The 60,070-nt window shown below is 39.3% G+C and overlaps 4 protein-coding genes across 6 annotated transcripts; 1 reads left to right on the top strand and 3 right to left on the bottom strand.

Moving 5' to 3' along the window:
* Nucleotides 1-385: 385 nt before the first annotated feature.
* lyplal1 (lysophospholipase like 1) lies at nt 386-6,487 on the bottom strand. The gene is made up of 5 exons (XM_049730573.1): nt 6,331-6,487; nt 5,885-5,984; nt 4,580-4,749; nt 2,050-2,165; nt 386-663 (listed from the first exon to the last, which is right to left on the bottom strand). The coding sequence occupies exons 1-5, from the start codon at nt 6,413-6,415 to the stop codon at nt 442-444; spliced, it is 693 nt and encodes a 230-aa protein (XP_049586530.1). The 5' UTR covers nt 6,416-6,487; the 3' UTR covers nt 386-441.
* Nucleotides 6,488-19,500: 13,013 nt separating this feature from the next.
* tgfb2 (transforming growth factor, beta 2) lies at nt 19,501-39,042 on the bottom strand. The gene is made up of 7 exons (XM_049729928.2): nt 37,902-39,042; nt 24,837-25,000; nt 22,738-22,870; nt 22,546-22,656; nt 22,261-22,435; nt 21,684-21,837; nt 19,501-21,557 (listed from the first exon to the last, which is right to left on the bottom strand). Exons 1-7 carry the CDS (start codon nt 38,287-38,289, stop codon nt 21,399-21,401), a joined length of 1,284 nt encoding a protein of 427 aa, XP_049585885.1. The 5' UTR covers nt 38,290-39,042; the 3' UTR covers nt 19,501-21,398.
* A 1,726-nt stretch (nt 39,043-40,768) lies between these two features.
* rrp15 (ribosomal RNA processing 15 homolog) lies at nt 40,769-43,349 on the bottom strand. 2 transcript variants are annotated; one of them, XM_049729930.1, is made up of 5 exons: nt 43,266-43,349; nt 42,572-42,870; nt 41,951-42,048; nt 41,676-41,868; nt 40,769-41,342 (listed from the first exon to the last, which is right to left on the bottom strand). In XM_049729930.1, exons 1-5 carry the CDS (start codon nt 43,309-43,311, stop codon nt 41,223-41,225), a joined length of 756 nt encoding a protein of 251 aa, XP_049585887.1. In that variant the 5' UTR covers nt 43,312-43,349; the 3' UTR covers nt 40,769-41,222. The 2 variants fall into 2 exon arrangements, with proteins under 2 accessions (XP_049585887.1, XP_049585888.1); XM_049729931.1 differs by having other exon boundaries at nt 42,572-42,867.
* A 1,002-nt stretch (nt 43,350-44,351) lies between these two features.
* Nucleotides 44,352-47,016, top strand: LOC125975087 (uncharacterized). Of its 2 annotated transcripts, none has more exons than XM_049730219.2 (2): nt 44,352-44,520; nt 45,079-47,016. In XM_049730219.2, the coding sequence occupies exons 1-2, from the start codon at nt 44,499-44,501 to the stop codon at nt 46,530-46,532; spliced, it is 1,476 nt and encodes a 491-aa protein (XP_049586176.1). In that variant the 5' UTR covers nt 44,352-44,498; the 3' UTR covers nt 46,533-47,016. The 2 variants fall into 2 exon arrangements, with proteins under 2 accessions (XP_049586176.1, XP_049586177.1); XM_049730220.2 differs by lacking the exon at nt 44,352-44,520 and adding an exon at nt 44,789-44,947.
* Nucleotides 47,017-60,070: the final 13,054 nt, after the last annotated feature.

Genomic DNA, 60,070 nt, shown 5'->3' with positions numbered 1-60,070 from the left:
TGCAAAACTGAGCTCCTTGTGTTTGTTCCAGCTCTACCTCCCCTTTATACTGCTTCACCTTCATGTGCAAAAGCCCCATTTGCTCATGTAGCCACGCTGACAACATCCTTCTCCTGCCTTCATTCACTTCCCTCATCCATTCATCCACTCCAAATCACCTGAACATAGTTGCCTGATCCAAGTGCAAGCGATATTTATAATTTTATCGAAGTCAACTGGACAACAAAGGAGAGGAGAATATATGACATTGATGTGGAAAGACAAACTTGCTGATGAGGCACTTTTTCTTTCTAGGATGAGTAACCGTTTCAAGAGATATAAGATCTAAAGTCCAGAATACAATTATTTTTTAAACGTCATTATCAATAAGAGAAAAACCACAATCCGAAGTGTACAAATATTTATTCCTAACATTTGATGCAATGAGAAGATAACTGGGGGTCAGGATGTGCTAGGTGGAAGTTTTTGGAGAATCCACGCCTTCAGCAGGGAGAGTTGGTGGTAAAGACCAGGTAGGGAGTGGAAAGTGGTTTTCATCCCTGCCTTCTGCAGCAACATTGATGTGTCATCTCCCCATTGATGAGGCACCAGCTCATCACTTGTCCCATGGCACTGGAGCAACTCCGGGAGGGAGTGTTCCGCTCTGATCCGCTCATCTACTGCCTTCATTGCACAGAAATTCACAAACTGAGGGCCAGTGTGGTGTGATTGTTCAAAGGTGATCACAAATATGGCGGTTTGAATGTGCTGGAGTTTAATGTGGGCTCCCGCAAGGCCTTTCATAAATCATTTCATATTCCACGACATTCGGCAAAAAAAATAAAAAAATCTAACCTTTTGACCGTAACACGAAAGATACTGAGGAATAATATCCAGATGGCGAGCAACCTACGGAAGTATAGATTTACTGGCGCCACCAATACTAAGCCCAATACATCCTCGGACCGGAGTGCTTCCAGGTGTCCTGTCGATGCCCTCCCCCATAGGGGCCCAGCAAAATGCATCTTTCAAAACTCAGGTCTGAAATTGTCATTGTGCTGAAGGTGGCTTTAATTTTCACAAGTGATCCGATTGAACATATTTAAGTCACTGCTGATTAATTTGCCTTGTGTTGCGAGCAATAGTTTGAGTTATGGGGAAAATGTATTTAGGATACGAGTGATTGGAGTCGGAGCATGTTCAAGAAACAGATCAAACTCATAAGTCAAGCCATCGTAGTATCTGGATTTCTTTGGTGAATGTTCATACGGTCTTCATTCATTAAATTAGAGAGACTTTTCTTTTTCTCCTGTTTTATTAAAAGAAAAGTTTCTCTACTATCTGGATTTCTGCATACATTTGTTAGAATATATATTGTACTTTGTATAATAGGTTTTGACGCACATAAACTCTAAGTATAATAGGAAGTATGGCACCATATTTTTATGAAATACTAATGGCTAAGAAAGGATGTAGTAAATCCCAGTTGGATATGACTGGAGAAGGCCTCAATTGAATCCACCTGTGCTGGAGCTTTATTATGTTTTAAAGTACCTATAAAGAGTCAGTCGAAGTCTTTGAGTTAAAGTCTTCAAAATATTTTACACACAGTCGAGAATACTGTAGTGGACTGTATTGTTTTGGCCTTATCAAACTTTCATTTCCGTGGTAAGGAGCCATAGGTTTACCCCATTTGTGAAAAGTAAGCACAACATATTCATAGAGAACAAATTTGTCTTCTTTGAAGAGTTATTCAGAAAATTCAACTGTATCTAAATGGAAGGACTTCCTCCCACTGAAATGCACTTGATTGTGGGGGGCGTTACGGTTATTTAAAGGGCAGGAATATTATTCAAAGATCTTGATTTAAGATTCTATGCTATGTGGTAACCATTTAAATAATTAATGGAAAATATGCCAGCGAGTAATTTGGCAACTTGATAATCATTGCAATTTCAACAAGGTTCAACTTGTTTACGAATGTTGCCCGTTTATGTGTGATAAGAGCACTGAAAAAAACAATAACATATTTTGACCACAAATGACTTTGCGTATATGGATGTGTTGTACCTGAAAAGCAACGGAGTCTTTATTGAGGAAGCTGGAGAGTGCATACACCCCAGCAATATCAGGGTGGTGGCGACATGCCAAGTGGAGTGCCATAGCGCCACCCATGGAGAAGCCCCCTTTTATTTGGAAAGACAAAGAGAAATAAAAAATGAATAAAATAATGAAAAACAGCTGCAGTTCTGTGATTATTTCCCACATATCAGAACAAGGGATGCACCCATGACATACTACACGTTTACCCAGGGCAACTTAAGGCTCAATTTAAGGCTTTTTTACAGGAAAAAAGAAACAAATCGTAAGTTCCACATCATCAACTTTTTGGTCCTGTAATAAGCCGTCCAAATCTGGCTTTAATCTTTCACATCTGGGTATGAGTGTGCACGTATCCAAAATCACGTCTGAAGAAAAAAGGATGAGGGAAATGTAAAGAATGCAAATGTGAACTGATCAGTGCAAATGAAAGTGATCGTCGGGTACAATCGTGCATAAAAATAATAAAGTGCACTTAGCAGGTTCAGATAAATGGAGAATATTTATCCAAAGACTGCAGACATTTCTAAGCAGCAATGCTTAGAAAATAACAACACTTAACCTTCTTACCATGGAAATGGAAAGTGAATTGAACAAATTGCTCGTGCAAAATATGTTGTACTTTATAATTTGGCGAGGCCAGTCAAATTTTCCACACTAAAAAAACCTCCCTTTTTCTTCAACCTCCCAGAAAGCTAATTGATCAAACTTCTTGTCCAAAACACATTCTACTTCATAAGTCAGTGAGGCCACTCAAGTCCTCCCACATAAAGCTCTTCCAACTAGGGATGTCCTATACCACTTTTTTAGACCTATACTAGTACAAATACTCAATTCTTGAGTAGTCACAGATACCAATAACAATTCCACTAATAATTTCATTTCATAATGTTTCTCCGCCAAAAAAACAATGACGGATAACTTAAAAAAAACATATCTCAATATAGCATTTGTCCTTAAAAATGCATGGAGAAAGCAGAATATAAATACAGGTTGTATTGTATTGTATTACATTGCATTGTATCATACAAAGCCCTGACTACATAAACAAATAATTCAGTAGCCCAAAATAGTCTCAATCAAAAGTCCCGCAAAAAGTGTGGGCACACTATACATGCGAGGGTTTTGCGCAATCCCAGAATTGGGTGTGAAAAAACACCTGACACCACTTCTTCTGACCCCGCTGACACTGACATACAAATCAAACTCTCCCACTGTGGGTCAGGCCACATAGTTGCGGCAATATTTCACAATATTTCCCCCGCAAAAATGGTTTCCATAGAAAGTATCTACAGTTTGTCTCCGAGCCAAGGAAGAGCACTTTGGGTACTCAGGGCTGCAATTCTAAAGAACAGCCAAGTGAATCCACTCAGTATTTATAGTTAATGACAAAATGTTATGATTTAAGAAAGTATTCCAGCACTTTCCCATGAGCATATGCTTTTTCACTTATAGTACTTGGGAATAGAGTTCGTGAGCTTTTCTGGACCTTAACACTACGTCTTTCACACAGTTCTCTCAACCCCCCACCCTCCCCTCGCAGTACCACCTTCATGGCTTCACGACTTGAAAGTTAACCCTTTCCCCACGGCTCTCGGTAGTTTCTCCTTTCATAGGGGAACGGCAATCAGTGAAATTAAAACACTTGATGGCCTCCCATATGTTTCCTGTGGGAACTCTTACCTTACTCCAGTCATAATATTTATAGTACTTCACTCGACTCATTGTATTTCACAGTGATTTAGATGGACTTGATAAGACGAATATTTGAAGCAAAAAGCTTTTGGGGGGTGCAGAGAAATATCTTTACAAACGTTTCATTCGCTGTTGGCAGAATATAAAAGGCCCTAGTATAACTTGATGAGCAGCATTCTTGATTTTATATCATGACGGTGGGAGGCAGGGAGTAAGGTTTGCAACTGTGTGCGAGTTTGCGCATGCAAAGGGGAGGGGAATTAGAGGAAAATAGATACTGTGAGAAAGGGAGGGAGTGAACGAGACAGTGTGGTAGTGTTGGGAGTCGACAGATTGCATCACCACCATCCTGCCAAAGTTAAAAAGAGCTGATATAGAGGATGGGGTTTAAGTCGGTTACTCAAGTGATTTAATGGTTATAAATCACGCTCAATTTATTGAAGAAAAAAAAAAGAGCTGCACTTTTTTTTACTCCATCGTTCTTTGCAAAGCTGAATGAGTATCGTTGACAGTTGCTCCATAATATACTATAAAACAGGTAGTTTAAGTTTAACAAAACTGAAAAATGAATAACTGGATTCCACAAAACTTTAAGGGCCGTGGCATAAACTAAGGAACCGCAAAATTCAGATTTTTTGGTAGTTAAAACTAGATGACTTCTTCCACTGGTTAACATGAGCATTTAATCTGTGTGTATCCTGCCACACTAATCTTGCGAAACAAATGCAAATCACTGCAGTCCCAAGCAATATAAATGTAAGAAATAAAAATAATGTAGTATGTATAATAATAAAATAAAACATACCAATGATCATGCGATGTTTGGGAATCCCAGAATTGACTTCCTCCTCAATGATGGAGCCTAAGGTGCTGCACATGGCATCAATAGATTGTAGATTCTCTGGGCTGTCGTATGAGATCTTGTAACGGTCAAACCAAACATTGGACAGGGCTCCGTTCATAGGTGTGTACGGTCTAATTGGAATTAAGAAAGGGGTCAAAGGTCAGCTCCGATGACAATCACGTTAATTGTTGACATCTTAACAGTGGCTCCAACTAAACGATGGCATGCAAAGGATATTCCCTCATCAACATGTTGTCAGTGTTTCACTATCTGCGGTATTTGTTTGTCTATTTTATATTGTTATTGGTGATTTTTTTTTTTTTTTAAATAAAAAGAAGAAGGCCGGTCAACTTTTTAACATTCAATCATACCGTGAATTGTCACCTGAGTGGCAAGTATGTTGGGCAAAAGATCACTTCAAGACTGAGTTAAAGTAAATGACATCTGTTATTTTTAAGATCGGTGGAAAATTGTCACTATAGTTGTACATAAATCAACAATGTACTGCATTTGTAAATTCTCCTTCGAATTGATTTTAAAAATACACTCTCACATGGCTAGGTCATAATATCCTCATAAACAACCAAGTAAGTAGCAAAGGATTTTCACATCAGCGCCTGCCAATGTTCCTGGTTTTGCTCCAGGCACATGATCAAAACATCAACAGCACGCTCACTCACTCGCTGTGAATTCTCTCGACAATGACCTATTCAGTTCACACATGGACTCAATCGGATCTTACACAGACTTTGTACTAGGAAGCTGGCACGACTGTTTAATATCCACTTTGAACCTGTCTGACTGGTTTCGACGTTTGCACTCTTCCAAACGCCTCCAAGATGACTATTTCAAAGAATACCGTGATGTTGGGCTGTTCGTTTATGAAAAAAATTATCAATCATGATTATTTTGCTAATAAGTGAACTCATGATCATTCAAACAATCATTAGTTTGGGCACAAAACGAGGAAATGTTTAAACATGAAAAACATATTAAAACATACATTTCTTTGAAACGCCATCATTATGCATGTTCCTTTTGGACAAAACTAAATTTAGATTTTTTTTTATTTTGGAATAAAAAATGTGCAAATGTAAAAATTGAAGCATGCTGTCCTTGTATGAACAAACATTGGATGTGAATGCATATTTACAATTTTTCTTTTTTACAATTATGCCAATTGTGTAACCGTGGAATGTAATAATTGTAATTGCGATAAAATTTTGACACATTTGGTAAGTTAAAAAACAAACAAACAAATCATACCTTATTGGGGCTGTGGGGTAAATGACTCTGATGTGAGCAAAAGTCAGACCAGGCATCATCACATCTCGAACCCAAGTTCTTAACTCTTGCCCAGTGCCACCTAGTCGTGGAAATTAAGAGCATTGTCATGATCTCTTCAACGCGCTATTATCATTTTAAACAACATGATGAATTTTAGACGCATGGCAAATGCACTGGCAAGAGAACTTTGCACTGTTTCAAGGGCAACTTTATTCCTTAATATTTGCTGCATTATTCACATATCCAGTGTGTACTTTAATTTACCAGACGTTCTTAAATGCTGTGTCAAAAATACTACGAGAAAAAGTGAACAAGTCACTGGTGTGTCTCGACAGCCTTGACGTTGAACAACCCGTCTGACAGTTAAAAAGAAAAATGAATATTAAAGTTCTTGCACATTTAAGAGTTTCAGGGAGTAAACGCACCTGCACCGTGCAGAAAGATAACCGTAGCGGAGTGCTTCCCGGTGGGCGACACTACACACTTTTGAAGCTTCTGCAAAGCAGCCATGACAGCAGTAAGGAAATCTCGCGAGAATCTTCTCGTTGCAGGATGGGGAGGATTTTTTTTTGTTTTTTTGCAGAGAATACAGTGATCCCTCGCTACTTAGCGTTTCGTTTATCACGGCTTCACTACATCGCGGATGGAACAAATTATCCGCGATAAACGAAGGATTACTGTACTTATAAACACCATGACATTTTCTCTCTCAAATATAAACACGCAGATTCCAATACAAGGGGAAAACAAAACAAAACAAAACGAAACAAAACAAAACAAAACAAAACAAAACAAAACAAAAAACAAAACAATCACCTTTAGGATTCATGATCACCTCTTTTCTTGATTTGTTTGCCATTGGTGTTCTACAAATTACTTTCTTCTTATGGAAACTAAAACTTGATAATGCCAGTTCTTGGGGAGGATTGTTAATATAATTTTCGGAATCATAAACAATATGTTATGAAACGTAATATTATGAAATATCTAAATTAAACAGTATGGTTTGCCGTAGTTTAGGCATGTGAAGTCATGAATCCCAAACTGCTGCTGTTATCTTGATAAATCCAACATGCTTTCCAGCACTGTGTCATACAGTGTGGTGACCTAATGGAATGTCTGGATCTGCATATCAGTTTAAACACATTTGAGCATCTTATCTTGTATAAACCTTGGCCTAGTAAGCTTAAATTCTGGTCATTTTCCTAAGCCATGCACTCAGTGGACCACACAAACTTTGTCCCTGCCCTGAACTCCCCTCTCATAATACAATGAGCGGGGGGAAAGTGCTGCTTTAAATGGCCTAAAGCAAATATAGTTACTGTTGCGACTCATTGTGTTGAGATTTGATGATGTCACAATGCTTGTGACCCTATTAATAGAAGACAGACTCTCTCTAGCAGGCCGACCAAATTACGACTGAATTCAAAATAAATGAATCAAATGAATGTTTAGTAAGCATAAATAATCATGTATGTGTATAGATGAGAACCATTTTTCCACTCAGAAACAGTATGTTGATATTTTTAGGATACATTTTAAGTCCTCCCATCAGGGAAGCAAATTAGCAGCTTTTTCCCTTTGTTTTACTCCGGATGCCCTTTCTAACACAATCCACCATTTCTTTTTCTTTTATTTTTTTGTAATCCAGGCTTTGGATCGGACGTTGCCGGCTATAGAGGCACTAGCCAGAAATTGAAACCTAAATGCATGAAAGGCAGCATCGCTTCCAAACTTCAGTAAGAGTTCATTCCATTCCTGTTCATTCAAAACAGACAGGATTCTCGTGTTGTAATTATGTGCAGGTCACAAATCGTCCACAGGAATATGTCACTGATAAACTGACAAAATCCTCATAACTAAATAATTTTGTGAAGTGCTTAGGAAGAGCTGAAGTTTGGCAGGGAAGTTTCTAGTACAGTATATTGAAAGGTAGCTGAAGCCTTTCCTCCTTGATTTTCTGTTTGAGACGTTGTGTACACACTGCACAGATCACCAAACTCAGGACTGATAAATAGAAGGAGACTCTGCTTTCGATACTTGGGGCATCAAAATCAAAAGAGTCGTAATTGACGTCGATTGGTAGGGCTTGGTCGAGGTCCATTTTGTTCCTCTGGTGCTCTACAATGCACATTTTGGCGCCGTGGTACCTGTCTAAAAACTCCACTACACAATGTAAGCACTATTGACCTCGGTATCCTGCCTCAGTCCAAATGTAGTTCGCAGCCTTGGCAGCTTTTTCCAACTTTATGGCTTCACATCAAAGCCCCCCTCCTGCAGCATTGCCAAAGAGCGCCACATAACTCAACCAACATGAAAGTACTCCTGAGTGTAAATTTTTTATGAAGAGGAAAAAAGTAAACATGCAGAACCTTTAATGTAGTAGATAACTGGGTGGTTGGTCAGGGGGTGTTGCAGAGACAATACTGGCACCTCTCTCACAATTTGAATCAGCACAGTCAGCTTTAAGTGGGCTTTTTATTGCGTCTTCAACAATGCCAATAAACTTTTGCTTTGCCTTCATCGTCTCTCACGGTACCACTTCTTCTATTTGAATTCAACAATTTTTTTTTTGAACAGCAATACAAGAGCAGAAGTTTTGGATTTAGAGGAATGCTTATTGTAGGCCAAAGAATTTTCAGGCAAAATCTTTTTATTCTCAGGCCTGACTTTGATGTGCATGCAGATATTATCTTTCTCAAAAATTAAAAGCATACTGTACATGTCAGTCCAAGGGTTAACAAGAACAACATGATACAGGACAATTTAGCTTGCCCCATGAAACTCTTTAATCCATCCCAAATGCCTAATTACTGATTATATTAACCTGGTTATGGTCAGCTTTAAAACTTGAGTGATCTGCTTTTTCTCCATTTTTCCCACACAACGTACAGTTTATCTTGTTGGCTGATGGAGAGTCTCACTCATATCAAGCCAGATGCAATGATTTTTCATTAGCCTACATTGCAGAGAAAAGATAAGCTGTCTTTTCTATGCTGCAATACTTACCTGGCTAAAGGTATTTTTGGACAGCAAAGGTAAATGAGTAGTCGTGGTTCTGCTTGGGTAGCTCTGGGAAGTGTGAGGCAAATCCCCCCCCCCTTTTTTTTAAATAAAAAAAATAAAATAAAACTAATAACTACAAAGCAGAGCAAGAAATCCACACCACCTTAAAACAAATGAGATTCAGACCACTGGGTGTCAGTAAAAACATCTTCATGTTGGCTGCTACTTGGCTGAACAGTCACTATCAGAAGTGGTTTCAAACTTGAGAGCAGGGAATGCGAGATGTTTCAGCTCAAGACCCACATTAAAAATAAATTGCTTTCCTCCTCAGAACAGAACATTACAAGTTGTATGCCTATATAGTAAGGTTTCAAGAGACCAGGCGACGAGCCAACTTTACGACTGCACAATCTTCATGAGGACAATTGCCACACGTTTTAAAAGAAATCATACCTGCTTGATTATGAAACTGAGCAAAGAATGAGGACAGTAATGCAAAGCCTGACTGCAGCCAAAATATGTGCAATAATTAGCACACAACCCCACAAAGTTTGAGAGCATTGTCAAAATAATATCAGGTATGATTTCATGTGTATGGAGGACACAACACTTTAGCATTAGTCAGACAACAACATTTTTCATCTGAACCGTTCACGTGTCCATTCGGCAGCAGTGGGCATTATGAAAGGAAGCAGACAAGTTCCCTTGCCAGATTCCAACTGGACTGGATTAGGACTGAGATGTTCAAGAGAAGGGATACATTTCAAAGAGGACCAGTGGTTATGTGATGGAGAAACATGAGACAGAGAAAAAGGCTTGATGACGGAGTGTACGTTTTATTTTATAGGATTATGTGCTCTTTTTGACAGATGATGAGTTTGTTGCCAAAGCCACACAATGACCAGATCTTTTTTATTTTTTACAGAATAGTCACTTTTGACGTTTGCTATATGAATGAATGTTTCCTCAGATTCATATTCCATGTATAATATATATTTATTGTTTAGTTCCATAACTGTTGTTTTACCTGTAAGGCACGAATGTCTTTTAATTATTATTATTGTTTAATAATTTTTGGTCTTGTTTTGTTTCTATTAAGACAGCACAAATAATTCAAAGACTAGAGCCAATATTTCACTTTGACTGTTCAACAATCACTGACCCTTGCCCAGATTTAGAGCACTATTGTTCACGGCAAAAAGGCTGTGGAACCAAGTGATGATAAGATGCAGGGAGCTTGCATTGCAGGGCAGATGAATATTACTACCGTTAATGTTCCTGGTCCAGGTTCTAACCATCGAGGAAAGGATCTAACAGTCGGGAATGTGTGGGAGTTGACCATCTTATCAAGGGAAAGGACAGAGGAAATATAGCATTGGCATAGGTGGACTCCGTGATTAATGTAATGTCAGCCTTACAGCCACACATCCCACTCTCATACCTCACCCAGGAGAAAATCAGATTTGGCATAGAAAGAAAAACAAGGTAATGAATAATCTGGTGTGAACAAGGCAGTTAGATGAATCTCAAATCCCCCTTTACTATTTTCCATCTGAAAATGTTTTGAAGACATTCCAGCTCTGTGGAAAATGTGTGTGGTAAGTGAATAAACAGACACTGATTCAATTCCAGAGTCATATAAGCTTGAACATGATCCTTGGAGGGGCTTGGGAGGGGGATCTGTGGGCCCGGGGCCTATTAGAGGGCTCCTGAGTAGGCTACACTTTTTGGTACACTCAATAAACAGTTTGTTAGGTCGGACGGAGTCTGTCTTACCAGTTTAACAAGTGCAACAGGTATTAAGTCTTCTAGTCAGGAGGCAACCTATTTTCCAACTGCTCTTACCATCCAACAACACCTGTTAACACAAATCATATTTTCAAGGAGCACATTGATGAGTTTTCCAGCTTTGAGGCAGCCGGTGAATTTGCCTGTGGTTTCAGCCCATTGTGCTATAAATTCAAATGACTTGGATGGCAATTCCTGACAGGTGTTAGAGAAAATTATGTTTACGCTGTTCAGATATTTTCACACAAGCACCGTGACCAAAGGACTAACTTGCCAAAACGTGATTTAAGACCGGATTGGTGTAAAATGACTGGTACAGTTGTAAATTCTAGTGCGGCACTCTGTCTTAGCTGTATTTAAAAAAAGGGAGGCACAAGCTGGATGAATGGAAGATTGTGATTGCCATGAACAACCCTGATCTGAAACTGAGTGGCTCTTTGTGTTCATAGTTCGTGCATTTGGTACCACTACACCCTCGGCCGTAGTTTGATGATCCCACGTCTCGGACACTCAAACCACCACCTGGTGGTGTGTTGGTGTCGAGGGTGGGGGAGCATATCAGCCAGGTCTGGAAGAAATTATGTATTCTTGAATCCATAGGCTATGGTCCATGCCTTCATCGTTATGGCAGCCATAAGGTGATCTGCAACTCTCATGGATTGCTGCCTGTGGGACCCAAATCTGGATAAGAGGGTAAAAAATGAATGGATGGACAGTTCATACTGGCTTCCCAGTAAACTGGCACATCAGAAGCACTAGAGCAGCTTTTCTTCACCTGCATCTTTCACATTGAAGTGTGATATTACTGTGTTCAAAGTAGCTCTTGTGGCAATCACACGTTGAGATAATTACATGTATGATGATGTCAGTGTGACAACAAATGGCGCTTGGCTGTGAGTCATGGTTGTCAAATTTCATACACCACATAGCCACCCACAGCCACGGGTGGCGTTACGCTTCTACTTTGTGTGGACATCCCGTGTGGACTAGTCTTGCACACTCCCCAGCTCGATCCCATGACCACATCCCTATTGATTGAGAGTCGAGTACACGTGCCAAGTAGGCTATAAGCTTTGGCTTTCAAACTGCACACTCGCACAGCTAAGCTATTTGGCATTCATTATACTTAGATGATGGCAAATTCATACACAGTACAGCAAGCTGCAGCGGGAAAGTAAATCAATTATCACCGACAGACAGACGGACGGACGGACGGACGGACAGACTGACTGACTGACTGACACAAGTGATGCAGTGTAGTACAGTTAAAAACATGTAATGCTACATTTGACATAGTTTGGTAAATTGTGTAAACGGGAACACTAACGTCAATTGTCTCCTTGCTGCCTTCTGAAAAAAACCTTATCCTTAAATCACAAATGTTCTTGGACCACATGGACGCATTAGCAACGACAAACGTGTTATTTTCCAATCATCCTAATTAATGGTTATTAAATTGATTTAATGTTTTTGATGGTAGCCAAGACTATTAAGCTTCTCAAAATATTTCAATGCAATTCATTTAACCTCTTCATTTTCTTTGACACATGTTATAGTCCAAAAACAACACACAGTACTGCGGATAAGATATTTCTCCAACCACTCTCAGAGTTAATTTATTTATTCATTACATCATCCATCCATTTTAGCAGACCATTACACAGATGGTACGACGTATAAAATAATACCAGACTACTTGAGAGTTGGTATTGTCATCACAAACAGGAATGTTTGTGTCCACCTGAGCAACATACAATCTCTGTTAATGAACACATCTCCTCTTATGCGAATCCCTTGGGAGGACATTTCAGTAATTGGATCGTATTAGTGCTGATAAACTGAGCGAATCTCCATCACACCATACACAACCGACAAGCTCATGTGTTGCGGTGTCTTGATTTACTACGACTGAAAATGGAGGGTTCTAATCACCACAGTATGGGAAAGTGCTTTACAGATCCAGACTGGGGAAAGTACTTTCATTATTGGTGGGAAATGTGGCTGAAAATGGAAATTTCAGTAACATAGTGGGGTGAGTGGCCACGGTTATCAGATTGCAGAAGAAAATCAAACAGGACTTATCATCCGTGGGTTGCATATCAAACGCTATGGGAAAATGACTAAACTGAGTTCAAAAACCTGGAAAGTATGGTGAGCAGAGCAGGCTTTCCATGTTCGGTTGGATTTCATGGTTTTCAACATGCTATGTTCATCACAGGCAAAATGAGAGAAAGAATGAGGGAAAAGATACAAGTCACTTTTTCCACTCTCTCATTACGTTGACCTCAGCTTGAGTGAACTAGGGGCCTGTAATGTAAAACAAGATTAGAGTAAAACAGCTGGGACGTTAATAATATCTGGGAGGGTTTTTGAGGAGTGAAGGACACCATTGGCTCTGTTCCCTAAAAGTAAATGAATAAATCAATGGGAACATTTTTTTCTGTAAAACTGCGCCATTAATGTCACACAAAACTTTAGTGGATGAGTCACCATCATGCACCTTTCACTATTTTCAAAGTGTGATGATGACCACAGAACTAGGAACTAAAAGAATGTCTGTCATCCTCCTCAGCATAACACAGCAGTGAAGTAGGGCTATCATAATAAATTACAAAAACAGACACAACACTTGTAGATGGCCATATCAGGCAACTTGTGTGGCCCCGGAATGAGCAGTGACGGAGAGGCACAACCCAAATCGACACACTCATATCTGTTCATATGATAGTTGACCCCTGACTACCATGAGCAGGTAACCTCAGCTCTGGTGTCTGGACTTTGTTTCCTCAGCCTGAACTTGCTTGCTCATTTCATGACAACTAGCGGTCATCTCCTGGCCCAAGGTTGCATCATATCTGACCGCCATAGTGGAACAGAGATAGTGGCTTAAGGAGCAGTGACTGTATTTCTCACTGAGCAACTTTCACTGTTGACAGCTTGGGTTAATGCATCCTTATTGAGGTTACAATTGATTATACATATGATATATTATACTATTTAATTTCATGAATACTTTTACTGGTGACATTGATATTTACACATTTCTAAATCAATTTATAGTCAAGGGATTTGGAGAATTACATGAAAGTTGAATACCCTTGAGTATTGACAGCTGCCTTTTATTTCTGAAGTGTGGGAAGTACAGGGCAGAGGAGATTCTGCTGTAGAGTTTATATTTCTATTTTCCTACTGAGGCAATGTGTAACAAGGAGTACTGTGTGGAAATGGTGTGGGTGGGCCATGGGACAGTGCTTTAACCCCAGGCTAAATCTACTATAAACTTCATGTGCATGAGTTCAAGGATGAGAACATGCAGATTAAGTAACCACTATTCTATGTAGGGTCACTGACCCCGTGCAACCTTAGATCTGTGTGTGTAAAATCTCACGATAATAACTGATCGTAATTAGGAGGAAATCTGGGCTAAAGCAGAGCCAGAGATCCTCAATGGTGCCCGAAGGTGTATGGAGGGATTGGAATAATGTCAAGGAGGATTATACTCTGCACTTGGGGCTCATAAAATTTGTCAGAGATCTGGTATTGACATCATGGGATGCTGGCAAACACATTTATTGCTAATCGCAGGATGCTTCTAAAAGATTTTGAACTGTGCAGGCAGAACGCATTTGTCTGTCACACATTCATACTTCTGGAAACAACGAGCAATCATTTGAGTGCACCAGGAGCAACTAAAGTCAGCTTGTAAATATTTTTTTGATTGCTGTATTATATGAATATGTTATATTACAATCAAGAAATAATGCTGGCTTGCCGTAGCTATGAACGAATGAATCAATTATTTATTTCAAACAGACAACAGAAACAGACAAAAATGTAACTTTAGCTCATAAATTCAACCAATCAGCTCCTACAGCAATTTTTGTGCCTCTGTGTTTGTTGACTTCCCAATGTCATGCGAATATTTTCCTCATCTTACTTTGTACACACTATATATTGTTTTTTATTTACTTTATTAGCAGCTCACAGATGTGTTTCAATCATGTATTTTGGTGTTAGTTGTGACATTTGCTACTGGCAGGAATTTGTGTGCTACTTTTGGTTGTAACCAACAGCATCAGACGGCACTTGTATTAAAATCTTATTTGAGTTGGAATTGAAGATGGACTTCTACATTTAGCAGTAAATCTATCCACCACTCTGACCACAATACTTCAACTTTCCAGCAGAATGGTTCGAACACACACAGCTAACTCCTCTCGTCATACCTTATTGACATTCTGTGGTAGGAAACTGTCTGCATTTTATTCAGGTCATGGTGCGAATATTTTTCAATGGAAAATGGAATGCAACAAATGAAATAATTTTAAATAGAAGTTTAACCCTCGTAAGGATGAACAGTTCGGAAGCTGATTCTACATCGGAAAATTCCATTGGCGTTTTTGTGAACTTCTACAGTAGATTCGCATTTTGAATTTAATATAATTTTTGTGATCACCTTTGCTAATTAGTTATAGACATTGTTTGCTGAAATAGAATTGTGAATGATTTAGAACTTCGTGTTGCTCTTTGCACTTTGAGCAAGTCAGAGACCCATCAGGCAAGTCTTGATTTTATGCCAACATTTGAGTATTAAATATTTGAAGATTTTTTTTTCTTTTTTCAAATTCACCCAAAAAGTGCATATTTTTCTTTTAATGAACTGCCTTTTTTCTTACATGGCTTGCACATGCACACGGAGGGCTCTAATGTACACAAACTGATCCTACACTGAGGGAATGGTAGAGAAATCTCTGTGAAACCTTTTCGGGGTCCAGCGTTATTGACTGGCTACTGCCAGACAATATGACAGTATTGGTGAAACTATGCGTGTCTGAAAGCAGACTATTGCACTGTCAAAATAAAAACCTGGTGCCTGAGTGATTTTTGTAGCACCTTCAAATATGTATATGCTCAAATAGCTCAAAGCAACCAACTGTTGCTTTGAAACTATTTCAGTGTTATTTAGCTAAAGCTACATGAGAGCAAGAGTGGAATGAACAATGCTGAACGATCCCCTCGTGGCCTGAACCCCCTTATTGAATGGCGCATTGTCCCTCAAGATGACCTTGATTTACAGCCAGGAAATCCAACTGTCCTTGTCCATCAGCCTGACAAGTTTATCTGTAGCTGAAGCCTGCGATCTAACAGAGGAGTGTAGGCTTACAAGTGGGGTTTTCAGAAAACTGATATAATGCTCAGCTTAAAGGTATTTACTCTGAAATGTAATCGCGACAGTTTTTTCTTTGCCCCCATTTTTCATGAGCTGAAGACCTTCGACTTTTTCCATGTAATAGAGAATACGTTGGATTTGTCGAGCCAGAGCCTTCTCAATTGGTGTCAAACTCCACCCAATTCATAGATGTCTCGATCCAGAATGCTGACATCAGCAAACTGCTCACCCATATGATGCCACAATATTTGCAATCTGCCCTGTACAGTGAAAACACACATTAATCCATTATGAAAAGACCTGCTCTAAGTCACTGTCTGACAATTTGTCAAGAAATTCTTTGGTTATGCAGAGCGAATATGGCAGCAGATGTTTGGGTGACTGCTCTCAGATGATCTTGGAGGTGAACCTGCTGGGAGTGGAGGTCCTGAGCTTGATGTAAAGACTGCATCCCTGGACATTCTGTCATTGCCCACTTAAGAGGGAGAAATTCCAAATTCATTGAAACTATCCTATACAAATACCGAAATGGTGAACTGAATAAGCTGTTGTGTGTCAGCAGGAAAAGCTCAATCAAGTCAAGCAAACAGTGGCTTCTTTGCAGACTTCCTTTTGGATGTCTCTTAGCACGATGGCAGTAGGCCAGCCTTGTACAAACGATCGGAGTTTCCGTCACAGACAACCGATAAAACATGATCAACATATTCGTCACGGAGTACTGCTGCATTAAACAAATCATTAGGTGCACACTGATTTATTTATCCTGTTAGGGGCTTCGCCACCAAGAATCTTGACTCCCCCATCCTGCAGAATACATAACCCATAATAGTGAGCTAATAGAGTAAGGTTCACCTCGCTGAATACCAAGATGCAGTCTGGGCCTTCAAGAACCTTCCAAGAAAAATTGGGCATTGTGAAGATAGGCGCTAGATTGCTTGTTTTATTAACTAAGGAAATTATTTACTTGGCATTTCCAGAGCTGACAGCAAGCTTATCTTACAAGCAGGAGCAAAGAAGGGAGGTTTGTTTTTTAATCTATAAATAATCAGCATCGTGTTGTGTTTTAATTATTTATGTTTTTATCCTATTAAAAAATGATAACTGTATGTATTGTATGTATGAAATATATTGTTTTTTTGGGTATTCAAATATGTGAAATACCTGCCCCCCCTGCCCCCTCCGCCATGCTTGAAAAACATTATATGTATATATTATTGTCTTGTGCTGAAAAAGCTCATAAAAACACATACGAATGAGTTTCCTGCCTCAAGTAGAAAAGTTCCCCACACCGAACCACAATGGCTTCCTGACCGGCAAGCATTCCGCTGTTTTGCCTGTTTATCAGTGAAAGTGGGATAAAGAAAGAGCGGAAGGGCTGGAGGAAAGCAGGGTATAGGAGCGATAGACAAGGGCTGATTAAAAACAAAAATAGTGAACTAATGGAGGACGTTGACTCTATAGGTATGGCCGGTAAAGCGAAAGACAATAAACCGAAATGGCTATTGACTTCCCTCCAATGGTAAATATTCTTTTAAATCCCCCAAATGATGAGGATGATGAGTGTCTTAAAATACTTTCAGACTACTGTCAGTTGACTCAACTAAAACATACTTGATTAATTCCTCACCTTGTTTCAAAGATAACTTTCCATATTGCACTTTGTCCCGCATTTCTGACATCCTGAAAGAAAAGGTGATTTAAAGTTAGCACAGAAGATTTCTTCCCTTTCGAAGATAAACATGGAAACTATGAATACAAGATGAACTCTTAACTGCAGATTTATGTACGATCATTTACTCTTCCGTAAGCCATGCCACTATATTCGTCATACTTGTATGGTTAAGCAACTGATTACAACTTCCAGCATTGGCATCTAGTTTTGATTTGCGAGCTAGAGTCATCAAGTTGGTCTTAACTGCATTTTCAATCGAGGATTGGCAGGGGAAAAAATGCATGCCTGTTCATATTGAGGTTGGAATGATGGAGGCCAATAAAAAGGCTTAACTGAACTGCAAACTGTGTCTTCACATTTTCTGCTTATTCGTGTGCAAAATACTATGTAGAGAGGAAAATATAGCAGTGGTCCGGTGCTAATAGTCCTGTGTGCATTTCTTATGTACCAGGTCAAAAAACCTGCATGCATTTCACAAATACACAATGCACTGGAAATAATCGCACAACAGTGAATTCCTTGAAACATAAATAATTTATTTACCACTAGGGTACCACAGTATACTGCATTACAGTACAGTATAGTGGGTCGTAATCACATTTCAAAATAAAATTAAAAAAAAAGCACAAATACAACAACAGCTCCATCATGACAAAGAAAGAAATCTTTTTTTCCCTGCTAGTCAGGCTGTCTACTGGCATTCCCCAACCAGGCTGATAATCCAGACTCTTTTTTTGATGAAGGCGGAGGGTGTTTAACTAACCAAAATATAAAGAGAACTGTTTTTCAACGTACTAAAAATAAAACATCATCAGTGCAATTTGTTTTAAAAGCTAATGACAGACAGATGTTGTGGCAAAATGCCCATGACGATGTTATTGTAAGCTTGAATAAAGTGGAATACTTGATTTGACCATAGACTGAGTGAAATGTTTTTGAGATCTTATAAGATTTCAAAGGCTTCCTCTTCTCGTAAGCAACACTGGACTATCATCACTTGTCCAAAGACCTCGTCATAAGACCAGTTTCTCGGTGAAAGATTTTTCTAAACCACTGTGGGCTAAACACATGATGAGTGTATGACATGACACCCAGAATTCATCGGCATGTATAAAATGTCATCACTTGTTTTTAGTTTCTCCATGCGTGGAAAGCTTTTCTATTTTAACCACAAATCACAGGTTCAACCGTGATTGAGTCAAACGCAGTATGATAAGTGGAACATAAATACTAGATTTTTGTCACGCAAGAAAGATATGTTTTCAGATTGGCTTCCTCAACAGAGTTCCCTAGAAATGATTCTGCCAGAAACCTTTGAGTTTTATTCCAGAAGGTAGGCAAAGAGAGACTTACCAAAGTTGTCCCATTTCAGTTTTTGGCCATTTGAGTGCTTGGTTGAAAAATAATATCTTTTCATGTTGGATGTGCTTAACAAATCTATTAGACAACAAGATGAAACTATTTTTTGGTGCTTTAATGCAGAGATTTTTAATTTCATTGCTTTACCATCTTCAACGAAAATGAGGACTTTTGAACTGAATTCACTTTTTTTAGATACATAGTTTCTCTGACTCTTTCTGTTTAGGCAGACAGGTATATAACTATAATTTTGGGAAGAATTTCAGTAGCTACCTACACTTTTAACAATTTAACAAATGCTGCAGCACGGCCAAGTCAAATGTCGAGATGCATCGTAATAATTGCTTTAATGCCAATGTTGTCTACATGCTCACTACAGTAAGTGGTTGGAAAGATTGAGGAAGCTACAGCAACTCAATGTCATTAGCCTTTTAGTACGACGCACTTGAGCTCCAAAGGTCATTTGGGCTTGTCAGAAAATCAACAATCTTGAAGCTGCTAGAATAGCCACTGCAGGAATCAGATTGCAGCGCTTGCAAACGGAATTGTACTCCCAAATAACGTTTTAATGACAGATGCATAGAGTAAACTGTTTTGAAAGAAAGAAAAAAAGGTTTGGAAATCAACCTGTATAGGCTGACAGCAGTTATTTCCAAAACTAGTAACATTTTAAAACAAAAATAATCTTTAATAGAGCACCTGAAAGATACAAAAGGTTGAAGGGGGCGCATACCCACAATGCAAGGTCATTGAATTGTCCACTGTCAAATATATTCTAAGCACCTAAGCACAAACATCTTAAATAGCAAAACAATGAATACATTAAAAATACAAAGGATACAAAACAAAGACAAATACAAATGAGGATGTGACGTGACTGAATAAGGGAGAGAGCAAAAAGATGGATGGGGATTGAGGGTGGATCTGTGTAATCATTTCACATATAAAAACCTATCACATAAACTTCCAGTGTTTGCCTTAATCGGTCTCATGTGACAAGTGTGTGAGGTGATTCATGTTGACTGGGCCTTCTATAGAAGGCGAATGAAAAAAAAGGGTATTTCCACTTGCACATTGTGATGACGGAAATCAACATTTTGTCCTCACATTACTAAAATAAAGACACATTAAATCCATGTTTCATTTTAACAATATTTTTTTTTCTACCAGGGTTTTCCTGATTCGTTTATTCAATCACCTCTTGATAGTGTCATTGTTGTGCTATGGTTAATATTAATACTACATAATGTCATTGATTCCTGCAAATGAAACAGGTCTGTGTTCAATTTGCAATACTCACACTTCACACTGAATGAATAAATTGAGACAAGATGAATTTTGGGTGAAATTGTTCTCATGGAGTCTGTCATTTGTAACTGTCACGTTTTGTCAATCAAGCAAATTTGACATAAAAATACCCCACTTAACTGAACATACAACGATTCTCTAAAACTAAATGAGTAAATAAGGGGCAGACCAAAATTTTGTACTTTTTTAGTTTGAGAGAAAAAGACTCAGTCAACTACTTTTGTGCCAAGCACAGGTTCATCACAATGCGCAAACTAACTCTGCACATAGGTGGAGTTTTCTTTCTTACGGTATTTTTGTTTAGGGACGCAGTTAGAAATGGGCAGTTTGTGCCGTTGTGGGTGTGGACAACTCGCTTCCTGGCCAATGGACCCGGCCTCTTTTTCCCTTTAAATCAGCGCAGGAGAGGCGCACAATATACATGGCTGGAGTCCATTCAGGATCCGGACATATGCAAAGTGCTTTTATAAGCAAGTGCCAGATCAGTTTTTAAATCTGAGCGTAGGCACACTGTCCACTAAAACAGAGCCCTGAGTATTAGTCAATCTCACTAAAACTGGATCTTCATTAGTTCCACTATTTTCCATCATCGTAATGTATAGCAAACATACCACACAAAACATTTACCTGCAATGCTCTGTCTCGTGTAATTATCATTTCACGGTTATCAATGTCGATAAGAAAATCAACGGATTTCTTCTTCTTCTAGCCTTTTTTGTTTAGTTTGTGTAGTTGCATGCGAACAATACACCAGCCAAAATAATTGCAGTGTTACCCTTTCAGGAGGGAGAGGCTTGATTGGATATGACAGGTTGAATCTTGACATCTGATAGCCGACAGGGGGCTGATGCTTGGAAAGCCGAGCAGGGCACTACAAAGTGTAGGCACACTTCAACTTGGACGATTTGCCCACGTGCGGCATTTGCCGTCTGTTAAACAGCATGGGAAAAAAAACAAATACAAGGCACATGGCGTCAAAGTCTTTATGGAATCAATGGTCGGTGTCGTGTATTTCTAAGAGCATTGCAGTGCCATTTTGGAATGAGGTTTATTTGTTCAGTACCTCTAATCTTGAACACATGACACTGGACCGTGCTGAGTGAAAATAGAAGAGATAGCATGGTTGCAATTAGTGTGTGTGTGCATTATTGTGCGAAGGAAGGCGGGCGTGGCTCGTGCTGGCTTGGTTTCTAGCTGCACTTGCAAGACTTGACCTTCATATTGGAGAGCTGTTCTATTTTGGGCGTCTTGCCGATATAGTAGAGGATGGTGAGGGGCTCCAGGTCCTGGGACACACAGCAGGGTGACGCTGATGCATCAGGATTGATTGTGTTATAAAGGCCCAACACCTGGAAACACAAGAATAATAATCAAATGCTCATGTGTATAGTTTTAAATGTAACTTTATTGCTTACATTCCTCAGTCACAATTTAGAGATTGTTTAAACTACTACGCTTTGTAAACTTTATAGTACCTTGGCATGCTGTGTGTCAGCACTCCATAGATATGGACAAGCTCCAGCACAAAAGTTGGCCTCGTAACCCTTTGGCTCATGAATCCACCTCCAGCCCAGGTCTTTCTTGAAGTCAATGAAGAGCGTCCTTAAGCAGCAGTTGTCTTGAACATTTCTACGATTCATAAAGATGAGAAGTGATTTAGTTTTCTTCCATCAACCACATTTATGACGAGGGGCTGTGGAAGAGGCTTGCTACTTGTAGAATCCCGAGGCAAAGGATGTCGGTGAGTCCCTCTTAATGACAGCAAAAGCATCCAATCTATTTTCACTTCATTACCAAAGCGGTTATCTATACAATTAAGTGTATAGGACCTGGAGAAGCAGCAGATACATCCTCAAACACAAATATCCATCCGATCACCAATACAATACGAGCAATTGAAAAGTAAAAAAGTAAGAAATGATGCATGCAAAATCTTAACAGACTCTCCATCAGGTCAACAGAAAACCTAAATGGTAAATTCAATAAGCCTTTCCTCTGCAGGCATATTGTCAATTAGCAAATGAATTGTTATGCTAGTGAAGGATGATTTACTTGGAGCAGTAAGCTGCATCCAGGGCTCTCTTTGCTCGATGTGATTTGTGGTGAAACGGAGACTCCAATCGGTATGACGGCAGCAGCATGATTAGAAGGTGTGGAGCCCGTGTATTGTGGCGCAGCCTCTTGAAAACTTTCAGATCACCGCCGCTGACGAAGCTGTCATCAATACCTAGAGCACAAATACAAATCAAACTGTAACCTGTCCACTGGTATTTGAAACATTTAATAGTCCATACATGTTAATCTAACAAAATTTATGAAGCTTTCAGATCAAATAACCTGCAAACCGTGCCTCCAGCTCCTCACTCTTGTTGGGAATGATATAGTTAGTTGATGGAACAAAAGTACAGCATGGACAATGTAGGCTGAGCTTGAATCCACTGTTTCTATCTGAGGAGGAACGAATCACACATCAAGCTCATGTTGCAGTGTTCTGCATCCAAGAATGAATGAGTGTTGGACTGCGCTCACCTCTGTGGTTCATCCATTCACTCACTGAATCCGTCACATCAAACGTCAGCCACTCGCCCTCTGCTTGTGTTCGTACCACTCGGCTGTCGATGTATCGTTGAGTTGGGGATGTCAGATCTTTGTGTGCTAAAATCTGAGGACAGTTGAGAGGTGTAAAAAAACAAATCAAATGACACTCTTCATGTTTTTATCAGAGATGGCTTTATGGGTCCCTACATATATTTTTGACGCATTTAAAAAAAAAAAAAAACTCCTAGCCCATCACGTTTCTGAGAAGTTTTTATTTTCATGAATAGAGAAGACGTTTTAGGAAAAAAAAAAAACTCCATCTGTATACACTTTGGGGCTAGATGATTGTTGCTTTGAATCCCACTGCAGCCCCTCACCAAAAGAGGAGAATTGCAACTGGATGCAACTGAAGTGATGCTGCAATAATAATGAATAAGAAATGTGAATTGTTTCTTCGTGTGCTATAATGTATAAATAAATACACAACTAAATGAAAAGAGAATTTCTCATTGGTAGGCATCCCATTCCCCAAGATAGGAACACACAGAGACTAAATTGCATTGCATGATTGCAAAAGCATTAATTGAGCTCTTTCGCCATCTCTCTCCTCTTTGATTGATTGCCCAGGAACATGAGCAGAGCCAGATGGCAGGCAGGCCACGATTATTACTCTGCTGGTCCTGTCCTTCAGAACTGTGTTGGTTTTGGCTCATCTTAAACTAATGTGTAAAACACAACTCTTGCTGCTTCTATTCATATTTCTTTTTTATCTGGGTTAATAGTCATACATTTTTATTGCATTTTTTTAATCAATGTTTCTTTTCATGGTTTGCATGATTAACATTTATTTTAATTCAGACTTAATGAATACCAATCATGCAACAAAAACAGTTGACGTCACCGGCAAAAAGGAAATTGTCGTTATTTTATTCTTTTCCACGCACGGAACATCATGAACGTTCATAATGATATTACTTATTATACTTCTATCAAATACTCTGGCTTCTTGTGTCATGTATCATAAACACGGGACCCAACAACTCATTCAGTGTCCTTGGTTGACCTCAAGGTCACATGCACTCAATTTTACTTAATAGAAAAGGTTAAGACTGAGGTATCTGGATTTGAGGCACACCGTCTACATGGTGGAATTCGGATGATTGGAAAATAACACATTTGCCATGGCTAGTGCGTTCATGTGGTTCATGAACATTTATGATTTGAGGTTAAAAGAAACAAAAACAGCAGGCAGCAAGGAGATAATTGACGTTCGTGTTCCCGTTCGTGCGATTTAACAAAGTAAAATGTAGCGTTTGGTGTTTTGAAGCTGTTCACTGGACTACACAGTATCACTTGAGTCTGTCTGTCTGTCTTGAAAATAACCTTAGCATGAAGGCAAGGTCTTCAAAAGCATTTCAGGGGCTCGTATATTTTTAAACACATCTAGATGAAGTGCTGTGTTTTCCTCTGTATACATAGACATGACTAAGCGAGCGAGTGTGTTTGCGTGCGTGCGTGTGATGATAAATGTGTGCAAGGTGGATGTTATCAGGTCTACCTCGTTGTACCGGCCTGTCCCTTCCTCCCGCACAGGCGGTATGCTTTGGTGAGAGTCTCCCTGTTTGGAGCTGTGTTTAGCCTAGCTGTCATCCCCTTGTCTGGATGTAAACATAGCATGGAAACCGGCTGGTGTAGACAGACTGACCGATAGCTCTGGGTTACTGCAGAATCAAATCACGAATCTAAATCCTCAATTTTTTTTTTTTTTAATGGAGTAGTCCCACCCTTAAGCACTGTATTAAAGAAAGATGGAATTTTAAACAATTTCCATGTTGTAAATATAATATTCGGTTTTATTCAAGTGCTGGGCCATATTTAAGGATGTTCTTGATTCTTATGTGCACTGCTTTTTCAAAAATCTAAAATCTTCAATATTTAATGCAGATTGCATGTTAGGTGGGTTGTATGCACAGAGCTAATCTGTTTTTATGCGGGCATGTTTTGAGTGGGGAACTTTGCAATACCTGTGGAACAGAAACGCATTTGACCTTTTGCTTCTTTCTTCTTCACATTTCGTAGTGTGGTATTACCTGGTACAACTCAATGCGCTGCTCAGAAACTCTTGCAGTAGGATTTTGAAGACGGAAGATTCTCAGCTCAGCTTTCACCAGGTTGGAGGAATTCTTCTCCATAGGGGACACGTCAAACATTAGCCGTCTGAAGTAAGGGTTGAACAGAGTGGGGGAAATGACATCTGTAACACAGGAAACAAATTCATCAGTGTTTGACAGACAAAAATTTTAAGGTGAATGATAATAAAACTTTTTTTTTTACCATCTTGGAAGGAATGAAGAATTTAAAATTGTATTTACCTTGTTCATAACCAAATTTAAGTTGACTCAAGGGGTTTTTCTCTATGATTTGACTCTAAAAATAATTGTAGAATTCTGAATCTTTTCAATTGTTTTAAAAATCAACAACTAAGAAAATGAATAGCTCATAATAAAAATTACAATAGCAAATTACAATAATTATTTTGACATAGTGCATCTGGGGTACAAATGTTGCACATTTCGGACAATAGCTTGATTATTGCAGGATAGGACCAACTTTTGGCACGTGTCAACCAAGCCCAAACCTTGACAACATTTATGTTATCTTTTAAGTTCCCTCCCGAAATAAATAGTCTTGCTAAATGTGCCAGAGTTAGCAAATGACTTTAATCGAACGACAGAGCAGCAATGCACAGTAGCGGTTTCACAACCCCCCACGAAGTCTACTTGCATGTGCTACAATTTGACAGATGTTTCCATATGAGCAGGGTAACACGTGTAGCCCTGACAACCACACAACATGTCTGACAGACACTCCAGAACACACATTTTGCCATTAGTAATTTCTGTAGCACTGGAAAGCATGTAGAAAATGCAGAAGAACTCGACAGTGGCCCACAACACTGTGAATTGGAAACTGATGAGGTCTTGAATGCGTGGTTGGAATGTGAGGCACTTTGGTGTTGGAGAGAGTATACAACCTCTGTAACAGGCAAAAGACAGACTGACTGGGACCAGCTGACACAGAGAGGGAAGGATTCTCATGCACATGATGTGAATATAATAATATAATAAATGACCAGATGAGCGCAGTGTGAGAGGGACAGGGAAGGTGATTCATGGTGCAATTGGACTGGCTCAGAGTGAGTGAACCCTAACTCTCCTTTTAGCCTGTGTACAATACACAAAACGGATTGGCCAAATTGCATAGTTGGGGATTGCTGTAAAACTCATAAAACATTGAATCATTTTAATTTGTCATACATTTGTCTTGGATCCCAAGAATCCAATGAGAATCATTACTACTCAAGTGGAATTGAAGTTTCCATGTGGAAGACTACGGGGCAAAAATACAGCAAAAGAAGGATTTACTGTGTCAGATTTACTGATTCAGCTTTGGAGTGTTTGTCCAGCCAAATCTTGCGTATTTTACAGCCACCTGTGAAATATCTCTGCTGCCGCCAGAGTGTCCATGTCTCTGTCCTTACAGTTTCTGCACAAATTTGCCAGTCACTCAATGATAAAAAAAAAAAAATTAAGCTCAATATTTCAGGAGACACGGTGGTGCACTGGTTAGCCCGTCCACCTCACAGTTCAGAGATCGATTCCGGCTCTAGGCTTCCTATGTGGAGTTTGCATGTTCCCCCCGTGCCTGCGTGGGCACTACAGGTTTCCTCTCACATTCCAGAAACATGCATGGTAGGCCGAGCGAGGTGTGATTGTGAGTGGTTAGTACTGCGATTGGTTGGCAACCAGTTCAGGGTGAACCCCGCCCAAAGATGGATCTTTCAACATCTTTTAAAACGGCGGCTTGTTCTCAGTGACCATAAAGTTTTTTTTTTTTTTTCACAAGCTCAAAGTCATTAATCCTCTGGTGCTGATTACTTGACATCCTTTACCATTATGGAGTGTGCAGCAGTAGCCAAGACTAATGATGCTCTTGTTCGTTTCCTTCCAATCTGTCAACAGAGAAGATTGAACTTCCAATTCCAAGGGGACCTGAATGAAAACCGTTTACACAAGTCGCTTCAGACCCTTGTGAATGAGTTTGCTGTGCTTTGACACAACACTGGCTGCATTGAGCAGAGGTTCACTTGATGGTTTCAGCCACACTGATCCACAATGTGCTTGCAGACACATTTTTACATTCAGTAAAAACTCACTCACAATATACATATAATTCAGTAATTGCTCTGCAGACCAAGCATCAATATATATGTGCAAACAAAACTGTAATTCAAAACTACATTGAACAAATTCCAACAGCCAAGTATTGCCAAGGTTACCTGCATTTTATGGGGGAGTCTGCCCAATTCCAAAAAGCGTCCTTGGGCTCACATTGCAAAGCGGCATGTGACCAAACCCAGAAAACAGGAGAGCCGTGACATTGGCAATGAGAGGGAAAACCAAGTATGAGTATCGAGAAGTAGAATTACAACGTATTTTCTACGAGCATCTACGAGATTATTACATCATCCTGCTTTGTGTCAAAAACTCAATACTGTGCTGTTGCAGTGACCACAACATTATTTTCTTTACACAACCATGTGTATTCTACTATGCAGGTCATTTCATCACCATTTTCGGACAGTGCTACAGAAGAATTCTCTATTTACCAAGCAAATGTTGAGATTTAAACTCACTGTATGCGTAAATTGCTACATCGCACCGACGGGTCTAAGCAAGAATTTAGGCAGGTGACATCACATGACAGATGGCATTGCTACGCTTCTATTAGTTTGTCCGTTTGGGCTGATGTCACTTAAGCGCTGTCACACTGCCGACAGAAGGACCCCCGACTCCTGTAATCCGTCACTTCATTACTCATCACTCCCATTACCTCATATACCGATGGTAAAATACTAAAGCATCTGTTATTTGGCCAATTGTTAAAGGAACACTGAAAGTTCATCTGTTCGTACAATGGCAATAAATAGATGTGCTATGTGTGACACAATCGATCCAGTTATTTGTATTCATTTGAGATTAACGACAGATTGAAACGAGATTTTTTTTTGTAATAATGTGAAAATATTATTGAGGTTTAAAAGAAAAATGTTGCTATTCGTTTCTTCACAGACAGTAAATAATGAACATGTTGGGTAACTTTGGCATTAATCTATCATTTGTTGCCACATTAGGTAAACTTTATATGACAAGAATGTGAAAAAGGACTCAAATGCACAATTTGCAGTTTGCAAAAAAAAAGACGATTGCTTAATTTTTGTTTGTTAACAATCTTACAATGGCTATCAAAATTGAGCATTATCTTTGAAAAGAAAGTTGTCAATCAAATACACCCTCCTCATTCTCCAGTTGGGTTAATGAATGACCCTTGTAATTCTGAGTTGTTGTTAAAGAGCCCCATGTGCTTGCCATCCTTTGTTATTTTGAACCTTCCTTTTGAACTTTGTTCAATATTTAGTATTTTGTTTGGCTTTTTGTTTTTTAAAATATCCCTAGCAGCAGCTCCACCTTTTACAACTTCAATACAAACATACAATTCTGTGATTAAAAAGGATTTGGTAGATTCTATTATATATTATTTTTCTTGGGAGAGCCCACATGATGGAAACTGTGCTAATTAAGAATATGTTTTAAGTAAAGTAATATTTACCAGCCAAATATTATTTCGCTCTTACATTTAGACAGAAATTGGTACGGATTGGTATGATTACATCACTTAAATACGTCTTCAAAGATTTTGTAAGGAAACAGCATTCACAAGAGCCAGGGAAACTTCACTAACCAAGACGTTTAAATAAAGCACAGAAGAAATCACGGCCAAGAAACCAGCAGCAAATACAGTATAATCAAGACTAAAGAATTTCTACATTTTATATTTGTTTGACTATATCTGTTTTCAATTAAAACCTGACTTGAGTGAGCTCACGCTGAATGAAGGCATGCGAGCACGAACACACCCAATGCAATGTTGTGTCTAGTATTTTGGTTTCCTCAATTAGTTACTCTACTCAAGAGAAGGTACAAATAACGCGGTGTTCTTCTACAACACCGCGAAAGACAGCCGCAATAACAACTTGTTAAAGTACAGTGTCAATCAGAACTTATGTTCAAAATATCACGTGGCTCTCTGATCTTTTCCCACTTCCATTAGTTTTGTCAAATATTTGTTGTAGATCAGTTGGCCCAGACTTTACCCGACGTTTGAAAGGGCCATTCTAACCTTGGCTGTAGGACACCTGCAGTGGGCAAACATCTGATCTAGAAGACATGAAGGACAATTGGCGGTAAAACTGTTTCATTTGGAATCTTGATATGAGGATTTAGCCAGCCACTATGCTCCCCCACTTGAGTGTTTTTTTAACTGACACCAGGCCATGGGAACATTTTTGTACCATTTCCAGTTTCATTTTCCAAACCTCAGCTCCCCTCAATGACCTGAACAGGTGACAGCCTTACGATTCAGCCCAAACCATGAGCTTAACAAAAACAGATTGAAAGTGTGGGAATACATAAATGAAAACATTTGCAGTGAAATAATTGCGCTGTGATCGCGAGCTGTTAGGAATTGAGCTGTGACTGCTTTTGCAGATGTTTCTGAGGAATTGGCCTGAAGAAATCCACATGTGCTCTGTGACTCCTCAGTGCTGTTAGTGGCTTCTGGCCTCAACATCCTGATCGTTATCATCTTTCTTTTCTTACACATGGTAGTTTTATTGGGTGTATTTTCTAATCATTGGCTCGCCGTAGTTTAGTGTGAAGGACCCAGAATTGGGACGTATACTATTGAAATACACGTAACATTATGTAACTATATTTTGTATTTGAAGATTTGTTGTTTTTTCCTTAGGCTGGACAATGTGCATGGATTTAATGATTTACTACCGGATGCAACTGTCTACAACCTCAGAATTTTAGAATGGAAACAGACTGCATACTTGTCTGCAAGACCCAAGTTCTGGGAATGACTTGGGTAAAACTATTTGACCTACTTTTGAATATTTCTCACCGCAGTAAGACATGCTCAGATGTGAGCAGGACAATGGTGCATGAGTAAATATGCTAAGTTTAGTCTGAGTTGAATGTCGATGTGTCTGAATGAACGATAATGTCAAACTGTTAGAACTTTATTTGGATTTAAATATGTATGCGGTCTGCTCCAAACGTTTTGGAACAGTGAGGCCAATTACTTTATTTTGCTGAACACTGAAAACAATTGGGTTTGACATCAAAATATTAATATGAGATATATATATATATATTTATTTTGTGAAAACATTTTTATTTCAAATATTTAATTCTGGAACAAATACACAACTGAGAAGATGGGCTTTCTTGTTTAACCCAGTTGTATGCACAGAGCTAATCTGTTTTTATGTTCATATTTTATTAAAGATAGGTGTGTTTTGTTACAATAATGTGTCATATAACGACCAAAAATATACTTGATTAACAACTAAAGATGGGCTTCGTCAATACACACAAAGAGTAGAAAGGAGGGCTCTATTCTATATTATTTTGGATTCTCGTTTTAAATACGTCAATGAAATGTGGCAAGCTTCTTTATGGTGTGGTCATTTCAATGAGTGAACCTGTATATTTATAAAATGTATTAGAATATATAAAATAAGGTATAATGGGGAAGAAATAAACTGCTAAAAACAAGCATATTAAGAAAAATATGGGAAATCAGAAGCTGATCAGATAAGAAACTGATTGTGACTAAAAAGCCCTAAAACCACACGGAGGGATCAAAGATCTCAAAGAATTCCGCAGACACCATAAAAGTGATTCTGACAAGCAACAGGGCAAGGAATGAAAGAATGGGAGTGGAGATGACAGGAGCAGACAGCATGAAACACATAGAAGCCAAGAGGAAATGAAGGCAGAGGATGGGATAGTGGAGGTTGGGGGACAGAGGGAGGGTGGGGGTTGAGGTCCTCACTACAGGAAAATACAAGAAAAGACTGACAAAAAGATGACAAGCGTTCATGGGAAGTAGTTTTCACTTGGCTGGAGTTTTGCAGATAACTTCACTCAGTCACTCACCTGCCAATAACAAATTGAAAACAACTCCACACTTAATCCCAGGTTCTTTGTGATTGTGTTAAATATCACACAGCAAAATTCAACATGTAGACACAAGACGGACTTGAGCAAATCTCTAATGAAGCCCGAAATCAGATTGACATTAAATCATGCAATATTCAAGTTACGGGTAGCCACATGAAGCGAGGCTGTATTGATTTAAAAGTGAGAAAACACCACAGCACATGATTCAATTGCACGGGCGATCACCAGCATTGTTTTCCCACCAAAACTACAATGTTGGGCAGTGCAAGATTTTTTCGTCTGCCTGGTGCTAGTGAGCGGCCGAGCTTCTTCATGCGCAAATCTAATTTTCGGCCTACTATCCTTGCTACACGTTGAACAGCTGAATGTTTCATTTGGATCAGGGGAGCCATTTCAAGTCAGCCTTCACCACAAAAGCTTCCGTGACTGGAAGCAAGCCATGGAATCCTATTAGGCCTTCTCCACCACATGAGAGGAACACCTGGCATGCCGAACTATGAGCAAGAAAAACAAAGAGTTGGTTCTAAAATATTTAAAAATATATAGATCATATTTAGGTTAGCTTTCTTGTCAGGGTGACATCCAACTACTGGGAAAGTATGTTTTTTTTAAGGATTTTATTCGATTGCATGCGTATTCCAGTATCTGTCAATGGTTTTCCCTGGTATCCTTTCCTCGCAAGCATAAAATTCCAATACAGGACTGCCATTTGTCAAATGTTAAAACCGTAGCATCAACCTGGAAGAATAATTGTAAGCCAAACATATTTTTCTGCTCCACAAAATATGATTAATACAGGTGAATCATACCTAACCATATAACACATCCAACATATGGACACTATGAATCTCTGATCCTCCAAATAAATCTTCTTTTCACAAAATTAGATGGATGCTTTATACGTATCATCTGACTCACTGTTTGGATAAAAGTATTGGGAAACACAAGCATTTTTTATTAACTCCAATTTAAAGCAGAAATATGAAGTTGATTCACGACTTAGTGTTTTCTTTAAAGGCTTTAAGTAAAGCTCCCGATGTCCTGATGCCTCCTCCAAACTGGACACTCACTCACTCACTCACTCACTCACTCACTCACTCACTCACTCACTCACTCACTCACTCACTCACTCACTCACTCACTCACTCACTCACTCACTCACTCACTCACTCACTCACTCACTCACTCACTCACTCACTCTCTCTCTCTCTTGGTTGAATCATTAAATTGTGAATGACACACACCATTGTGATCCCAGTAGCAGCCGGCTCCGCTCAAAGAGTCTGTTGCATAATAATAATAATCCGAAACTGAGTGGAGTGCTGGCACGGTTGGAAATGCTGCCCAAGACTTTCTGTCCGTGCGTGTGAGCCGCAGCACAGCTGAGCATGTGCACCATGCACTCTTCTGCTCTGCTTGCGCCTCCGCTCCTGTTAAGACTATCATCTTACATTCTGCCACTGCTGCAAATAATATAATATTAGTAATCATTTAGTTCTGAAGAAGAACTTGTGTTTCATTTAACTCATTCAATTGCTCGCTTTCTAACACTCTATTACGCAACGATACTTGGCCACAGCGGTGGAGTACTTTAAATGGCAGCAGTGTACAGATCTTGCATAAGGGAACACAAAGCAAGCACTCCACTACAATTCTTTGGTAAAGTGCCTCACTTTTGCAAGTTCTTAAAAATGTTCAACTCTTCTTGCAGCTGGTTTCTCAGCTGGAATGCTAGTCGATGTCCAATACAGAAATGCAAAAATAGTTACCGTAGCATGCCATTTGTAAGCACTATGACGATGACTTATGTCTTTACTACTTCCTGTCTAAAACATCCATCACCATCACTTCCAATATAACAAAAGCACAATCCAAATTTGTGGCTTGTTAAACTACATAAACAATCTGATTTATATTTGTAGGAATCTGTTTAATGAAACCACAAGCATGTTGGCTAACAACTAAAACAGTACCGTATAAAATGTTGCCTTTTCTATAGAGAAAGGATTAAATCCTCAATTGGCACTATTTACTACCTAGCATGAAGAAATGCTATAAAAGTATCCCGTAATTCGACATTTGCACAATCCAGACCCAGAAAGGATGCACAAAACCTCCACCATCCGAGGATCGTAAGTATTTGCCAGCATTTTGACAAAACCCATCAAAGGTTTGTATTATGGGATTCAAGGAAGAATCCATCAAACGTTTCTGCAGATTTTGCAGATGGAAGAAAACGCACATCAAGCAATGGCTGTAAGTACTGAAACTTTGTTTGTGTTCTTCATGTGTTCGGTTGTTTTTACAAGCCTCCCTTTACAAACCAACAGCTGCCACACGACAGGGTTTATTTAGCATGCAGGAGAGATAAACCAGAAGTTTCACTCCAACTAACCAAACATAATCCATCATGCACATGCCCAACCTCCTTTACATGGCCTCTTTTAGTTTTGCCATTCAATGTTGTCATTGTGTCAGAACTGCACGGATCATACATGTCATTGTTCTACAGCTATCAACATTTCAAATTTAGAGTCTTCATTTAATTCAACATGTATAACACACTTCTTTAAGAGCATGACCAATAATGTCTGAACTTAGGATAACTCATTTAAAAAATATTTCTATTTATCCATAATACAGAGGAAGTAAAAATAAACAGCTGGTTTAATGTATTTATGCAAGTGCACCCATCCTCTGTTAACTACAGTTGGGACTGTGCTCAGAATTCATAAATCACATTTATAGTCAACCATTGTTTACATATTTCTACTTACAGGCCATTGTTTACATATTTCTACTTACAGGTGTGCAAGTGAAGAATTTGGAAAGTCTGCCACATCAAATACAAGTCAATTTGCTTACTCACCAATAGCTCTTACTGAGGTAACCAGTAAAAGCAATAAAAGCAACCTTAGCGAAAACAATAATCCCCAAAGCACTGTAATGGCGACCGAATGATGATGATAAATCATATTTGAAAAGCTACCAGGGGTTTGAAAGGTTAGTAGATTTATTTTGTCACCACGTTTGCGACTCAATGTCAAGTTTTATGCGATGGTTCATGCTGGAGACAGAACCACAATGATGATTAGGAATTATTTAGCCATCACAAATGATGCTTATTAAAGCAGTTGAAGTGTTTCCAATGTGAATGAAGCACTAATGGGGAGCTAATTAGTGCTATTGAATCCAGATCACTAAATAATAGCAGACAGCAACATGTGGTCCACATTTGCTTTGTAAATAAGCATAAGGCTTTGGCTCACAACGGTCACAGTGTCTTACAAACAGGGTTTCTTTTGACTGTTTGAAATGTTGGCCCCTTTTTATTTTTTTTTTTTTGGTCTGAGGTTTGAAAGAGGATTTATAGTTGTGGGCAAACTATGTCAGTGACTGAAGCACTGATGAAGTGTGTAGCGTTATTAAGTGCATTTCCACGCCACTTCCAAAGCACACAAAAGAATAAATCAGACCACTGGTAGTGGTATCTTTACTAACTGTGGAAAATTTGATTTTTAAAAAGAGACAGTCAGTTCAGCCACGAGGAGAAGTCTGTTGGCCTTTAAGGACTGATCAAGTTTTATCACAGTGTCCCACAGAAATATACTCCTGGTTTCTGGAGTGCTGTCCAACACTAAATAAATAAAAAAGATTTCTGGTGTGATTCCGAGTTTCCCTCTTTAGTACTATCTGTTTTGGGGCAAAATACCAAAGCCTTGTGATTCATCAGTTTGCATAAGTCAAGCATAAAGCAAACAAGTTGTAAAAGCTTTCCACCTTCAAGGTAAAAAGTGAAACAACTCTTTATCGCTATACTTCCTCAATTACACACTAGCTGCTTACTGCTTTAATCAGAGTATCACAGCAAGTACCACACTTCATAACATCCTCAAGTGACATCAATGCCCCGAACTCCTCACATGCCAGAGACAGCTAAACGGGTGAGAAGACAACTCGAGGAAATACAGCACACCAAAACAAGATTGCGGGGACCTGATCGTATCAATAGTCGGGTCCGGAAGGCTTGGGCCTACCAGCTGTCTGGCTGTCTTTTTGGGGGCTGCCAACAAAAACTGTTTTATAACAGACTTCAGTGTGTTAGGAACTAGATAGCACCCAAGGGACTCGAGGCATACAGGGGGACACACAGACCTTAACAAACCGCCTTTCTGTCTACTTAGGTTCACACTTAAGAAAACAAGACATCGTGTCAACCAGCCAGACTGTTACAACAGTGAGTGTATTTATTGCACGACGATATTACAGTAAGATTAACCAGTAGTAAAGTGTTTTATAGGAATAACTGGGGGCACCAACCAATTAGGTAGGCCGAATACCAGGAACATTTATCACAGAAATCTTGATGTGTTTTTTAGTTCTTTGCTAATACTGGAAAAAAAAATCCTATTCATACGACACATCCGTGCGGACATTGCATTTAAGTTTAGGTTTGTAAAAAGTAGTTTACTATTTTCTCCCCAACATGACACACTACATCTCCCATCCCCCAGGAGAAGATCATTTTAACCGCACACATGCGTTTGCACAAATCAATTTTGACACACTAACACAAAAGATGAGGCCAACACGTTTCAAGGACACTGAACAGTAAATTTTAGAGATTAAGTAGCAAGAAAAAAGAGAACGCCCACTGTTGTAAGGAAACATGAAATCTCAAAACAAACACAGATTGAGAGCAGAGCGTATTGCCAAAAGTTGTTGGTTTCTTCACTTATGCCAAAGCAATTAAAAGATATTTTTTCAGTTGGAGGACTCACTTAAGGGTCTAATGGTTTTCTACTTCATTTTAAATGTTGCAAAAAATATATATAGAATCAACATTTCCTTCAAAGAAGCCAACTGTTAAGACTTGAACGAACAATGAGAGATTGCACCACCCCAACTCCCACAAACATTCCTGTAATTTATTTTTCTTCTGAAAAACAAAGCAGTGACATCACTATGACATCACCATGTTTATTTTGTCACGGTTCACAAAGCAGCTGCAGAGCCACATAGACCTTGTGTAACTGGAACAATTCCCACTGACAAGTTAACATTTGAGTGTAAAATTGTTGGAATTCCCCTTTTGGTTGTGATTTCAGTATCACAGACCTTGAGCAATATTACTTACCAAGAAGACACTGGGCTCCTGTGAATGCACACAGAGAAAGAACCAGAACTTGCCACAGGATATTTTTTCGAAAGTTCTTCAAAAAAGTTTGATGAACCAAACATTATGGGCTCTGAAGACAATCTGGAACCCAACCAAATAAGGTTGATGCCCCTGTAAGCATGTGATATTCACTTTCACAATACTAGACACATGTATATAAAATAAAGAAGACCAAATAAACATAATTGAAAGGAGTAGCTCCACGATCTTTTTCCGGTAAGCATCTGTCTCTGTCACCAGTTCACATGAATGGCAGTCCATTTGGGCTCCTTCCCTTCCTTTGGTTTTATTTTATACCTGTTAATGTTTTTCTGACTGCACTTGAAGCCAGGCCCAATTGCCTCATATTTGAGGTATTTACATGGCAGAAAGAGCTACGGATAACTTTAAAAGCATAAGTGCATTCGGAATGTCGTGCTAGTTGATTTTTGCTTCAGTTCTTGTGCTTACATTTCCACTGTAGTTAGTGAAGCATTACATAACTTCATAGAAAGTATATGAACTGGAGTTTATTGACTTTCTTCAAAAAATTTTAATAAAACGTGACCTGTTCATTATCTGAGTCATTGTTTTTTTTTAACTGTTGCCATTCTGGTACATTTATTTTCTGATTGGGGTTGAGGCCTGGTACACACATTTTTATGCCCTGCGCAAATCTACTTGCAAAGCTTAGCCTAACTGTGCGCATGGGTGGGTTTTCGTTTTGCTAGGCCAGCACAGGTAGAAAGGAGCATTTTACCATTGTGGGACTGAACACAGCCGGCTTGTTTACCGGCCAATGGAAGTGACTTCGCTCTTTCAAATTCAATTCAGTGGCGCCACTCAGTCTTTGAATAGAGTCCATGCGGTAGAGCGAAGCGAACAATGTACATTTGCTAAGGAATTTGAAAATGTGGTTTAATATTTAAATGGGATTAAAGTGTGTAGGGTGCATCTATTTTAAAAATGACATTATAGTGTATGGCCTATATCTGGGGTTTTCAGTTTTGGGTGGGTTTGGAACAAATCCATGCAGTAAGCAGGGATGCACTGTGATAGCTCCAGTCAGTGATCAGGGTGATCTTCTATTTTTTCTGGGCCTCAAGCTTGCTTTTTATCCACCAATCGACATCTCTTCAGTTATCACGTTGGTTACACATCTAACTTGTATCAATTCACACGCAAAAGCCACATGTGAATCTGACCATAGAAATTCAACACTATTTTTTGGATACAGTATATCACACCAATCGTTTTGAATACTAATAAGGTATGGTATATAGTGCAAGTGGGTGTGTGTGCGTGTGTGTAGGGGTGGGGGGGTGAGGGGGGGTGTCACTGCACTGAAGCACAGCCAAGTGTTTTTTTTTTTCTTTCTCCAAGTCCTCCTGACAACTTACAGACACAGACCTGACTGTAATGTTGCCATTCTACCATAGCTCCATGCTGAGAGGAGAATTTGAATGCTTGAAGTAACTGTGGACAGCTCCAAAACCCATTTAAAGAATTCCCACACTGTTGATGACTGCACAACATAGTGAAGTAATACAGTCTGCTGTTCATTTTGTACTCTCATTTCTGGCTGGCCCACAGGATGGTTTTTTTTAACCACAAAAATAAACGTGAGTAACACATTTAGAGAGGGTGTACCTCCATAGTGAGTGTTCATTATGCAGATAAGACATTGTTACCACCCAATGGATGAAAGCCAAAAGCTTTCAGTTTGGGCTGTCACAAAATCCTTGCAGGTTTTTGCGCAAGCCAAGTTCTTCATCACCAGTCAGTCATCTACCCACGCCTTTATGCTTCCCAAAATTGTTTCCCCATTTCAAGGAAATTTAGAAGTGCAACCCAATCCTGAACATTTCCAAATGTACAGCTTTATAGTTCATATAAAAGACACTTACTCTCAGATGGATAGATAGGCTGCATTTCAATCTTGTGCACCTCCTTGGCGTAATACTCCTCCTCACTCCGTTGGCGCTCGCACGTTGCAGCCCGTTCATTGGCCTTTTCTTGCAATAGGTCCCGTGTACTGTTATAAATGGCCACGATGTCCTTGGACACGTCCTCGGGCTCGGGGAAGTCCTCCGGGGGATTGGCGAGCTTGAGTTTGCTGAGGATTTGCCCTCGGACAGCTTCGATGCGCTTCTTCTTGAACTGCTCCATGTCCAATATGCTGCATGTTGACAAACTGAGCGCAACGGTGACCAAATCCAAAGTGAGGAGAAGGCTGACAAAACACAGGTTCATCTTTTCCTCGAGGGCTGAAACTGCACTAATAAAAGGGAACATTCACTATGGTGTCTTAAAAGACACTAATAATACACATTTTAGGGACACAAATCTAAAGCTTCCGACCGCATTTGCGCGCACAAGTCAACTGGTTCTCAAATATTTCAAATGTTTTTCATGAATAAAAAGCGGCTGGTTGTTTGTTTTAGTTGATAATTCATTCGATGATTTAGGCGTAATAAGTCCGTTACTCGGTGGGAAATGATCAACACTCATTTAACGGTGCTGGCACATCAAGCGTGCGTAAAAGTGCAGCCAAGTGTTGGCTGTATGTGTGTTTGCCCCCATTAAACTGGTCAAAAGTATGTATCTAAAAACAAAAATGAAAACCACGTTATAGTTGGTGGACGGTACTGTTTACTCGCGGGACTCAAGCACACCTTAACCGCATCAGAGCGCTCGGTTCATCGCAGCTTCCAAAACCCGTTTCAGGCGCAATTCAGCAACGTCCACCAAAATAAAAAGAAGAAAAAAACCACTCCCTAATGTAGAATCCCAACTTATTTTGTTGAAATGTTCTTTTTGCACAGGTCTGGTCCCACAGTTCAGGTTGAAGGCGAGTCCTCAATAAAATCCACACGCGCGATGTTGACGACGAAACTGTTACACCTTCCAGTGTGGTAATAAGAAAAAACTCCTGTGCTATTTAGCGTCCAGCTGCACGTCCTCCAAACACATCTACGTTCGTCTCTAACGCGTGCCAGGCAGCGGACCTCTGTGGCCACTTGAATGATATTTATAAGGGGGCGATTATACCCCCTCCCCTCTCACCCCCTACCCCCGCGCTTCTGTCCAACTCTGTGGTCGTCAGTGGGGAAGCAGAGGCAATTTATTTATATATATATATATATATATATATATATATATAGGAGTGTGCATCAACCGTGACGTTACTTTGAGGTTAGAATTGAGGTCTGCACGCAGGTTTCAGCAAGATTGTTCTGAAATCGCAACATTCTTTCTTGCATTGATTTGTTGAATTAATTATTATGGGGGCACTTTTGACCTTGTAGAGTTGATTTTTTTTTCGGGACAAGGGGTAGGTTTAAACAGTGATTAAGATGATAAAAGGAAACTGTAATATTTGATGTTGTCATGTTGGTTGAAGTTGTTTGCATCAGATGCAGGGCTATAGTCCCCCCACGCAAAAATATAAAATTTAAGATTCTCCAGCATTTTATGTGATATTTTGAAATATATATTATTTTCTCAGTCCACCTTTGTATTAGAGAGAAATCCTGAAGCTGTGCCTGGATCTACAGTATGAAATGATAAAATAAAGATGCTAATTTCTAAATGTCAAACATAAGATGCTCTGTCATGTGATGTTCTAAAATCTGACGCACATTTCAGATTGCGATGTAACAGTGTAATGATGAGTTTACATAATACCACCTTCATACCTGGCTGCATTACAGAAAAGAACTATAATGTCAAAGTCAACAGGTAAGCAGAGCTGCAGCTATGATCATATATTAGAATTTCAGCTAACAAGGTTATCAACATTAGCTTCTGAAACACATTCATACTCTTAATATTTGCAAGTGGACAGTGGGAAAGTTCTTGTTTGAGGAATTTATTTGGACTGTTCCTGAGAATCTCTCAATCAACTGAGCTCTTATTAGTTCTATGAAGTCATTGTCGGAGTAGGCAGATTGGGGATGGTGACTGAGGCGTCACCAGGTCCTACATCCTTGGATTGTTTCAACATTCCGGGATAAAAGGTGGCATACCAGAATGGCAGGCCAAAGTGTTGCCATGACAGACTCATATCGAGCACGGTGCAGACAGCCTGACTCGTCGCTTTCCTCCCTCCTCTGTTGATAACGCAAAGTGCAAATATTTCCTCAGGTTGTGACGACAACCAAGGCCAGACACAGGAAGCTCAAATATAAAACGAGTCAGCAAAAATGTTAGTGCCACGTCACCACATCAGGTTACTACTGGCAGCCTGCTGGAGTTCATTGCGGTACTATGGATGTGATTTATCATTGTCATCTATTTATGCATTACAAGTAACTACAAAAAGTGCAATTCACAACAAAAGACATATAAGGCACTCAGGAAATGATACTTATAACCACAACAAAATAAGAAAGGTGTATTTTACTGTCTCCTCATGTTGTCATTTGTATTCATTATTTACCTATTCACATTTGTTTAGACTGTTTAAGATGAATATATTCTACCAACACCCCTTAAAAATCCTTTTTGGTTTTGCCATTGAACTTCATTTTTTTTAGTTTTCTATTTTTTTTATAGATTACATTTGTGGATAATGAGTTCGGTAAATTTGTGATTGTCTTTCCCAGATTTCTTTCTTTCTTGTAACGTGAGCGGATTTGACATTCAGTGAACAAAAGTTGTCCTTGAAACAAAGGACAGCAAACACTTAAGATGCAGTGAGCCAGAAGAAATGCTGACTAGGTGCTTCCATAAATCATGAGCAAAGTAAATAAGCCACACAGATACGTTGCAGTATAGTAGGGGAACGGCTTTTGATTTCCGTGGCGCTGCACAAAAGAGTGATATTTACACAGGGTACATGAGAAAAAAATAGTACAAAATATGGTCATAAACAATCTTTGAATATTTGAGCTGAACAAAGCAGCCTTGTGGTTAACTGGTACATAGTCCAGCTAAAGAAACATTGTATCAGTCCTCTTTTGAAAGTTTATTTTGCTTTCATGTATATGACCTGCCTCTCTCATATCAACAAAGGACAACATTTCTGGAAATTCTCAATCCTTTCTGAGCAGACCCCAATCCCATGAAGAATTTCCCATTATTTCATTCACAGAAGCAAGTACAGTACTGTAGCTCGCAGAATACAACACTGCCCCCTGTTGATTGAACTGTCACCTGGCTGCGGGTTAGTCTGAACCTCATCACAATTAAGACATAGTCTCTTTCTTCGTAAAGCGTCAATTGGATTAAATTCCATCTGCACCACTTCCTGTGTGTTCCTCTTTGTCCCAGTCTTTCATCGTCGCTCCCATCATAAAGTCATCACTGAGGACACTCCACGCTGGTTTCTCATCCACCTCAGTAGTCTATGAGGATGCACAGACACAATAACTAATAGGTTTGGGCTTTGAGCTGCATAATTTTTTCCTCAAACTTAAACAACAGCGCACCTTATTCACATATTTTTCCTGATCCCTGGAATTTCACTTTCTTAATTTATATTTTGATATTTTAAATTCCTCAAGCAAGAACCTTCCCACTGTCCACTTCGTGCAAACTTCATTTAATCGTTGATAAAGTCATTATATAAAACGTCTTTAAAGGGGTAAATTGATTCAACAAATCAGCATAAACTTGTTTTTTTGACAAAATATAGGATAGACATTTGTTTTTCTGAGGTGAAAAAAAAAATCACTTACATGTGTGTCCTTTTCTGCCTTGACTTTGACTCTGGCGCCACCTTCTGTTTTCCTTAGAACATCGATGAAGTCTTTTTTGGAAACTGAGGAAAGTATTTTTGCCTTCTTTCTCTCTGAGCCATCAACCTCCGCCATCTTTCTATCAATGTTCTTTTGGTGCATTTTTACCGCATTGAACAGTTGCACGACACCTCTGTGGAAAAATCAACAACAAAATCAGTCTTCGCACTCACGGTGTACGAGCGTACACAACACAAAATTACAGAATTACACACCGGGTGGCAATTCTCTGCAAAGATTTTTCAACTTCACGGTCCTTCACTAGATCAGGTTTTACTCTGGACATCATCTCCCATGCTCGTTTCTTATCAGTCTGGGGGACAAGAAAAGAGCAAGCACCGTAATACATAAATTTGTAATGTCTGTCATTACACCAGCTGCAGAGACCAAGATTTCAAAGTTATATTTCGTGTTTATAGATTTATTTTTAAGTGCTACCAGGATCCATTATTTGGCCGTAAGAAATAACTTACCAGCAGCTCACACGACTACTTTGACGTTAAATAATATTGCACAATAACATACGAAGAAAACAAGTTGAAGGTTTTCTCTAATGCTATCTTAGTTTTATATTACATTGTTTGTTATATGAGTATTTGGTTTTATTTTTGCTTTGTTTTACTTGGCTGTTTGCAGCCAGGTCAGCATTGCAAATGTGAACCGTGAACTGAATGTCACGTAATGTTTTATTTTAATATGGATATTTTCTAATGTGTATTAAATTTTTAGAAAACAATTCAGTGTGTTGCTAACATTTAACAACAGACAGCTAGTTTTGGGTGATGTCTAGTTGGGGTGATCATGATTTCTGCATTTATAAGCACTTTGCTAATTACCTGCTCCTTCCTCTCCAACTGCTCCTGTTTTTCTTTTGCCTTCACTTTGTCCAGTTCTTTGTTTTTCACCAAGATGGTGGTTTTGCTCTTGGGTGTTTTCTTTCCCAAAATCTTGGCCATTGCCTCTGCCCAGCCAGCATTGGGATTGCCTTCCTCTTCTTCCTCTTCCTCCTCACCTCCACCTTCATCCTCTGCATCATCTCCGTCATTCCCTCCATCAGATGATATGTGATCATCACTTCCCCCATCTGAGTTGTTCAGCTCATTTGTGTCCTCCAAAGAAGATTCAGCATCATCTGCTAAGTAAGAAACAACTTCGAAGTCATCTGGACAACAGCTAGTTTTCATAGGGTACTGTATAAGAGTTTCACGTGTTTGATTATTGTACAATGAGAGTAGAAAGATGAAAATTGTACCAAAACCACACATATGTGCATCATACTTAAAAGTCAAGCCTTAATACTCCGAAAGGCTACTTAATTAGTGCATTATAGCAACACATCTTACAAAAGCATTCCGTTTCATTATACGTGTTCGATGTTTCGAGTCGCACACATCTAATGTTAGTAAAAAGTCGTTGACGACATCTAATGTGCTTTCAGGACTCTGTTTTATACGAATTGCCCAGAATAAAACAAATCATCCAAAATGCAGTTGAAATATACAATGTTGCACGCAGGAATCAAATAGTTACCGATGTCTTCCATGATCCGCACACGCGTACGCACTAAAGCGGCCATTGAAGAGTAACGATAAAAAGGTTCCGGGGGCAAACATAAGTACAGAGACAAATGGTTCCTATCATATATATATATATATATATATATATATATATACTTTCCTTTGAATGTGAATCATATATATATATATATATATACACAATGATTTTATTGCATTAGCTTCCTCATAACCCTCATTATCACATTCCTTTGAATGAGTAGACTTGCTTTTTTATCTTTAGTGATCATTATCTCATTATCTCATTCCACTGTAGCCCATTGGTCATCTCTTCTGCCAACACATTTCCTGTTTTGCTATTTTTCTCTGTACATATATATATATATATATATATATATATATATATATATATATATATATATATATATATATATATATATATATATAGGCGGCTCGGTGGCGCACTGGGTAGCACGTCCGCCTCACAGTTAGCAGGGTGCGGGTTCGATTCCACCTCCGGCCCTCCCTGTGTGGAGTTTGCATGTTCTCCCCGGGCCCGCGTGGGTTTTCTCCGGGCACTCCGGTTTCCTCCCACATTCCAAAAACATGCTTGGTAGGCCGATTGAAGACTCCAAATTGTCCCTAGGTGTGAGTGTGAGTGCGATTGGTTGTCTGTCTCTGTGTACCCTGCGATTGGCTGGCAACCAGTTCAGGGTGTCCCCCGCCTACTGCCCGATGACGGCTGGGATAGGCTCCAGCACGCCCGCGACCCCCGTGGGGACTAAGCGGTTCAGAAAATGGATGGATGGATGGATGGATATATATATATATATATATATATATATATATATATATATATATATATATATATATATATGCCTGTATGCAGGATTTCATATTAGTGGATTTCACCTCTACAAATGACATTCTGCAAAGAAACAAATTTGTTTTGAGGATTCTCAAAGAGCTAATTGTAGAAACTAAAAAAAAAAAATTACATCAGAGATTTTGCAGTTTGTTCATTGTCTCAAATACCAGGACATACCAGGATGCTTTTCCACGTGCACCCAAGAAACTAAACCGGTATTGCATAGTGATTCTGACGATTAGAGCATGTGGGTCTGTGCGTGGGTGTGTCTTAAAGTTGCTTCATGAACAGGAGACAAGCTGTCTCTAGTGACTTGACCGGTCCAGAAAGAAAGGTGGACAAGTCTGGAGGATTCCCTCTTGAGTCTTCTACACATCAAACATGATGACCAAGAAAAAAATGAGTAAGTTCAACATCAATACCGAAATCTGTTGGTTACCGGGTCTTAAATCAAACATATAATGTTGTTCTGTTGGGATCATTTTACAGCTGTGTAAAATTGGCTATTGGTCGATTCTGCTTCAAGCATGTTACTTTCTTAAACGCCCACGTTGTAATGAAATACTTTTGAAAACTTGACATCATGTCCACCATTATGAACTTTTCATGTGGCGGAGGATGTGACTCAAAGCAACATGTGGTGGTTTGCTTGCTAAACCTGATCAACCAGTCTTGTTTGACTGCAAATCCTGACTGGTGGCAAAATCAAAAGAAGTCTCAGCTTCATTCTTTGGGCTTGCATGAGTAAAGAAAATAATGATTAAACTGGATTTCGATTGGGAAAAAAAGATCAAACTTGAAAGGTAGTATAAGCAGACCATCTTGATCAGGTATTTGTTGTTTTTACCTGGGTCTTTTTACAGATTTCTGCTCAGACCCACAAAATGTAATATGCATTTTCGTATTTAATCATATTTTGTTGTTATTAAAAAAAACAAAAACATTGTTCTTGTCCTTTTAGAGGAAGCAGCAATTGGTTTTGCACTAGGAGCAGTGGGAGGCTCCATAATGGCAGCCATAGACGAGCCCGTTGACAGCACCCTGGCTGCAATGACCACAACGAGTCAACTGAAACCGCTGATCGAAGACATCAGGACAGTGGGTGCTCTCGGACTGGGGACTCTCATGGGGGCTTCTGCCCTGACCATCGCCATGACCTCAGTTGTAGCTGGTGTTGTCCTAGCAGCGGTGGTAGCTTCGCTCTTCGTCACCACAAGGAATTGTGGGGCAAGTCAAACGAATTACGCAAACTTGTGGGTAAATGCAGGACTTGCCGGTGCCCTTGGGACCACAGTCAGCGGCGGCACATTAGGTTTTTTTATTGAAACGATTGTGAATAATTTCGGCATGACTGGTCTTCTGTTTGCACTGTGCATATTTAGCGTCCTCAAACCACCTCTTCGCTTTGTATTTAACATCCTCTGGCAGCAAGGCGAGGCCTGTTGCACTCAAACGTCTACGGTTTGGGACACAGAAAGAAAAGAATTAGAGATTTCTGATTTAGAGCAGAGAGAAAGGGTGGCTGTGCAAATAGAGGAGAGGATCCTAAATAATGGGAGGAGCGCCACTAAAGACATCACGTCGTGGACCACTGAGCGGAAGCTGCGAGAAGAATTAGAGAGGAAGAAAATGGAGGCTGAAGAGGCAGAGGTCAAACAACGGAGTCTCCAAGACTGGATCAAAACTGTGATGATCAAATACGTGGACTTTTTGGCTTTTTCAGGAATTCCAATGACTGTGGTTGCTGTTGTAACGTCACTATTTGGCTTATTTGGGTACGGGGGCCACTATTCTGTGTTCATTGTACTGGTAGCTTTAGTCGCAATCATTGGCTATTTGATTCTGAAGTCTTCTGATTTTAAGTTCTGGATGTTGATAGGATGCATGGGAATGCTCGCGACGTTCGTTATCGCCATGCTCACCGTGCAAGCTGGAGATGAGATCATGAATCAGAAAAGGCAACCGCAGGACGTAAACAGCGACAGCATCATCGAACGCATGAGTGACCTTTCCAGTCGAGAAGCTTTGAAAACAGCAATTATCGCGGCAAAACTTTGCCAGCTGAGTTTGGGAGCTGCAGTCGGGGGCCCTCTGGTGAGGCATGCAGCTGGAGAGGGCAAAGTCATCATAGGGGCTGCGATCATTTCCGTCGTTTTACTAGCCGGGGTAGAGATTTTATCCCCGGCTCTGGGAAAAGGTGGGAAAGCCGGGGCACTGCTGGGGGTGGTGGGCACTTCCGGAGTGTCTATCGGTGCAGTGGCAGCCATGGCAGCCGAGTGTACGTCATGGCCACGCACTTTGGGAGCTGTAGCCGGTGTGATTATTGGCACACTCGTGATGGGTGATTTACATTTTGTCTTAATTGGAGTACAACTTTTTGTCGCCTATGTCTTTGCTATGACTAATACTTTCTGAAGCAGAAGATGTAACGTCAAATTTCTTACTGTGAAAACATAAACAGTGTGGACATGCAAGTTCCCAATGGTAAAAACCCATTTGAAGTAACTGTGCTACAAAGAATACTATTTATGCAAAGAATGCAGTTCACGTTCATCATGTTGGTCATAGACAAATGTAGAGTTCTAAAAGTTTGAGTAGTGAAGCTGAATACAGTAATCTTATTTCCAAGAAAACGTGTTTAGACATTTATTGATGAAATTGGTGATGGGTGAAGAAAAAGAATCATTGGAAAAAATTGTAATAATAATCTATAAAATATTCAGTCATTATTTGTTAAGAGTTTAATTTAGCATTTCAGCATATTTATAACACAAAGAATGACTTTCATCAAGCCAAGTTGTTTTGCATGTTTTAAGCAAAACCAGCATCGGAGTATCTTATCTTGCAAGAAAGTGAATGAAAACGCTGTTGTGTTATAAAAAAAACAATATATGTGACAATAAACGTTTTTTTTTCATTCTGAAAGAAATAAAAGTTTTATACCACTGACTCGGCCATGCTTTGATGATCATTGGTATATATTTAGTGAAATAGTACTACAGAGAATGCAATAAATTGTCATCAGTTCAATAAAGCAGATAGCCACCTCCTTAGGGTCCATGTGAAGTACAAATATATTTGATGTAAATTTCCACATTCATTCACACGACCTTTCCTGCTCAGAATGTGTCTCGGTACCTACCATGATGCACCACTGAATGGCAGTGTACACCAACAAGTGCAACAGCCTGCATCATTGGCCTTGCTCATCTCTCTCTAATGACAATCAGTCACTTATTTGATGAAACTGGTAGCCAGCCTCTGTGTTCAGTTTTGAAGGGATTCAAGGGATGCAAGGTCACAGAGATAAATCCATTTGGATAGTGATGGGTAAGCTTGTTTAAGCTTGTTTTGTTTAGCCTTCTAATTCTATTTGATTTAGAAATTGCTAGATCTAAACTTACACATTCGCTACGTTTTAAACAACCGCACTTCGCAAAGTTTTAAAAACATTAACTACAGATGAATTTGATATTTGCAATCTTTTATCTGTTCTCAGTTTTATATTTTTTGTGTGTGTATTTGCAACACCAAGGTGCACCTAGGTCTCTCCATATAATACCAACCCCCGTCTTGAGTATTCAGAATCGACGTGTTAAGCTTGATGATCATGTTCATGTTGTCTGTTTAGTTTGCCATTCTTACAATCTAGCTGGGCTAATTATTTGAGCACCAATTTGATAGTTGCAGGTCATGATCCAAGATATGTTGTCTACAAACTTCAATGGTGTTGCTTGAGTGGGCAGGACTTCCATTGTTGGTGTCCCGCATGTAGCACATTGAGTTCAGCATGTAGCCTTGTGGGGAGTGAGCGCTTAAGATCTGAGAGGAGAAAAACGGCAGGGATCTAGTTTGACTGATGGGTTGGAAAGAAAGTCCTTAATCCTGCAGCAGGTGAGTGGGGGGAGCCCAGGTCAGCCAACCTTCTCAAGGATGTCAGGAATACTTGTGTTGAAGTTAATGAAAAGCTGCTTCGTTGGAGGTGGTTCAGTGAGGTGCAGAGTGGAACTGGTGGTGGTGGGGTGGGGGGGTCTTTATATTGGAGACCCAGTCACTCCGGCCTTGGTGGCGGGTTCACGTAAAGAATAATAATTTAATTTTTTACCGGACTATACAAAAACGAACTTCTCTCCAAAGTGAAAATAGTACGTAGTAGAAGAAGAAGAAAAAAAGGATTTCTGACGGTCTTTGATCAGTGATGACAACGTACAGTTTAATGATGACAGATGTTTGGTTAAAATAACAACGAAGCATTAACGGACTGGTTGACGATACTGAAATAGCGGTGACAAACTGACAGAAGCGCAGTTAACATAATGATGACAGAGTGACGGATTGACGATGGTGGCCTGGCTGCTGGTGAATGACAGACCGGCAAAATTTATTGATGCACCCACCTCTGGAAGTTGGACTATGATGGCATTTGTGCCCTTTGTTGCTTAACCCCCCCTGTTCTGTTTAGTCACCATCTATAGCAAATGTCTTTTGACTCACTCGGTTGTCCACAATCATTAAATTCATACTGTGTTCCAAATTTTGAAGAGAGTACGGCATATATTTATTGCTCAAGCCGTTTAGCTACGGATGACATATTGAATCATCTGTCTGACATACTTTCCGATCCTCCTATTTCCTATTCCACTATGTTAGGGGAGAAGTGGTCCATATCCACCCCCGTCTTTCCCACACAAACCCCTTTTGGTCCGCCTGAGGTCAGTGTGGGTCAGCACCCTTCTGCCAACTGCCATCATTCACAGATGAATCCACAAAGGAAAACACCAAAAATGCCGAGTCATACATGTGTTTTTTTTGTTTTTTTTTGGACGTACGTATGTGATCACAAATGCCAAAGCGTTTACGACAGAGCAACCACACTCCTTTCAAGTGTGCAACACAGTGGGGGACATCACATGTGCAGTTGTGACCAGCAGGTGTTTTTTTTTTATTTTTTTATTATTCCGATAACTTTTACTGTGTTGGAAGGTAAAGTGTGTGTCAACGGTATGACCATGAATAAACTTTACAAACTTTTGGGGGAATTAATATCAGTGACAAATCAAAAGGTGGCTGAGCATTTGCATTTTTTTAATCCCAACTCCGCAGACTCTTAGATCTGATAAAATTTGGACTGTTCCAAAGACATTAAAACTCATTTATTTGACCAACCTTTGTGTTGACTGATATAACATCTCGTTTTTGTTCCCATGCCCGTATTTTATTTATTCTACTCTAGTTAATTTCTCTTGGTGTCATAAAAAAAATCTATAAACCAGCTTTTCGCTTTTGAACTGTCCAATAAACATTACACCCGCCACATATACGTTTTGATCATCAGACCTTGATACTTGATCCAAAACTTCCCTGCAGGAGATTTGCTGAGATTTTAGTTGTTAAACTGCAAGTCATTTGATTTAGTGGTCCAAATATGGCATCCCTCTCCTCAATCTTACCCCTTGACCCTTGCAACCCTCGTGAGTCTTTGGTTCCCATCCAGCATGAGAGCATGAAGGATGAAAGGCGAGTTTTCCAAGAACCTCCTGCTGTGGACGTGACATGATGTAATACCTGGTGTTCCAACCTTAAATTTGTCACCACAAGAGCAGTGAAAGTGGAGTAGCCGCTGGAGATGTAAGGATCATGAGCCTTTACTGACCAACAACACGTTTATACATTCATATTATAGTGAACGAAATCTCGAGGGAAGAATATTTGTTTTTGGTTTCTGCCTCAAATATTGTTGGTTAACTTTTATTAGACTGTTTTCAATCATCACTTATTCAAGGCAAAATGTGGGACCTTAGGATCTTAGTAGTCCATGGCATCAGTTAATACTCAGGACTTGACAGTCAGCACGTACAACCAATTAACAGTTTCAAATAGCCTATTATATAAGTAATTAGGTTGCACAAGCAGCAGTTGAATGCGTAACTGAACATGCAGCAATCCCAGATTAGGGCCCATATATGACCTCTTCCAAGTGCAAAATCTCAGTCTGGCCTGGGCTGAGTCCTTTTATTTCCTTTTAAATCAACAAGAGGGAAAAAATTGTTGCTTTAATTTTGTATTTTGTCATGATACTTAATAACATGTTCATGATGACCCACTTTAAGAAAAAGAATACCTGCTATTTTGCTGTTAAAAATTGGATATGCTAACACTGACTGCGATTCCGGCCAGATTTAGTCAATCACACAAGCATTTTGATATATTAACAATTCAACTGTTCACTTTGTCTCAACATGACTTTGTGAAAATGATACAGAAGTGTAAATTATTTGTTGCCATAGAAGCCATGATAACTGATTTAAGAGCAGCTCTGTATTGTTTTCTGTTCAACGTGCGGATGTATCATATGCCAAGATTTGGATTGTAATGGTCCTGGGCAGATTATATTGAAATAGCAACATACAGAAGTTGAAATCTAATTGTACCAAAAATGATGATTAGAAGCTGCCGTCAAGAAATGAAATGAAGATACCAGACTGTTGGCTATAAATTAACATCCACAATACATTGTAATATAAGTGCTTCTCAGTATTATGACCGACAGAGAAGGTCATGTGGGCTCTGACTACATGCCACCCACTATTGTTTAGCTACTAAATGAATCACACAGAGATAACTTTAGTCATATTTACAGTGTTTGGTGATATTTACCTTAAACAGGGAAATTGTGCTGGGAGAAGATCAACACAGATGACTCTTCTATAAACTGTATTGAGTGAGAATGAGGTACGCAATCCCTTACTAAGTTCCCAAGGCATTACCAACAGATCACGTTAGTGTCCAGTGGTCAGACTAAACAAGAGCCTTCGTACTTGTTTTATCGCGGATCAAAAACCTCTGAGCTGTATCACGAGATTGTAAACTGTGGTGTGGCAGTTTAAACGTGGCTAATAATTCAACACTTGGTTTGTTTTGGAAAAACACAACTCTTATGTAACTTATGTTAGAACGCAGCAGGAGGGAGAAGGTGTTCCCTTGGTCCTTTTAAGAGACACTCTTCTTTTTCTCGTGCCAGCTGGCTTCCATCTCCAGGCGATTCGTGTTTCAAATAATCCACAGCAACTGAGTGGTCAGTTCAGTCCTGAAGATAATTAAAATATAAACCTCTTCAATATTCGTTGCTTTACTGCCAGGTTTTCTTCAGCTGCTTTGGTTTTGTAGTTGTAGGGGGGGGGGGGTGGGGGGGTCATTTGATGGTCATGTTTGCTGATTTGCAGCCAGGGAAGATGTTAAAAAGTCTGTGTATACATCCATTCATTTTCTACACTGCTTGTCCCCACGGGGGTTGCGGGCGTGCTGGAGCCTATCCCAGCAGTCATTGGGCAGTAGGCGGGGGACACCCTGAACCGTTTGCCAGCCAATCGCAGGGTACACAGAGACGAACAACCATCCGTACTCGCACTCGCACCTAGGGGCAATTTAGAGTGCTCAATCGGCATGTCAACCATGCATGATTTTGGGATGTGGGAGGAAACTGGAGTGCCCGGAGAAAACCCACGCAGGCACAGGGAGAACATGCAAACTCCACACAGGGGTTCGGAGATGGAATCGAACCCGCTGAATCAAATTGTGAGCTGACGTGCTAACCAGTATTTCACCGTGTTGCCTCTGTGTACACAGTATCTGCAAAATAAACACACTATATTTTGTGACAAAATCTCTTATTGATCATGTTAACAAGGGTTACAAATATGATCAATACTTCCAATGTAACCAATTGTAAACATCTAATTGTAAGCCACAGCTCATTCTGAATAAACATGTACTCCTGATCTGAGCTATGACTTTTGCGGATGGTAAAATATTTTCCTTCAATTGACTTACATAGGAATGCATGTTGGGTTGGACTTTTTCCACACAAAGAAAACATGATATTGTACGCGGTCAACCTTCGATCAATTCATCACATGCATCTGTTTTCATGACAGAAGTTTGAACAGTTTGAAGACCCATAAATCATTGTTGTGACCTTTAACCTTAGGTGCCTAAATCCCCGCATCCCACCCATCGGCGAGCGTTTTTGAAGGCAGCAAATGTTGCTTTCTCATCAGCGTCTGTCTCAAAGAGGTCACATAAGGACATAAAAGGGGGTGTGTCTCAAAATAACCAGAGTATTTCAGTCCAGTCCAGACTGCACCATGAACATGGAACGCATGTGTAGCCAAACCTCGGCGAATTAAAAGAATCAGCATGACTTTATATGAATAGAACAAATGCGTACACAAGACTTCCTTGTCTTCACTTTTGGGTTAATTTTGGTAATGATTGACTATTTGGTTCAGGGTGGGGTTGTGGTATGCCGGAGCAGAATAAAGACTGGAATACCACGAGTTTCTAATAATGACAGAGACTATTACAGATACAAAGGCTAAAAGTGACGCATTTCGGGATCAGGGATCAGATAACACCAAAAGAGTCTGAAGATGACAGTGTTAAATCATAAATGTGATCAGGTTAAAACATGACTTACTGAGATTTCACATTAACTTGCTGAGTCATAGTGTAGATATAGTGTAGGGTTTCAGAAAGAAGGTTTTGCTTGCTCTGACAGCTCACCATTGCAACATTTCAGACTGTACAGTAATTGTAATGCCCCATTGACTTTTGCTTTCATTTTTTCAAATGTATTAGATTTATTTTTGGGCCTTTTCAAAGTTAACAAATGTCTATTCAAATAAACCTTCCCACAGAGGTGATACAGGAGAACCAAAAGATTCATTAATCCAAACATGAATACTTTCAAGAACAAACTGTTTTATGAGGAAAATAATAATTCTCCTGTAAATAGAATTAAAAGAGTAAAAATAAGACAATACAAACTTCATACTAACAGCGTGTACCTTGCAGAAGTAGTTTGCTGATTCACACAGATGGTCATCTTTTACAATTTGACGTGGCCATAATGATTGGATACAGACAATACTGTCCATATTTTAAGAAAGAATTGGCAGTTATTTTGAGCAAATTCACTTAGCATCTCAAGTAAATTATAGATCATTTTCTTCCTATTTAATTTCTCCGACAAGCATACCCTACTTGCTCAAAGACTGTTAGTTGGATTCCATGTGGAATTAGAGGAATAGAGTCTCTGCTGAACATGGCCAAGCCTAAAACATGTTACAGCAAAGTATAGTGGCAGGATGGCATTTATCCACGCCAAAGATTTTTTGGCAAGATTGTGGTATCCCCGAGGGTGCCTTGTAATATGGAAGATTGTTCATGTCTTGTTTCCCACAAGTCTATGATTACTGTGCCACTGGGCACACACAAGATCCTGAAACCGGTGTTTTCCTTGTAAAGTGCCACCCACGCAAAATGGAGCTCCACCGATTTAGATTCAAATACACAGTTGCCTTTTCAGTCAAATCTGTTTAAGTTGTTCAAGCTGATCTAGTTGGAAATATTGTATTCTTAGTTTTAGAAAGGCTTTAGACTTGAGAGGTTTTGTGGTGATTCAAAGTTTGGATTGCATTTGCACTATGTGGCAACGAAATTACCGCTAACCAAAATGCACGGAAGCTTTTACGCACAAATACCCGCTTTTCCCGGGTTTACGACAACAGGGCATAGTTGACCAAGGCCAACGCCATACTTAACAATATTTAGAATTTTAAATGGATTTGTGGGGAAAATAGAAAAGCATGTGGTAAAATTACGTTCAAATGAATGGGAAGGGAGCACTGCCTTACAATATATTGAAATATTCCATTTCTTGCCCATCTTACCTCTCTAAAGCAACGATGGTTTTCCTTGATTGACACTCGGGGCCAGATTTGAGTGGATTAGTATGTGCGCTTGAAAATAATTTGGCAGACTGTGCTGTATCATGCTGGGCGTTCTGGCGGAATAAGAGATTAGGAATACATCCAAAAACAAATCGAGACACTTAGAGACATACGCCAAAGCAGTTGAGCTTTTAAGTATTACTTTAAAATTTGGTGTGACTAAAATATTTGGTAAAGGTCACTCACACAAAAAGTGAATTCTTAATAAAATATATCAATATTATCTGAATATGCAGTCGTCATAATTTTTTGTGAGAAATATAATCAAAACATTGACATTGATTATTTGGCACATTGAATGCTCTTTCTGCTATGTTCTTGTAAAGTACAGTGGCCTCATCCATTATTTATAATGGTGAGCTGGTTATTGCGATCAAAGTCCTTTTTGTTCTTCCAACATGCATTTGTTCATTTATATCTACAAAGTGATCTTTTGTGTTTAGCTGAATTTCATTTTAGCACAGCTAATGTTCCATCTGTTACAATTTTGTGTTGTACTTTGGCAGTGCTTTCCTGGAGAGCAAACAACATTAGTCCCTTCCCATCAGATGACATCAATCAAGCTGCTGCGTAATGACGCATGTTTGATTTAGGACACAGTGAATCCCTGAACTTAGCTCTAGCTATGTTCAAGAGTGTTGATAGTTGCTGTATTATCTAATTTCAGTGATGTATTGTATTCAGACAAAATTTGCAGCAGGACAACTCATGGCTGCTTCATCACGACAATATGTCAGCACATAACATACCCAGCATCCGACAGTTCTTGGCCGAGAATAACACTGATGTGCTGGGCCCACGTTTCTACAGGCTGAATGTAAACAAACAACAAATCAAGCTTAAAATGTATACCTTAAGAACCACATTAGTAAGCTTCCAAAGAGTAGTCACCCTACAAGTAAGAGGCTGTTACACTGGAATCGCCGTACCACCAACCTACTCACCGGATGTTATTCTTTATTTACATCAGCAAGCTTCTAAACCTCCCGACCTCGCTCCATGTGACTTTTCTCATCCTACTTCCCAAGCTTAAAGGGGTTCATCAGGGGGATCTGTTTTGAAGATGTGGATGACATTGAGATGGTGAGGGAGCTGCAGAGATTCCTTCCAGGAGTGCAGGACTGTTGAGAAGTCTGGGAAAATGTATTAAACTCCACGGGGGCTCGTAGTTTCTTAGGATTTGAAATATAGCGGTCTGCCCTCATATAGTAGAACTCATGGGATTACCTATATTCATATGACTTGGCAATATATTTTTAAATGTTTATTTATTTAATTTAGGGAGGTATGATAACCTCCCATTTTTCATGAAAAATGCGGTTTATTCATACATTTGCGGTGGTTTGGAGTCTCCATTGCTATTCGTGTGGTTCCACTGTATAGCCTACGTGACGGCAGTCTTGGGACTTTTCTGACACACTGTTTACTGCCGTTGTATCCCGTCTATGTGTGCTTCTGTGTCATATTATAACGTCAGCTTTAATTCCAGCTAACTCGCCTTGAAAAACAACTTGAATGGGTCAGCTATGAGGCTGTGAGATCTCTACTGAGATCTGAGAAAATGACCCTGGCCCTCAGTCCATAAATATCCCCAGCAGGTCACCTACGCTTAGCATTAGACATTTGAGTTTGGAGAGGAGAATAAACAAACCTAATACAGGAATTTATCTTTTTTGTAGAGTAGTGTAACATACACTTCTACAGTCAAAAACTGGGTTAAGAAAGAGAGCCAGAGTCAAAAGTGCAGTTAATGAAGATTTTATGGTGGTCCACTAAGGAGGGGTGGGTGTAGTGACATCATCTTGATTACTAGCAAGACCACGGGTGGCAGACTTAATAGCATGACTCAGACAGCCAGACACGATTCAAAAGAAGCATTTACTATCTTCTTGTTAATTCTGTTAACAGCCACATTATAAATAAACACCATCGAGGCCATTCATTCCATCAGTAGCTAAAGCGTGCCCATACACACAATTCTGTTTACATAACGCTGGTCAACAAGGATGTGTCCCTGTTATGTGTCCAACTGGAAAAAATATATATTTGTTTTCAATTATTTTAATTTTTTAAAATTTGACCTATATAAATGTGTACACTGCAGATATGATTCGATTTATAGCTATGACATTACACAAAAGGGAATTCCTTCTGTTATTGAACCTAACCTTTAATAAATAAATATTACTAAATTATTTACTTTATTATTATTATTAAAACCTGATATGCTTGAGGAAAAGAAATAAATGCCGATTCAGAATCAGATTAGAACATTAGATATTTGTGGCCAAGTTTAATGAGGCTTTCTTGTACTTTAATGCTGCCACTGGTTTGCACCTTGTTATAAACTTGAATGTGACAGTAATGTGTGCATATAATTTTATATTCTTTTAACTCTTTTGTCATCTTGCATCACCTTGTATGTGCTTATTGAATGATGAAATGAAACTGAGACTTCACAATATTTAATCGTGGTTTGTATGAATGCTACAGATCAACAGGACAGTATTCATGTTTCATTCTTGCTTGTACTTGCTGGTTTTCATCGGTCACTTTGACCTTGTACATGTTATCATCATAGGGCAATTCTAGTTGCCTCTCTTTGACATAACGCACCATTATGCTAATCTGTTAAATGGCATTCTCAAGAGAAAGTTCCTCACTTTAAAAGTGCTTCAGGAAGTTTACGCCTTCCTCGAAGTAACCAGCAACATATGTTATCCATTAGCTCTGTACCATTTAGGCTGGTACTAAAATATTCCATGACTAACTGCCTGAGCATTCAGGCTCAGTGGCGAACCCCTATGTACTTTTTATTGCCATATAATCAATCAATTAATGCTTTGTTTATACAGCACCTTTCATAGTTAAAAAAGTAGCACCAAGTGCGTCACTGAACAGGTAATAAAAGGGAGAAAATCTGTCAATTTCTGAACTCCCATTCCATGAGCTACTCCACACCCCATGTCACATGTGTAAAAGCAGTATAGTTATGACATAGCTGAGAGTCGCTAGCACCAGGACCACTACCAACCAGATGCCGATACCAGCCGTATTTCAAGATATCAATACTTGCACTACTTGAGCACTCGTACTATCTTATCGGTCTGAAAAAAAGAGGTATTGAACATCCTTACCTGTAATCCACAGGTGTCAAACTCCATTCCTGCATGTATTCGAAGTTTCCCTCAGACCTGATTCAAATGATCAATTCATCCTTATGTTCTGCAGGAGCCTGATAATGATCCCGATCAATTGAATCAGGCGTGAATCATGGGACATGATTACATCTCAGTGTACTGGCTGTAAATCATATAAACCCACAATAGGGGTGGGAGATATAAATAGCTAATGTAATATAGGCAGTAACTGTCAGAATCCACACTTCTGCTTGAAAAGACCTTTCATTTGGCAACTTGTTCCAATCACACATTACCTTCTTGAAAAGTAAAGTCGGAATGCATTTCATTCTCACACTAACATTTTGCTCAATGTTGCTAATGACAGATTGATGAGAGTTTATTTTTATACTTTTCATGTATTCTTTCTGAGCAGGGTTTCTGACAATAAAACGTTAACAGGCAATATTAAATGTAAAAATAGATTCACTGTGTAACCGAAGTTTTATTTAGAATCACGACTCTCTTACTGTTGTAGTTATAGCCCAAATTAGTGTGGCCTCCAAAAGCCCTTATAAAGTCTGCTACGCATTCATCCTGCTTGCTTTCCTGCTCACTTTCAATTACCAGACACTCTCTCACCCACACATAAATACGGTGTCTCAAGGACCTGCAGAATTTAGGAACACAATATTAACTGACTGAACATTACATAACCCATCTCTACTACTGAAAACATCAGATGAGTGTGTAATAAAAAATGTTTTGTTAGTCTGAACTTGTTGTCAAAAGTTGTTTTGTAAGTCTGAAATACTTTTGTCATTTTATTAGTACTTTTAAGCATCCTACACAATGTGCATTGTTGCACATGTACATATTAATATATTAGGGAATAAATAAATGATAATTAGCAATATTTATATAATTGTAGAGGAAAACAGCAGAAACAGCATTTGGCATTAATAACAACTAAATCATTGAAATAAAATATTTTTTTTCCAGGCCTGTTTAAGTTTGGTTTGTCAAGTTGACTCAGCAGTAAAAATAAAAGAAAGCGAATCAGAGAAAAGTTAAAGTTGTTATTGGAAGGGTTAGGGGCAGCGATATTTTTGGAAAGTTTCTTGGGGCTACTTTTAATGTTCCAGGAGGACCCATAGCACACATTAGTGCCCTTGACTGCTGTAAAATTTTGCCATTGCTGTTAATCACTTTGATTGTTCTGTATTTAATCAATTAATCATTGAAAAGCTAACATTCTCTTTTTTATTACAACAATACAGCCTTTTAAATCCCCTCAGTAGCCCCAGTAGCAGGAAAATGTTTCAAATGAACATTATATAAACTTGGGAAAATGTTATTGAAAAGAATGATGGGCTTTCTTAGCCTCTTGAACTAAAGTTACAGATTGATGATGATATTTTATGAAGTGCACAACAAACTCAGGGTTCTATGTGCTCAACAAGATCTCATGACTCAAAGAGCAACAAATGTTATCATCTGTGACGCATGGAGAGTGCTCGTGTTAACGTCTAGCTGGAGAGGTCAAATATTAAACGTCGACTCATTGGGAATAATCTTTGCTTTCAACATCCAAATGGACATTGTGAATTTCCATTTGTTGTGTCTGTGTGTGTTAATCTGTTATCCTGACTTTATCAACATTTACAAGACATATTGAAATTCCAAACTTGATACGGATAATTATTAACCGGAGCAACACCCTCTATGTTGCAGACCTTGAATTCCCACAGAGCTGTGATCCACATTAGCATTTGCACTGTAATGTAGATGGATTCATATACAGTGTCAACTTCAAGGTTCCTAAAATACATTGATACCATTGCTTATTCAATCATTTACGAATCATCAAACTATGCATGATATTTATAGACTTTGCAACTGAGCCACGAGCCAAAAGGAACTAATGGCCGGAGTAGCAGACAGAACAATGTATATTGCAGTCCGGCTCAGTAGGAATTCATCTGAAGGTCGAGATTACCCAATCCTGGCCCTGGTCATTAGTTAATTGTGAGGTGGATCTGCTCACCAGTTGGCCACCAAGATGTCCAACTGTATTTCTGATATAATAGTAGCACAAAATGCATATTGGAATATCTTCCTAGTCGAGACTTCACAAGTATCAAAGAGAAGCATGCATGGTTTAAAATAGCTGACAAAAATAACATTCAAGTATTCCATGCATTTTTGGTCTATCCATAACTTCAATTGGAACAGTGCTTTGGCTACAACTGGACGTTTCGCAAGATCAAAAGGATGAACAAAGTTGCAGAATTCCGAACAGTGCCACCAAGTAACTTACTTCCAAAAGTAGGAAAAAGAGGCATACAACAGCTATAATGCACGAGATTCCTACAATTACTGTTTCTGTCTTAAAGTCAGCGTCGGTCGGCTAAGTAGAGCACCAGGAGTGGTGTGAATAGATTTCAAAATAAGAGCACTATCAGGAAGCACAGTGTTAGCTGCCTTAAATTTGCTGGCTTAACACCTTTAGGCAAATGTGACTGGTTTAGTGCAAAATATCTTATCCCGTGTTATGTATTCAGTACTTTGCTTTTGTACTTTTCCCCATTTAAAGTATTTATGTTCTTCTGTTCAAATAAAAATGATTGTGATTCAGTTTTAAATTAGATTTTTGATCAAATGCAATATGAAAATAAGTCCTGCTCCTGCCCTTGTTCAGAGTCATGTATTTCTTTTCTGGCTGTGTGGAGTTTACAAAATGAATGGATGTTCAAACTTTCATAGCTGTTGCTATTCTTAGCATCGATGTGGTCTGCGTCACTTTGTTGCTTATTCAAGGCCTCCTCATCACCTGCTCCTTGCTTACGTAAAACTCTTTAGTATGGATCATGAGTTTTCCCTGACTTTTACCCTCTTACGCAACGCTGTAAATTGCTTGACTTCCTCTGGATGGCTGTTTTACCTTGCTGCACTTGTTTACGTAGCTGGGACGGAATTGTACGCGTGTGATTCTGTGTGTGTGTGTATGTGTGTGTGTACGTACGTGATGACAAAGTATTAA

The sequence above is a fragment of the Syngnathus scovelli genome, chromosome 9 (genome assembly GCF_024217435.2).
Source record: "Syngnathus scovelli strain Florida chromosome 9, RoL_Ssco_1.2, whole genome shotgun sequence".
Lineage (NCBI taxonomy): Eukaryota > Metazoa > Chordata > Actinopteri > Syngnathiformes > Syngnathidae > Syngnathus > Syngnathus scovelli.
Note: the sequence above shows the minus strand (reverse complement) of the source record. Positions and strands in the feature narration are given on the sequence as shown.

Bases quoted from the DNA above. Each gene is read 5' to 3' on its own strand.
- lyplal1 (XM_049730573.1), bottom strand. From the start codon at position 6,415: ATGGCTGCTTTGCAGAAGCTTCAAAAGTGTGTAGTGTCGCCCACCGGG. The intron at 2,166-4,579 runs GTATGTTTTATT...TCCAAATAAAAG, and splicing joins CAAACATCGCATGATCATTG to GGGGCTTCTCCATGGGTGGC. The intron at 664-2,049 runs GTACAACACATC...TGTGCAATGAAG, and splicing joins AAGACTCCGTTGCTTTTCAG to GCAGTAGATGAGCGGATCAG.
- tgfb2 (XM_049729928.2), bottom strand. From the start codon at position 38,289: ATGTTCCCTTTTATTAGTGCAGTTTCAGCCCTCGAGGAAAAGATGAAC. The intron at 22,657-22,737 runs GTGAGCGCAGTC...GTTCCTCCTCAG, and splicing joins TGAATGGATGAACCACAGAG to ATAGAAACAGTGGATTCAAG. The intron at 22,436-22,545 runs GTTATTTGATCT...TTTGTGCTCTAG, and splicing joins GCTGGAGGCACGGTTTGCAG to GTATTGATGACAGCTTCGTC.
- rrp15 (XM_049729930.1), bottom strand. From the start codon at position 43,311: ATGGCCGCTTTAGTGCGTACGCGTGTGCGGATCATGGAAGACATCG. The intron at 42,049-42,571 runs GTAATTAGCAAA...CTTGTCCCCCAG, and splicing joins AGTTGGAGAGGAAGGAGCAG to ACTGATAAGAAACGAGCATG. The intron at 41,343-41,675 runs GTAAGTGATTTT...GCATCCTCATAG, and splicing joins AGGCAGAAAAGGACACACAT to ACTACTGAGGTGGATGAGAA.
- LOC125975087 (XM_049730219.2), top strand. From the start codon at position 44,499: ATGATGACCAAGAAAAAAATGA. The intron at 44,521-45,078 runs GTAAGTTCAACA...TTGTCCTTTTAG, and splicing joins GATGACCAAGAAAAAAATGA to AGGAAGCAGCAATTGGTTTT.